Raw genomic sequence first — 63236 nt, forward strand, 5'->3', positions numbered from 1 at the left:
TCTGAAAATGAAATCAGATGAATAATTCCTCTCTCCTTTCATATCTCTGACTCTAGAAATCCAGGCATTCATAGATGTTTAGAAAATAACAAGTTTTAAATATCTTAATAATCAGGTTTTGTTTCTTTTTAATATCATCATGTTCTTAATTAGAGATGCCAGTATTTATTATAGATGTACACACTGTACATTGGAAAGTAAGCAATCCACTTTACATTATGTTTCACTCTAAATGAGTGATTATGATTCACTCTAGGACCTTCTATTGCCCACCATTAAAATATTATTTTTCCACAGATTTAAGTGCTTTTCTAGCTGAGCTGCATTGAGTATCAGTCTTGCCAACCAAAGAAACTAAAAATTCTTCTGTGGGAAGCATTCCTGTGAAGATCACAATATGTATTATTAAAATATACATCTTTATCCATTATACAGAAGTGGTTGAAATGTTTCATGAATGTTTTCCCCAGTGCTGCTTTAATATCAGAAGTGTCTAGAGAGGGTAAAGGGGTTGAACTGCTCTCATTCTCTTATCTTTTGTTGGTGTATAAAATAATGTCCGCTCATTATACTATATAAATACATAAATAATTGTGCTTGCTATGAGATAATTGCAGGGACGCGGTGGCTCAGTGGGTTAGGATGCTGAGCTTGTCGATCAGAAGATAGGCAGTTTGGTGGGTCGAATCCCGAGTACCACGTAACAGAGTGAGCACCTGTTACTTGTCCCAGCTTCTGCCAACCTAGCAGTTCGAAAGCACGTAAAAATGCAAGTAGAAAAATAGGGACCACTACAGTGGGAAGGTAACAGTGTTCCGTGCCCCTTTGGCGTCTAGTCATGCCGGCCACATGACCACGGAGACGTCCTCGGACAAGCACTGGCTCTTCGGCTTTGAAACGGAGATGAGCACCGGCCCCTAGAGTTGGAAACAACTAGCATGCATGTGCGGGGAAAACTTTACCTTTTACCTTTTATAAGATAATTGTCTCTGTTTATGGCACACCAAGTTCTGCAAGAACAAGATGTATTTAGTACATAACATTAAATAGATTTATCTTTCAAGGATAATTTGAATCCAAATTTATTTACTGTGAAAAATGCAATCTGTTTCTCTCTCTCTCTCTCTCTCTCTCTCTCTCTCTCTCTCTCTCTCTCTCTCTCTCTCTCTCTCTCTCTCTGTGTGTGTGTGTGTGTGTGTGTGCACGTGCACCTGCCTCTGTGTGTGTGCCTGCACCTTTGAGTCAGTATTGACTCCTAGTAACTCCTGGATTAGTCTTTGCATTTTTCTTGGCAGGATACTCAGAAGTGGTTTGCCCTTGGCTTTTTCCTAGAGTTGAGAGAGAGTGACTGGCCCAAGGTCACCCAACTGGCTCTGTATCTTAGGTAGAACTGGAACTCATGGTCTCTGTTCTTTAGGAAAGTATATCAATGCTCAAAGGTAAATGAGTTCTGTCTTTCATTAAGCCTTTGTAATTTGTGGTTTTAAAGGTAAGCCACTCATGCTTCTCCTCTAATTAATAAATATCCATTCCCATATTTGAATGGATCTTTCAAGGACGCTTTTCTTTATTCCCTTAACAGAAGATATTAACTTCCAATGTCTTTTCAATCATATTCTTTGGTTGAGTCCAACCTCCTGTGGTCCAACCCATTTTACCAAGAAGAAAAAAGACTTTCAGTGGCAGCGCTGCCAGACTGACTGCTATAGGACAGTTCTTACCTTTTCCTATCTGTTGAATTTTCCTTCATACAAGACTAAAACCATCAAGCATGAAATAATTCAGAATCCAACCCAACGTGTCCCCATTTGCAGTATACAGAGAAGGAGGGGAAGTGGTTTCCTACTCCATGCAAAATATGTTTACTTGGTCATTATGTCATTTCTATTGCTTGAAATGTCAGGTGTACAGCTGTCCCGGTGGTATAACTCCCAGTCCCATTGCTAAGAGTTAACTAAAACTATCAAGAGGAGTATGTAATAGAAACTAGACCAAAGGGACTGCGGAAAAACTCATTAGCAGATGATTAGAACGTTGGAAGCTTTGTACCGGTGGATTCCCTTGGCTGTGAATCACTGAGATCTGAGACAGAGATGGTTCACTTCCCTAAGGATTTCTTAGAGCAGCTGCACGGACACTTCTACCAAAGAAGCTGATTTAGGCTTTCTCATTAAGTAAATGGTAAGACTGGCAAGTGCATGACAAGCTGAGTGTGCATTTCGAAACGTGCATTAAACGCTTATTTAAAATTGAATTTTATTTATGGTGATCCTGGCATTTGAGGATGAAAAGAAGGTTTCTTTGCCAATTGAAATGTGCTGGGAGTTAGGAGAACCACAGCCAAAGATGTTATTTTATTTTTATTTTTATTTTTTATTTTAATTCCATTTATATCCCGCCCTTCTCCGAAGACTCAGGGCGGCTTACAAGCTTAGCAGTAGCCTTCATTCTATGTATATGCCTGCTTATTAGGGCTTTCACACACACACCAAGCGGCATTATTACAAAGTCAGCTTAATTGCCCCCAACAATCTGGGTCCCCATTTTACCTACCTCGGAAGGATGGAAGGCTGAGTCAACCTTGAGCCTGTAATTGCAGGCAGCTGGTGTTACTTAAGGAGGCATTAGCCCACTGCACCACCAAGGCTCTTGGTGTTATCTTACTTTCAGTTAGGGTTGTAATACTGATTTCAAACAGATACCAGCTCTTCATTATTGTAATGACTTCACTTGTATCTTTCAAATGCCTTCTATTACTTGCTTTCAAAGGTCCAACAGTAAAGGCAACAACTAAGTGTCAGTGGAAATATGTGGGAAATGATTCACTTGAAAAATAATTTTATAAGGTTGACAAAAGCCCAGACGTGCTACCGTGGGTTGGGAAAAAAGTTGCCTTCCATACACTCATTTTTATAGGGGGCCTACAAAATTTAAGTTACCACTTGCCAGTAAAAAAAAAAAGGTTACATTGTCAAATGAGCATAACTTGTATGATACTTTAAAGTGACCTCAAAATTACAAGAAACTAAATAAATCTTTGTAATAGAAATGCTCCCTCTTCTGGAGAAATTTCTTGTGTAAATGTTAGCTGGAGGTTTTTATTTTTTGTTGCATGTTATTAGTTTGCAATCCTAACAGCTTTGAAATAAGGGACATTCCATTCATTGAATTGTCCTTTCATTTATAAGCATTGCGGGGTGTTGTTGTTTTTTTTGCTTAAATGATTATTTTATCTTACAGCTTAGCATCTAAAGCTTTCTATTTGCAATCAGTGCAACAACCTTAAACTCCAAGCTGTCACTTCATTTGTTTTATTTTGGCATAGCATCCTGTGAAAAACCTATCCAAATCAATAAGCCAAACAAACAAACTTTAATGTAGCATAATAAGCAAGCCAACTTAATATCCTTAATGTTACAGTCCTCTTGAAGGAATACATAACTCAGTTGAACTGAAATTGGTTTTATTTGTAGATGACATTATTTTGTTTATTTCTAAGCCCTATTCTATTATTCCAGTATTGATGCAAAAGATAGATGCTTCCCAAAATTGAGCTATATCATCATGCTTGCCTATTGTCAAGTATTAAATGCTGGAAGCTAACAATTTGAACAAATTTGGATGGCCAGTGTTAGGATTCAAACATACTAAAAATCTAGTATCTCTGGAAACAAGTATATCAATTAGAAAAATATGGAATGGAAAGTCTAATAAAAAATCAATTCTTTTTCCCATGGGGAAACCCAAATTTAAAAATTTATGGGAAAGCCCAAATTTTAAAAAATGGAAGAAGATAGTGATATGAAAAAATGGATGGAAGTGGAGATATTGACTTTGGACCAACTGATAGATGATGAAAATGATTTTTAACATACTTTGTGTTAAGAGATAAATATTATCTTTCAGATATAACCCAATAGCAATATTTACAATTACAATATTGGTTAAGAACACTGTTTGAATTGGCAGTATTTTCAGCTTCTGCGACACCTGAGACATTAAAACAACTTATTAAATCTTTTAATTCTAAAAAACCTATTATAAGCTTTTGTACTGTAGATATTTGTTACCACTAAATTTTATATGCAAATGTTAAGAAATGTGAAATAGTGAATTAGAGATTCCTATATTGTTTAGACAATGGGCGAATGTCTTAACTTGTATAGTAAGAATATCACTGGACCTCAGATTATGACTTACAAAAAAATAATATTTAGAATTTATTGACCTCCATTATGTTTTATACAGTAGTAAAAAATGCTTATAAACAGCATTTTGTTGGAGATGTAATAAAGATAATGCTTCTTTAAAATATATATTTCTAAAATGTTCTGTATTTAGCAGGCTTGGTGAGAAAGTAGTGGTTTATATAAATATGATTGTTCAACAAAAGCTTAAATTTTCAGAGGATAGTATTTGTTTGAACTATATAATTAGTACATAGGCTGCCTGAGTTGCTTGATAATGGGATGGACGGCGTAAAAAATTAATAAATAATAAATATATAGAATTTTACAATTGGACAACATAAATGGATCATCTGTGCTCTTATTATGGCAAAAAGACCAATACTACAGCATGAGGAAGATAAATGTGTGCCCCTTTCACTCAATGGATTGAAGACCTGATTGCATTTGCCTCTTAATGTCAATGCTGCAAACATTGACATGTTTTTGCACTGACAATATAAGAGGCAGCCTTTTGCTTTAACTGTTTGGCTTTGAATCACTAAAGCGCAGGAGGAATTCAACCCGGATGTTTAGTGCACTTCAGAAAGGAAGTGAAACTTGGTGTGTTAAACTAATTGGTGAATGTGATTTATGATCTGTAATTAAGGGAGGGAATTCTGTATGATATGATGTGTTAAGTGGAGGAGAATTCAGATTCTGGCATCTATCCATGAGTGCTGATGCTTCGTTCTCATTATTATAGACTTTTTAGAATAAACAATCATGCGATGTTCTTTGACCTGTCTCATTAGTTGGAACCATGACACTTAACTTCTTTAGTAGGAAAGTTGCTTTTGAATGTTGAAGAAGAAAGGTCCAGTCCTTTCAGCGTTGCACCATCACAATGCAATCTCTTCTCCTTCTGTACATGTGTGGTGATGTTGCAGGTATGAAGAAAAGGGACAGAGCTTGCACTGCAACAGGCAATGCGGCTTTTGTTGTTTTGATATAAGCCACTGATCCTGTGAAAAACCTGGCTTCCCTGAGAAGGTAAGATTGCCATTCAACACTGGGGTAGGTTAGGGAGGTTCGTATGAGTCACTCGTTAATTTGGGGAAGTTACACAAAGGTAAAAGGTAAAGGTTTCCCCGCACATGCATGCTAGTCATTTCCGAGTCTAGGGGCTGGTGCTCATCTCCGTTTCAAAGCCGAAGAGCCAGCGCTTGTCCGAGGACGTCTCTGTGGTCATGTGGCCAGCATGACGAGATGCCAACGGCGCACGGAACGCTGTTACCTTCCCACCGTAGTGGTCCCTATTTTTCTACTTGCATTTTTACGTGCTTTTGAACTGCTAGGTTGGCAGAAGCTGGGACAAGTAACAGGTGCTCACTCTGTTATGCGGCACTCAGGATTCGACCCGCCAAACTGCCGACCTTCTGATTAACAAGCTCAGCGTCCTAACCCACTGAGCCACCGCGTCCCTTATAAGTTATACAAGCCCCTTGTTTAAAACAAATAGTTTGATAAAATTTAAGAAATCCTTTTAATTGGGGAATGACCAGTGATTTTTTCCCCTTCAAATTCTTCAAGTCTTTTTTTGTTGCCAGAAATAAAGCAGTCAGCTTATCTGACTTTTGGTATGTGGTATATATAATCAAAGATATCAATATTGCTTTTGAGACCAAAGCTGATCTTGAAAAATCTAACCTGAATCAAATCTGGTTACTGCTTGAATGGGAAACACCAGGGAACCCTAGGTTTATAAACTAGCCTCGGAAGTTTAAAAAAAAAACCTCCGGAAGAATTTAATTTAATTTAATTTAATTTATTAATATTTCTATACCGCCCTTCTCCCTGAGGACTCAGGGCGGTGTACAGGGCAAGAATAAAACACAGAAATATACAAAAATTAAAAGATAATTAAATACATGCCCGATTAAAATACAATTGATACATAGTAAAAACGATTTAACGGTAAATCTCTTCTGTACTTTTGCCAGAATTACACAAACCTCTTCTCTGGAGTATCCTTTTCCTGGAAAGTTCAAATGAGGTAATCTGAATGAATGGGTTGCCTCAAATATCTTAGACCCAGGCGACTCAAATCCTAATAGCCCCAGAAAATCCTAATCTCCCCATATAACCTCTCTAATCCAACGGTCTCTGCAGGTAAGAGCACACTTATCCTCTATGGATAGCTTCTCCAATACTTACATGGGAGAAGACGGCGTTCAGCTTAACTTTTTCAACGATCCCTGCAGGAAAGGGATTGTTGTGTCCGGGTAAACGAGCGAACCTGAGTTGATTTGAAGAGATGAGAGTAGGAAAGAATGTGCTCACGCGTGTGCGCTGGTAGAGAAGTTGGGTGCAAATTGATGCTGCCCAGCTAAAACAGCAGGCAGCAGCAAGATAGGAAGATGCTGGAGGCAGGTCACTTTAGTGGCAGTGGTAAAGGCACCCTTTCATGCTGCATAGGAAGAGGCACGTCTGCATTTTACCAAGAAAACCACGTCAGTAGAAAATATAATATGATTGATGATATCGTACTGGACAATGGGCCCTTCAGGTTGGATGGCACTCAACCTGCTAGTGAGGAAAAAACCTTTTGGAATGCTAATGGTGCTTATGACATGGCTACATTAAAGCCTCTAGGATGTTGCTATACAGGAAAAGAAAATCCAAAACTGCAAAAACAGGTTCACCACTACTGCAAAAAAACTGAACTATGGTAAGAGGTATGGTCACAATGAAGCTCAACCCAGAGCAATGTAAAATGAAATGACTACAAATTCATATCTTGGACGTCAGCAAATTGAGATGTCAGAAGTTAAACGGTATGCGCTTCATCGATTGTGGAAAGGTCTCCAAATGCGTTGATCCAGGGGTCTTCAAACTTGGCCCTTTTATGACTTGTGGCTGAGGAATTCCGGGAGTTGAAGTCCACAAGTCATAAAAGGCCCGGGTTTGAAGACCCCTGTGTTGATTGTTTCAAGCTGTGGAATGTTTAGAAAAAATAGGAATTCCACAACTTTTTATTGTTCTCATGGGAAACGTATATGCATATCAGAAAGCCACAGTTTAGAGAGAACGTGGTGAAACAGATTGAAAAGGAGTGAGGCAAGGATGTATCCCCTCCCCTTATTCATTCAATCTACACGTGGAATACATATTGAGGGAAGCTGGATTGGAAGAAGATGAGCATGGTTTTAAAACTGCAGGAAGAAACATCCACAATCTGTATCATGCTGATTACGCTATTCTGAAGGCCAAAAATGCAAATGATTTGCAAGCTCTTGTAAAAAAAAAAACACCAAAAAACCCTCAAGAAGCACAGTAAAAAAAAATATGAGAGTACAGTTAAATATAAGGAAGATAAAATTAATCACAATGGGCACAGCAACCAGCCTTAAAACTGACAGCAAGGATATTGAAGTGGTGCATAGCTTTTGCCTCTACAATCGATTAACAACAGTAAATGAACAGCAGTCAAGGAATACACCACAGAGTAGGTTTAAAGGTTTCCCTGTCTAATCATGTCTGACTCTAGGTGCAGTGTTTATCTCTCTTTCTTGGCTTCTCTGGTCATGTGGCCAGCACGGCTATACACTGAGGGGCACAGAACACCTGTTACCTTCCCACCAAAGTGGTACCTATTAACTTACTCGCATCCGCACGTTTTCAAAATACTAGGTGGGCGGGAGTTGGGGTAAGTAACGGGAGCTCACCCCCATTGCACTGCACTGGGGGTCTCGAACCCGGGCTGTCAGACAAGCTCAGCATCTTTAACCACTGAGCCACTGTGCCCCCATTCATGCTACAGACTGGCACTCTGTAAAGTAGCAATGAGGTCCTTGGAAAAGTTACCCGGAGGCCAGGATCTGTTTAAACACACACACACACACAAAAATATCAGACGCGGGCAATAGATTTCCCTAAGACGCTATATAAAAGCGAAAAATGGATTTTGAAGAAGCAGGATACAAATATCAACCTTTTTTTAACTTTGGAGTTGGAAAAGACTTCTCAGAGTACCATGGATAGACCCCCCAAAAAATCCAACAACCCTAAATTAATAATCAAACAAATCAATCCATAGTTGTTTTTTAAAGACACAAATAACCAAGCTCAATTTATCATACTTAGATATACTCTGCATAGACCTTGCTCCCCTGAGAAGACCTAATCCTGGGAAAGGTGGAAGGAAAGAAAGGAAGAGGGGTGGATTTTCTTTGGACCGTGAAATTAGAATGCAAAAGAATCACTCTTGCGCTTAATCATACTAGCCTCCAATAGAAGAGCACGTATGTAGATCAAAATGGCAATGTGGAGTCCTTAGTGCTCTCTGAGCTTGTTTTGTTGTTGTTGTTGTTTTGCTTGCAGACATTACTTGACTAGGTAACATTATGGTGATTCCTAGTTGGGTAATGAAACATCTGCAAGCAAACAAGCGAGCTCAGAGATCAGCAAGGACTCCTCATAGTGCTAAATAGAAAGGGCTGCAAAAATCTGATTTCCTACTATTGGTTTATGGCAGTGGTTCCCAACCTTTTCTATACCCCGCACCCCTAGAACGCTTCTGATATATTCTCACCCCCCTTACAAAAGTTTGAAATAACGGCAACGAATTATGCTTATACACTATACTTTTGAAAACCCACGTTTTCGCACACCCTAGAATATCATCTCGCACCCCTGGTTGGGAACCCCTGATTTACGGTGACCATAAATATGTAGTGGCTATAATTTTAAGTGGAGGTAAAGCATGAAATTCTTTGATGGAGCTTCTTCAGAATCTGGATGCCATTGAAAGCCCATGATAACTTGCCTGCTCTGATGAAAGTATTGGACAGATCTCCCAGTGTCTCAGCTATAATATTTTTTAGGATCAGGCTGGGCCACCAGATTTCAACTGTGATTATATTAGCATGACTCCAGTCGGGTTTTTGCAACTATGACCAGGGTAAGGGATGGGAAAACAACATCATAGCAAGCATACTATGTCTTCAAGATGATAATCTTTGCCTATTTCTATAGTTAGATTTCTGAAAGATTCCCCCCAAACTAATACTATTGGACTTATTTCATGGGAGGTTCTACATTATGATGGAATGCCAAGAAATCTACAGTTCTCTACTCACTTTACACACACACACACACACACCTTGACATCAGTGTTGAATTCCGGCAACTGCCCTCACCACTCTCTGTAGTTTCCTTGGAAAGACTTTCAAAGTGGTTTGCCTAGGGCTGAGAGTGAATGATTGGCTCACATTCATTCAGCTGCCTCTGTGTCTAAGGGGAGGTTAGAATTCACAACTCTCCTGTTCCAAACATGGGGCCTTAACCACAACACCAAACTGGCAATATATAACCTATACAATCTCTTCCTCTAGCCCAGAGGTCCCCAACCTTTGGGGTACCAGGGACCGGTTACATGGAGAGACGTTTTTCCACGGACCACAGGGGGCGTGGTTTTGTGTGCTGCCTGCATCCCGTGGATGGGGCTTTGCTTATTTGTGCAGACTGGTTGCTGGCATGCCGCAGCCTGGTACCGGTCCATGGACTGGGGGTTGGGCACCCCTGCTCTAGCCCATTCCTATTACCTATAGTAATTGCTTTAAAGAGCAACTGCTCTGGCACCTTCCAAAGCACCTCTTCCAAGCTGAATTGGAAACCATGCACACCTCTAACACATGGTACGAACTTGGAACACAATGTTTAGTTTAGTTCCATGTCACGCTGGAAACAAGCATGCAAAAAACCTGTTCAGATCCTCACTGCATTGATGAACACACACAGAAACCAAATTAGCTACAGTGGATGTGCTTCACAATGAACTCATTAATCCACTAGATGCTATGAAAGCATACAGCTTTCGATTGAGAGCCATGGTGAGCTGAAACATCCCTTTTTGCAATGGAAAGGTGTTAACGATGGAAATCGGTGTGGGATGTAGGATCTTGGCTGCCAAAATGTTCTCTGGATTAAGGAGCTATCTTTGACCCACATGACTCTGCACAGTCTTCCTCTTGAGTAAATCACAGGAATCATCATTTTGTGGTTTACCGCTGGGTCAAGTAGCTGGGAGTTGATGAAGGGATGATCTTTGCTCATAAGCATTAATGCAGCTTTTAAAAGAATCATAGGCTCGACCACACCTCACTTCTTAATCATTTTGGGTTCTTTTCCTGCCACCTTAAAATGATTATGGTCCTTCAGAACAGTGAGTTATACTGTATTTATTAATAGTCACCTTCTCCTTAGAAAAAGAACTTAAATGCATTTTTTAAAAGTTTTTGAAAATTATTACTTTATGTATTCAACAGCGAAAGGATGCTTGGAATATGGATTTCATAAAGTTTAACAATAGAGTAAGTTAAAACAACCTGGAATTATAATTTTAAATCTCCACAGAGAGTTTTGAGTTCATTAAAAAAATCACAATGGGGAAAATGGCGATGTTTTTTTTTCATGATAAGGGAATCTTGATGGTTGAACACTAGAGGGAGCTAGTGGAATAGGAATATGGAGCAAAAATCTATCATGCAAATTTGATCTGTCTGCCAAGCTTTTTAGCAAAATAGATACATTTCTTGATAAGATTGAGTGAGTTACAAGTTCAGCAGATGATTTTGAAATTATTTTTAAGGGGGACTTAAATGTAACAAGTAATGAGAAAGATATGGAAGAAGATATGGACCTAACAAATGGAACTGATGGATGACTTACTCAAAAAAATAGATGTACAAATATTGAACCAGGAAACTGATATACTTTTTTAAAAAAATATACGAAAGAGCTCTGTTAAAGTTTGGAAGGATTTTATTAAAAGTGAGAAACAAAAATGATCTAATTGGATTTACAAAAGAAATCTGCTAAGGTTCTGAAAAAAATGGTTTGAAACAGATGAACAGAAAACTAAATCTGGGACTCTTTTTGAAGGGGTTAAAAGATATTTTTTAAAACTCAGGGAGGCTGATTTATTTGACAAGGATTAAAAGAGTAAAATATTTACATCTGGTTGCCCTGACTGGCCTTTTGATGGCAAAGAACAACTGACAAAGAAGTTGGATTTGGGTTTTTTTAAAAATCAGTAGATGAGCTATGAGGTGAAAAGAGATTATGTTAACAGTGATAAGCTATTAAAATTGTGTTTACTTGCTTTTATATTTTTCAGTTTGTATTTTTGTAGCTTGTACTGGCTTCTATTCTTTTTATTTATAATAGAATTATTATAAATGAAAATCATTTTGAAAAAATTATAATATAGAAAGTCCTGAATTAGAAACAAGCAGAATATGTTTATCAATAGATGCAATACTTCAAATTTTTGGTAAAGCTCATTGAATACAATAAATACCCACATCAATCCAAAATTTCCAACTATTTCTTTATTCCCATAATATTTATCATTAATACATTATTCTCACAATTTTATTTTCATGTAAAGGGATGCAAGTGTTAATCCATTTCTATTTTTTTAAAAAAAGAATAAGTACAAAGTTGGAATAGCTACACAGATTATCTAGAATTGCTTTCCACAACCTGGAACCCAGCAGATATGTTGGACTGCAATTCCCTCTACCTGTGGTCCTCAACTTACGACCACAATCGAGCCCAAAATTTATGTTGCTAAGTGAGAAATTTAAGTGAGTTTTGCCCCATTTTATGACTTTTCTTGCTCATTTGTTAAGTGAATCACTTCAGTTGTAAATTAGTAACAAGGTTGTTAAGTGACTTTGCTTGTCAGAAGATTGCAAAAGGGGATCCCTGGACACTGCAACCATCATATCGATCATATCACCAATTCCCCTGAAGCAAATTAGCTTGGAAAAGCTGACCTAGGTATTTAAGTAATCAACATTTATCTCAAGACAAGCAACAGCAATCTACTTCCATACTGTTGCCAAAAATCTGTGATGGCTATGATGTCATTTAAAGGACTAAATTTCTCAGTATCATCTAGCCTTTATGTTCAACTTAGATGGGTAGGCCCTGCTTATGATTCTACTTACGAGTCTGATTCACACTGAGAAGCTGAGGTAGGACTTTCCAAATGCACCAATTCCAGCATTCTCTCCCTGCTTTTGCATGGCAAATTTTTGTTGCTTACTGTTTTGGTGTAAGTAAATCTTTATTCCAAGAATGCTAAATAACCGATAAGGAAGACAAAGGTTTCCAACTCATTTATTACAAAGATCAAAAGCTGCATCACTTTACAGATTGTTCTCATGAATGGCACAAATACACCAATATGCAAAATAGCATCAATGCAACTTCCTCTTATTAATCCAGTTATACTTTGTAAAAGAAGCAACGATTATTGGAAATTCATAAGAGATAAACAATGTGCTTCTCATTTGCCACAGATTTGTAAACAGATTTATATAGGGTATAGCACCAGATTCCAGAATCCTGCACAAGCTTATATACAAACAGCTTTCTTTTTTTACTTAGAGAGCATCCTGGTAGAATCATATTTGACCTGAAATATTTGAACGGCTACAGCTCAAATGTTACTTGTAGCAAATTAATTTCATTTTTCCTTAAAAAAAATCGCCTGACAGGTAATCTGAAAACTTGTGGGCTTTGATATGCAACATTAGAATATATTTAATTGTAGCCGATAGAATTAGTATGAGAAATATGACACAAAGAATTTAAAACCACTGATGTTTTGCATCGCTTCAAGAATCCCATCGCTGCTTTATGACTTGATAGGTGAAAAACTACTCAGGTTATGTAATGCTCAGCAATCCTACTCCTTCACTGTGAAAACTTAAGCAAAAAAATTTGAGCAGATATTGATTTGCTGCCACCTTATCAGATGCCCTGTCGCCCGAATTTAGCACTGTGCGCTGTAATCTGTACCAGGAAAATCTATGGTTTTTCAGAGGTTGGAGGGTGAGAACAACCAGAAGACGCAACCAGCATGGACTACGCTGGGGTTCCTAGTCCAGTAACTGAGGGCTTCCTCAGTTCTGGAAAAGCATCAGTGGAAAGGAGAAGGTATCCTGAATTTCAGAGCCCAGGGGCAGCAGTGAAGCTGCATTTCACGACACTTGCTAGCATGAATGAGAACCGGACTGAACACAAAAATAGAGAAACCGTCATTACCGTGTAGCAGATAACATTCTAAAACAATGATTTGGGGGGTGGGGGGGCGTCTTGCACACACAGTACATCTCAGGACGATTATGGAAAGGGAGCTTCTGGAGCCTAGCGAGTACTGCAATATCACTTTTTGCCCGTTCACCCCAGTGCAAGTGAGGGGCAATTCACGTTTAGGGAGGGAGCAGGAATCATCCCCCAGCAACACTGACTTCTTATGACCACCATTGCAAACCTACTCACTTGGTAGCAAATGTGTTGTGAGGTGGGGAAAGGGAGGAATCCGCTTTATTCCACACAAAAAAGAAACATCTATACCGAGGGCCTGAGTAAGGCTTTGCACTGGCTTGAAGATCGGTTATTTCACCGGGTAACGGTCCAGACACCTCAGAAGAAGGTCTCCTTATTGATCCACATGAGGCTGCGCGTCTCATTGGGTTTGCACTCATACTCGATGCAGCCGAAGCAGTTTCCCCACTGGCAGTGGTCTCGCTTGTGATAGTTGTAGAATTTGACTTGCCAGACTGTTTCAAAAGCGCCAATGTCGGTGACCTGAAGAGAAAGTACAAACTCATTTCATTGTTTCACTAGAGCAGTGTTTCCTCTTTATATACTGACAGGACCAACCAACCAACCTACCAATCCACGCAAGAGAGGTCACAAAACCCACAGCATTTTGCATAGCAAGGAATAAAGGTTTTTAGGAGCAAAGCCCCCCCCCCAAAATAGCCAGATATGTATGGGTGCAGTTGGTCCATGTCTGGGAAGAGGCGAAGTGTTTTACTGCCTAATAAACCTGCGTCAAACTGTAGCATAACCTCCAATGAACATTATGGTTTGGATCTAGATTTGCAAGAGATCTTTCCATCAGCAGAGGTTTTATTCGGAGCAACATTTCTCCTGAAAGGACAAGAACGAGGTGATCTTTGCTAACTCATTTTGTCCTATATCAAGCACGTTCCTCTCCTCTTCCCAAACATTTGGAGTGAGGGATCGTTCTATTTTACCCCATGAAGAGGGGAGGGGAAGGAGAAGTGGGAGGGGAGGGAGCTGAGACAAGGAGTGCAGAGAAAGTAGAAAAAAGAGAGAAACCACACAAGGAGTGGTACATAAAGAAAAAAAAGCAGTGAAGGAAAGTGTGGGGCAAAAGGAGATGATAGTTGGGAAATGTAATATATAAGAATGACCAAGAGAGAGAGGTTCAACAAAGGCTAACATGGCAAGAAATGGGCAAAGACGGAGTACCTTAGGGAACATCTGCTGCCGGCATCAAGCTCCCTGCGCCCTGTGCGTTCCCACAGAGAGGGCCTCCTCAGGGTGCCACCGATCAGAGAATGTCGATTGGTGGCCCCCAGGGGGAGATCCTTCTCTGTGGGCGCTCCGGAGCTGTGGAATCAGCTACCGGTAGAGCTCCGGATGGCGCCCGATCTTCGCTCCTTTCGTCGCGATCTCAAGACGTTTCTGTTTGTACAAGCCGGCCTAGCCTGATGGGGATTGGTGGGGTTTTTTATTTTTGGTGTCTTAATTTTATCTTGGGGTTTTAGAATTGTATTCCAATTGTTTTAACTTGGGCAATCATTTAATCTCTTTTTAATGTTTGTATTTAGTATTTTATTCTGCCCTGTGAACCGCCCTGAGTCCTCAGGGAGAAGGGCGGTATAGAAATATTATTAAATTAAATTAAATTAAAATGGTGGGGAATCCAATAGTGCATGGACCAAAAGGAGAACAAGCTATGATGGGTAGCAGGTTGCATCTTTCCCACTGCTGGAACAGAAGGCCACACTATTTTTACTCCTGCCATAAAGCATGATTGTCCAAATATATTGGAAGTCAAAGATTTTGAAAAGAACCCAACCCAACTGCAAAAAGCGTTTGGTCATGTTACTGATGACAGATAATCTTTGTCAGAGTTTCAGCCCAATGTTCATGGACTGACTTTTGCTCATCTGCATGTATTTCAATTTTTCCAGTGGAGTGATTCATTATAAAACTCCTTTCCATAATGACTTCTGAGTCTACTCAGAATCAGAAGCTTCTATGTCTTGTATATCGCATATGAGTATTTGCTTAATATTACTTAATAAAGTGCAAGCGATACAATGTATTTTGGGCCTTTAGTATTGTTTTTAAACTGTAATGATTAATTTAGTCAAAGGGAAAAGCTCTTAAATATATAGAATCATCGTATCAGCTGCACTTTGTGTATATTGTCTTAAGTTTGAATTTTAATTTGACCAAATCAAATGTAGCTTCTATCTGCAATCAATTTCCACCTTTAGTCTGGAACCTCATGCTTTTGAAAATGTAGCGCTGGCATTAGGTATGCTTTTCATTTGCAGAGTTGTAGCTTTCAAGAGTGTGTCAAAAGAGTAGAAAGATCCAAACCACAGGTAGATTTTAGCAGATGACATGGCAAAGATAGTATTGACCACTTAAGCTTAGTGAGAGAAGAATAGCCTTGTACCACCGAAGTTATTACAATTGTCTCTTCCACTACACCCATATGGAGATCTTATGAAGAGCTAAGCATCAGATTCCCATGTGAAACACACTGATCTCTAGCAATGGTTGTTAGAACTTTTGAAAGTTTACTTAAGTAAACTTAGGCTTACTTAGGTAAACTTAGGTTTATTGCTTAAAGTTACAGTAGACAAACTTTTGAGGCCAAGAGACACATTTAATATTTTTAAGGATACCCAAATTTGGAGCGGGGGGGGGGGGGGAAGTTTCACATCATACACATAAGCCAATCAGGGATTTAGAAGGGGTTCTGTTTTTTTTTAACTGCTTAGAGCAGGGGTGTCAAACTTGTCACGTCACGTGACGTGTCGCAACGTATTGTGACTTTTTTTTGCCATTGCCAGCAATGGGGTGGGCGCAGTTTTGCTATGATGCATCCGGCCCGCAGGCTGGCAGTTTGACACCCCTGGCTTAGAGTTTCCATATATTTGTGAATTCAAAATGGCGAGCAACTACGTCTTTTCAGAAATCATTGCTAGAGATTTCAAAAGCAAGAGGTGGGGGGGGGCAGGGAAATACATGTGACCCTAGAACCACAGGCTGCCCACTCTTGTCATCTTCACTTTGATGAAGATGATGTAATAACAAAGAAAGGATTACTAATTATTTTGGGATGTTAGGCATAGATGAGCATCTTATGGACACTCTGACAAATAGTAAAATAGGCAAAAAACACATCAATTTACCAGGAAGGTAAGTTGGGAAAGGTTATTCCAGGCCATTTCTGGCCATCCATTCTGCTGTCCTCCCTAGCTTCCCTTTTTTGCTGAGCTGGCCAGCATTCTCCCAAACACAGTCCTGCAGCCCCCCCCCCCACTTCTAAGAACACCTATCAAACCTATGTGAAGCCCAGAGGCATTCTTGAGAATAGAGGATATTAGAGGATTGTGCTTTGCTATGGAAGTCCATTTCCCCTGCATATTTTTAATATAAAAGACTATAAATGAATAAAATCTCAGATGAAGTGGAAGACACACTGGGAGATAGTTGCAGGAATATTACTGCTTATAAATGCTTACATGATGGTAATGTCAAAACTTATTTAGAAAATTCTACAAACTTTCTTCAGAGGACAATTTTATCTGATTTAATGATCCGTGGCAGAACAATGTATAAAATAGGGAAGTAACCTGACATAGACTTCTACTCTTAAATTACGAACATTTTGCAAATCTAAATATAACATACCAGGGATGAACAATTTTTTCCCCAAGCTGAATACTGTCACACATTCTAAAAATGTAGATTGGTCCAGGAAAAACTATAGATGGGGCTACTGACAAGAAAGAAATTCTTTCCTTTGGGGTAAATCTAAATTTTTTGAGATTGCATGCAGCGAGGGTCCATCAGATGGTGCATCTTTGCTTTGCACCAAGATGTGGGATGCCGAACTTCCCTCTCCTCAATTCAAGTAGGCAAAAGGAATTTTTCAAGTCAGACATGACTACATCCAGCTGATTATAACCAGTGCTTTTTCTGTAAAAAAAAAAAAAGGGGGGGTGCCAGAACTCACACACATCATACAACCCGCCTTGCCTACCCTACAAGGTTCCATCCAAAAAAGGTGCCGGAACTCCGTTCTGAGCGTTCTATGAGAAAAAAAGCCCTGATTATAACTCTTCCAAGCTAATGACCTCTCTTCTTGCCTCATTCGCCATTTCAATTTTTGAGATTCCAATAAAGGACATACTCTGAGGTTACGGGCTTGGCAAAGTAAAGGTGAGTTATAGTTATAGCTGCAAGCTCCACAAATGCTTATAAAGCTAAAGTTCATTGTAAGAAGAAATCAGAGAGGACATCATCTCCGATAAATAAAGGTTGTGCATTCTGGGGAGAAACCTCGTTCTTTCAACTAGCAAGTAAGAGTCAGAACAATCTTAGGATCAGGAAGCAAACTGCATTGTCGTTAGGGGTTTCCTTTCTGTAACAGCTGACCACAAAATTAGTTTGCTTCTTTTGGAAGCAGGGAAAAAGACAAATACAAAAATCTGAAACGGTGCATACAGCCTAAGCACAGCTCATTATCATAAAAATGAATCTGATCAAAACTATTTCACGTATCATGGAGTTTACTGTGTTTACCCTTCTTTTTACTAGCTTCATTTATTTTTAAGCCTCCTCCTCCTCCTCTCAGAGATATACACTACCTGTAGGTTTACTTGTATAGGTTGTCTTTCCCCACTTTTGGTGTGAGGAACTCCTTCTGTGTCATAGATGCCAGTGTAAGTAACAAGTTGTGGTTCTCTTGCTGTCTCTTCAAGGGGCACATTTACTCCACCTATTCCCATTGTCCTGAAACAGAAGTTGGCAATCTTAACACATGTTAGCACTTAATGATCCCATTGTTGTGAGATGAGAAAAAAAAATCTGAACTGTGATAATGGTTTTCTATCCCTGTGGTCTATCCACTGCCTTCTCCCATGCAATAAGGATTGATGCCTTTGCTATTGTCACTAAAGTGATCATCTGCCTCCAGAATCTTCTACCATTGGAAGTCATAAATACCAGGTTAGGAATAGATCACCAGGGAGAAAATCTGTGAGTATGGACACTAGGAATCAAAAATTACTTATGGCACATAATCAGTTAAACTTTGATGGTGCATAACCTCTTAAATAATCTGTCACTCAAAATGAAATATTGAGGAAACATGTGGAAAATGGGTATGTACTGCCATGGAAAGAAGGGCCAGGAAGGAAAAACAATGCTTTAAAAGTTAAAAATTGTCTTTATTTCTCTTGACTAAAAATTCCACCATCCTTTAAAATAACATTAATCTAAATTAAGTCAAGTGAAATAAGGAGGATAGGATGCTCAAAGAAGATTGTGAAGACTTAGAAATATTGGACGTTGATTGCTCAGAAGGCAGAGAAATGCAAGATACACCCAAACTCTTAGATAGCTTAATTAGGAGGATGTGAATCACCCAGCTCCAACCATTTAAAGATTCAATAAAGAGGAAGCGCGTGCACAGCTGTCCATCAAATTGCTAAATTATAAGCTAAAAGCGTCCAATCTGATCCAAAACATCAAATCAATTCAGCAACTGAATCTGAAGATGTTATTTGATAGAAGTTGCCTGAATTGGCACTGAATCATTTATATCAAATGATTGTGCATTGCCCTATTATTACAAAGCAAGATGCCCCTGTGTGCTCAGATCCCAGGTCCCAATTTTCTTAGCTTTACCTGGAAACATTCTGCATGTAAAGCATGCCTACACTTCCAGGCTACCTCCCTTTACCTGTTGCGCTTCTCTTCCCCTAGGATTGGCAAGCAACCTTGTGACCGCCAAACAGCAGCCTTTCCCAGTTCGACGATCGGTTGCAAAGGAACACGGGGATTTTTAGCTAAAACATCTGGAGGACACCTCCCCTCGTCCGCCCCCCCCCCATGCTCCTAAACAGGAGCCTTGGGAAACTGGGCCACTTTTACCCTATTCCAAACTCTAGTATTGATATATGATCCATCCTTTTTAACACAAGCCATAAACTTACTGATCTCAAGAGGCTGAAGAGATACTACAGGGCGACCGCCTCTTCCTTTAAAATAACAGAAGTGGGCTACGGATTGAAACTTGGTTACGTCCCTTGTTTCGAATCTTGCAGAAATGTCTAAGATTTCTGCTTACTTGAAAGATCATTCACGGGAAAGATATATTTCCGTTTGGAGGAGATGGATAGACTATATTCAGAACAAATATGGGACTGAGTCTTCGGAGAAGGGCGGGATATAAATGGAATTAAACTAAATAAATAGATAAATACATAAAAAGTTCCATTTAGCTTATGAGTAGATTTTAGAGGGATATTGTTATTGGTACTTTGTATGTAGTTATGTTAAAGGGGAGTTAAAGCACATTATGAATTTGGTTAATTGTATATTATGCATAATTCTTATTTAGGTAAAGGTAAAGGTAAAGGTTCCCCCGCACATCCGTGCTAGTCGTTTCCAACTCTAGGGGCCGGTGCTCATCTCCGTTTCAAAGCCGAAGAGACAGCGCTTGTCCGAGCACATCTCCGTGGTCATGTGGCCGGCATGACTGGATGCCAAAGGCACACGGAACGCTGTTACCTTCCCACCGTAGTGGTCCCTATTTTTCTACTTGCATTTTTACATGCTTTCGAACTGCTAGGTTGGCAGAAGCTGGGACGAGTAACAGGCGCTCACTCTGTTATGCGGCACTCGGGATTCGAACCGCCAAACTGCCGACCTTCTGATTGACAAGCTCAGCGTCCTAACCCACTGAGCCACCACTGATTATTATAACTATAATCCTGTATTTAGCTCTGAGAAGTGGGGGGGTTTGGGGTGGGGGGGGGATTTGGGGACATATTGTCAAATCTTGTTTTTGTAAAACTCTTTAATAAAAAAAGAAAGAAAGAAAGAAAGAAACTTGGTTACGTCCCCAACGTAAAGCCGCACACACCAGAGAAGAGGCTGGGTGAGCCCTTATGTAACCAGAGTTGGCAAGCTTTCGCCAATTAGCCGTCTTGCCCGCTTTCCGCTCCGGCTTGCCACCGTTTCTGCCGGGCTGTTTCTGGCCGCGGGCTCTTTTTATTTTCTCGTCCCCGGCCTAAAGCTCTCTCTCCGGTAACTGCAGACTAGGCCTCGGTCCCCTTGCCTTTCCCTCCTCGCCTATGCTATTGTACGGTAGGGCAGGAGGAGGACGTTCCTCCGAGCCTTACCGCTCTCCGAGAAGCCTGGATGGGCGTGCTCGATCTGCCGCACCGCGGCTGCTTGCCGGGCTGTTTCGTGAAGGGCCGGGCGGGGAGGAGGGGAAGGAGGGAGCGAGGCATTCTCTGAAACCGGCTAACCCAGGGGTCTTCAAACTTGGCCCTTTTATGACTTGCGGACTTCAACTCCCAGAATTCCTCAGCCAGCGTACGCTGGCTGAGGAATTCTGGGAGTTGAAGTCCACAAGTCATAAAAGGGCCAAGTTTGAAGACCCCTGGGCTAACCCGAAGCTGCAATTCCCACCAAGGGGGAAATGGAAGCGGCCGCCCATCCCGGTCGCCGGGATTATAAATCTCGGCGCTCTTAACAGAATCAGGGGCGGGCGGACCGGGAGGCAGCCGAGGAGGGATGCGCAACTTACGTGGCGTGGATGGTGCCCGGCTTCAGGGCCAGCTCGACCTTGTACTTGGCCCCGGTCAGCAATTTGATGGTGCGGTTCTGGCCGAACCTCTGGCCGTCCACCTTGAAGTACACGGGGCCGTCGTTGGGTTGGATCTTGAGGGAGACCTTGATCCGGACCAAGGGGGGCACTTCGGCCATGGTGGCTTGGCGGGCGCGGCTGGGAGGAACTCGGAGAAGAGGAGGGGCCGCGCTCAGCCCCCCGCTAGATGACGATCGCGGCCCGGGAAGCACCCGCGCCAATCCGGAATCGAGCACACCGGGCCCATCTGGGCCTGGCCGGGTTTCTAGCCGCCCAAGCGAATCCGGTTCGGCCTCTGCTTCCTCCGCTCGCCCAATCCACGGGACGGCGGAGGGAGGGGCTCGAACCCGAACAGCTGGAGCGCGGGATCAGGTGGGAGGAAAAAAACAAACAGCTGGGAAATGGGCGGGGAGCCTTGATTCGAATTGACTCGGTGGAAGCGAGAGCTTCAGCCCCCCTGGCCCGTCGCCGTGGTTTATAATCCGTCCGCTGAGGGCGAAAGTGACCGGGGAGGGGGGTAGCCCCTGCCTCGAAGATGCGAGCCTAGGCGGCCCCTCTGCTCGTTTAGACCCTTTGCCTTTTGCACTGCGTTGGGCTGGTCCTGCAAATGAAGTTGGGGGGTGGAGAAGGAGAAGAGGCTGCTTCTGTTTCTCCATACCGTCTCCTCCCTCTGTCTACTAGCTGATGGGGAAGCAGGGCTGAGCTTGCTGAGCCTTGAACTTCTGGCGCTCTGGAAGAATATGCAAAATATAAGATGGCGTGGGCAGAGAGTTTTGTCCTCCGAGCTTGCTGGTTGGGTCCCTGGACGTTTCGTTACCGAACTAGGTAACATCTTCAGCCGGATTTTTGAGTGAAGTGTCTTGTTCGTTTAAATAGGTAGGTCCAGGAGTGGTCGGTTCACTTCACCCCAAAAACCCTGCTGAAGATGTTACCTTATTTTGGTAACAAAACGTCCGGGAGCCGAGCATTAAGCTCCGACGGGCAAAGATCTGCCCAAATCTACAACCCGAGCTACGAATATTTTCTACAATGTCTAATAAGATGGCTTGTTTTCCATCATCGCCAGCCTTCTTCAATCTGGCGCCCTGCCGATGACTTAGGGCAGGGGTCTTCAAAACTTGGCCCTTTTATGACTTGTGGACTTCAACTCCCAGAATTCCTCAGCCAGCGTGCCTGGCTGAGGAATTCTGGGAGTTGAAGTCCACAAGTCATAAAAGGGCCAAGTTTGAAGACCCCTGCCTTAGGGGGTCTTGTTTTGTAAGTCATAATCTGAAGTCCACTGACATTCTTTTTTGGGGTCATATTTTATTGATTTTCTAATTTTACATTTAAGTATTTAAAAAGCAATGTGGCGGCTAGGTCAGGAGTAGGCAACCTCGGCTCTTTTATGACTCGTGGAATGCCGACTCAGGAATTCTGGGAGTTGAAGTCCACAAGTCATAAGAGGGCCAAGTTTGAAGACCCCTGCCTTAGGGTTGTTTGTGCTTGTGGTTCCCAACTGGCCTTCTCCAAGGAAACCTATAGGGGACGCTGCTGGTACTGGATGGCTAAGGATGATGGAAAGGGAGTGAGATTCAAACTGCTTCTGGGCTGGTCAAAGTCAAAATGGGGGGGGGGGGAAGGCAACTGAGCAGGTACAGAGCGTTGCTCATGTTTTTCTGGGAAGCTCCCTCAAGGGTCCGTCCTCTCTGTTCAGCTACCCAAAGAAGGTGAGCAAGAGAGTGAAGAAAGAAGTAGGAGCAGTTTGTCAGAAAGGATTAAGTAAAGAAAATCTGACCAATTAACCCCTTTCCAAGTCTATCATCCTAAAGTGAAGATGATTACAGATCATAGATATATCATTGGAACTCCTTTATACAATATAGGTGGTTTTTAATAACAAACACAGCGTGGTTTAGGCCATTTATTCATTCTTGATCGTGTCCTCTCCTTTAAACATTCAAACAAGGGCAGCAAACTTTTATAAAGTTTATAGCTTCAGCTGCTGCAGAACGCCGGTGTGCGAGCAACTTTGGGTGCCCCAAGGATGGCGCATGTAACACGCCTTGGATGTGTGACTTTCCTTGGGTGTCAGTTTGATTTCAAGTCCAACTCAAGGTGCTGATTATCACATTTAAAGCCCTGCACGACATGGGGTCAGGTTACCTGAGGAGCCTATCGCATCACCACATCCCACCCGGTCAGGCAGGGAAGGTACATTACAGACTCTGTCAATTAAAGAATTTCAACTGGCAGGGTCAAGGAAGAGAACCTTCTCTGCTGTTGCCCCTGCGCACTGGAATACAGTATCCTCCCCTCAGAGGTTAAGGGAGCCGTCGTTCTCCTGGCTTTTCAAAAGAGTTTGAAGACCTGGTTCTGCCAACTCGCATGGGGCTTGCAGACCGGCACACAATTCTGGTAGTGATTAGCTCCCTGAGGCCCCTTCTCCTCCCTTTTAACTTAGAATCATATGGCTGGAAGGGACCTCGGAGAGGTCTTCTAGTAGTCCAACCTATTCTTGGTTTTTTACCTGTCTCCTTTTATCAATGTATTGCATTTTTATATGATTTTTATGTTTCAGTGCTCTTAACTGTACACCAGCCAGAGCCATCCTGAGAGTGAGGTGGATGTTATCTACATTAGATAGATAGATAGATAGATAGATAGATAGATAGATAGATAGATAGATAGATCGATCGATCGATCAGGGGTGTCAAACTCAATTTCATTGAGGGCCACAACAGCATTGTGGTTGCCCTCAAGGGGCCGGGTGGGTATGGCCTGGGTGGGTGTGGCCAGGGTGGGCATGGCTAGAGTGCGTATGGCCTACTGGGTGGGCGTGGCCAGCTCTACATGGTTCGCATCAAGGGTGCCTATGGGGGCCTGGGCAGGAGTGGGACAGATCTGAGGGTCTCTGGCAGAAGGAGGGTCTCTGGGCCAGGGCCAAGGCAGTGGGGGCCGTTCCCTCACTGTTTCCAGGATGGATTCACGGGCCGCATGAAACCACTTCATGGGCCAGATCTGGCCCCCGGGCCTTGTGTTTGACATGTCTGCATTAGATAGATAGATAGATAGATAGATAGATAGATAGATAGATAGATAGATAGATAGATAGATAGATACACACAGAGAGAGATAGATAGATAGATAGATAGATAGATAGATAGATAGATACACAGATAAACAAACAGACAAACAAAATGGGGAAAAGCTTTTCAACTGGAGGGCTACATTTTTTTAATCAATAAGCTTCTTGGTTCACATGCTTTTAGTGAATGAGAATGGATAGCCTTTCATATTCTTGGTGCACACACTAAATCCTCCCATAGCTTTCTCAACCAAATTACTTTCTATGGGGGGCAGAGGGAGAGGGACAGAGAGAATATTTTTTCCCCAAAGCAATAAAACTTGGGAAAAGTTATATTTCAATGACATCAGTGGACGTTTTCGAGAAAACCCCAACTGCACGATTGGAAACCCAATTCCTGCATATATCATTAAATTTGAATTGAAGAGAGCATGTTGTTTTCTCAGTAACCACGTAGACATGGCTTTTAATTGCTTTCTTTGATTTTCTGGTTGTCCCTCATCCATGAAAGTGTTAACCAAAACAGTCCAAGGTCGGCTAGTGGTTCTAAATATGGCCTGCCAACTTCAAGATTCTTCTCTGCAGAGTATGTAAAAGATGCTGCAATATTTATGGTTTCAAGATCCGGACAAAATCAGTATGGTGTGAATTCCATTGCAGTATAAGAAAAGTGTATGTATACTTGGTGAGAAAGAGAAGCAAGTTCTTTAAAGTCAGATTACATTCATATAGAATTGTGCAATCCACACTTACAAAAAATGCCTATTATAAATGTACATTTCCCACTTAATAGATTATTCTGTTAGTCTAGCCAGCTCCTTTTAGAAAACAAGAGAGAACTAGGCTGTTTCCTTTTGATTTCCTACTAGTGATAGTAATACTATACAATATATTTAAAATTGAGATATAATTAAAGGTAAAGGTAAAGTTTCCCCCGCACATACGTGCTAGTCGTTTCCGACTCTAGGGGCCGGTATTCATCTCCGTTTCATAGCCGAAGAGCCAACGCTTGTCCGAGGACGTCTCCGTGGTCATGTGGCCGGCATGACTAGCACGGAATGCTGTTACCTTCCCACCGCAGTGGTCCCTATTTGTCTACTTGCATTTTTACGTGCTTTCGAACTGCTAGGTTGGCAGAAGCTGGGACGAGTAACAGGCGCTCACTCTGCTACGCGGCACTCGGGATTCGACCCGCCAAACTGCCGACCTTCCGATCGACAAGTTCAGTGTCCTAACCCACTGAGCCACTGCGTCCCTTCGAGATATAATTAGAATATGAGTAAGAAAAACAACAACCATCTATGCCTTTTTGATGTTGAGATCCAAATCAAGTGAACTTCCTAGCACTGTTTTCACCTGGGTCTGATTGCAACTGATTACTATTTCTATCATAAAAAGAACAGTGATGGCGAATAGATACACAATGTTACATATGTTGCAGAGTGGGGGAGGTCCTGCTTTAAATATGGCTTCGCTTGACGGCTTTCCCAATATTCTCTTTTAACTAAGTTCATTATATATATCATTATATATATATTGGAGCCTTGGTGGAGCAGTGGGCTAATGCCTCCTTAGGTAACACCAGCTGCCTGCAATTAGTGCAGGTTCGCATCCCACCAGGCTCAAGGTTGACTCAGCCTTCCATCCTTCCGAGGTAGGTAAAATGAGGACCCAGATTGTTGGGGGCAATTAAGCTGACTTTGTAATAATGCCGCTTGGAGTGTGTGTGAAAGCCCTAATAAGCAGGCATATACATAGAATGAAGGCTACTGCTAAGCTTGTAAGCCGCCCTGGGTCTTCGGAGAAGGGCGGGATATAAATGGAATTAAAATAAAAATAAAAAATCCAAAGGTCAAACTATAGCATCTGTTACTGATTGTTTCTGTTTATATTTTGACTTTAAAAAATAGTGGGTAAAAAGGTATATATAGAGGCATATAAGTATCAGGAAACTTGATTTTATGGGCAAATAGGCAAATAAACCTGCTTAGAAGTAACTTATTTGTGTAGAGGAATTAGGCAAACAAAAAGAAAATTGGCATAATGTTTCTATTTGCTCTGTTATTACAACATTGCAAGATCTGGTTAGGAGATCTTGTGGTGTCATAATAACAGAGTAAATATACATATCATTAGATTAGTCATGGTTAACAAGTGAAATTAATAATTAACAAAATACTTAGTGAAAAATGCATGAGCTAGCAAGAAAACTAGATTTTTATTGCATGGTGAACTGGGCAGGACTGGTGATCTTTGTAAAAATTAGGTAACTATATTGGCTTTGCTAGTATTCACTTGTAATATTTAACAAAAAGCTAAGGTATGACCTAGATGAGCTGCACTATTGTCAGAAAATCAAATTATTGGTCTCATTTTTATTTATTTATAAAAATTTATTGGCTGCCCATCTTACCACAAGGTAACTTTTTTGACTAACGTACTTTTGAAATGTACTTTCAGCACCACCGGTGTGGATAGTTACCAGGGAAATGATATTTGCCTTCTACTTTCAAAAGGTTACTCAGATTAATGCCTTGGTAAAACATTCAGATAATGTTAATTCATTCGAAGTCCTGTTAGCTTCAGCTTTGCAATCAAACTGGGTGTGTGTGTGTCTTTATTTTTATTTAAAAAAACTTGTTTAAAAAGTGCTACTTTAAGCCTTTATACAATGAATCTGTGCTGATATCAACAAGGGGTTCCATTACAGTTACTTATAAGTGAAATAAAATCTTCAGTTCTGAATGTCTGGGTAAAAGAGCCTTGGTGGAGCAGTGGGCTAATGCCTCCTTAAGTAACACCAGCTGCCTGCAATTATTGCAGGTTCGCATCCCACCAGGCTCAAGGTTGACTCAGCCTTCCATCCTTCCGAGGTAGGTAAAATGAGGACCCAGATTGTTGGGGGCAATTAAGCTGACTTTGTAATAATGCCGCTTGGGGTGTGTGTGAAAGCCCTAATAAGCAGGCATATACATAGAACGAAGGCTACTGCTAAGCACATTGGTTTGTGCTTCTTAGATTGTAAGCCACCCTGAGTCTTCAGAGAAGGGCGGGATATAAATGGGATTAAAAAAAATGAGAAACTGTATGTAAGGTTAAATGACTAAATTTGTATAATCTGGCAAAACATAATTGGAAAACAAATGTATGAGAAAATAGCAATGACGTCATTAAGCTATATGTTTTGCTCAACTTAGTAGCAAAACACTTTGTAATAATTAATGAAATGAATGTATGTATATCCACACTTTATACCTTTGTAAATGCAGAATCCACATTGGTAATTCTGCAATAAATTATTCACTGATACATTAATATCTGCACTCTCTTCCAGATTTATATATGCTTTTTAAATATCACTGATCAAAATTAAAAATGTAAAAATATTTTTCCATAAATGGTCACATGTAAAAATATAAAATATGGGATTGTTGTTTGAATGATATGCCTCTTGATATGAACTGAGACATTGTTCAGTTGAAGCATCCTGGAGCAATCAACTCTGTTGGATCCTTTTAAGTCAGGTTTCAGGTCTAGACATAAAAACAGAAATTGATACAGACACAGCATTGGTTGTGCTCATGAATGACCTCTGGCTGGAGTGGGATGCAGCTGGTGCATCCATCTTTGCTCTTCTTGACATCTCAGTAGCTTTCAGTACCATCAACCATGGTATCTTTTGGGGCCAACTTAAGGAGTTGAGGTTGGGTGACATCATACTGTGCGGATTTACATCCTTTCTTTCTTTGAAGCCAGCCCCAATCAGTGTTGACAGCTGACAGTCTCTGTTTTGTGGGGTGCCACAAGGCTTGGTGCTTTCTCACTTGTTTTTAAAATCTACATGAAATGGTTGATCAATCATCACCATGGGGGAAGTATCATCAGTAATGCTGTAAGCTGCCCAGAGTCACCTTGTGGCAAGATGGGTGGCAAACAAATTTAGTAAATAAAAAAAATAAAATGACAGAAGAACAGAGTTGAAAGGGACCTTGGAGGTCTTCTAGTTCAACCTTTTGCACAAGCAGGAAACCCTATAACATTTCAGACAAATGGCTGTCCAATCTCTTCTTAAAAACTTCCAGCATTGGAGTATTCACAACTTCTGGAGGCAGGTTGTTCCACTGATTAATTGTTCTAATTGTCAGGAAATTTCTCCTTAGTTCCAGGTTGCTTCTCTCCTTGATTAGTTTCTGTCCATTCCTTCTTCTCCTGCCTTCTGGTGCTTTGGAAAATAGGTTGATCCGTCTTCCTTGTGGCAGCCCCTCAGATATTGGTATAAATAAATATTCAGATTCTACCCAGCTATATTTCTGTTCCAGGTGAAGTGAATGATGCTTTGTATGTTCTCATCACTTGCAGTTTGATCACTTTCTCAATATCCTTTCCTAAAGAGGTTGGAGATATGACAATATCTATTTAAAAGTATTGGACAGCCTCTTGAGGAGGGACTGCACCACTGCTTCCTTCAAGGCAGAACATACCATCCTTCAAAGAAGCTGACACTACAATATGGACCCAATCACAGGTCACCCCTCCCAGTCTTCTTTCACAATCCAGGAGTAGACAAGTTCCTATTTGATTAAAAGTAAAATAGTAGGAACTGGTGTTGGTTACAGAGGTGGAGAGAGAGAGAGAGAGAGAGAGAGAGAGAGAGAGAGAGAGAGAGAGAGAGAGAGAGAGAGAGAGAGAGAGAGAGAGAGAGAGAGAGAGAGAGAATATAATCATTGCTATTATATTATCAAGTTGCAAAAATGCTATGCAAAGTTTTGGTTTCTCCAGAGTTCTGCATTAGATTAGGTCAGGGGTAGGCAACCTCGGCTCTTTTATGATTCATGGACTTCAACGCTCAGAATTGCTGACTCAGGAATTCTGGAAGTCCATGAGTCATAAAAGAGCCGAGGTTGCCTACCCCTGGATTAGGTTATATAGCAGACAAAATAAGAGACAAATGAGAAAACCTCATTGGACTCAGTGGCATCCAAATCCTTACCCAATCCCATGTGTGTCATCTAGGCTGAAGAACAGTTCTGGAGAATATGAAATTTGCACATTATTTTGTGGTTAGGGTTTATCTCACGAAAACTGTAGCTTTAACCATTTTTCTTCCAGAGAATTTAGCTCCCATTGCTTCGAGGAGGCTACATTATATAAAACAAAATCTTATTTTCAGAACCAGAAGAGGGCGCTTTTGTTATTAATGTAAGACTTCACTGACCTGTAAGCATAGAATTATAAATCTTTAGCTTTTGCCAGAGCTTTGTAGCCATTTATTTTGTTTTGTAAAATAACAGAAGAGTTATTTCATATTTATTTATTTATTTCCAATCTCTTTCTTCTACACCCTTCTTTTATTGTGATAATATATTTTTTTCTAAAAGAAAATGTTACCCTTATTGTCATATTTTCTTTCAGGGAGAATGGGAATAGTTTTTAGACTTAGCGCATTCCCCTCAATTGAGAATCTTATATAGATTATGTACGTACACTTCTCTTAACACTGGACTGACAATTTTCTTCAGACTGGAACTGTTTCATTATTTTTCCATAGGATTCATTCCAGGATGGGTTGTTTTTTCCCCCCAAGTGATATTTCCCTCCATTCACAGAAAGATTTGAAATATAGAAACAGGTCTTGCAAAAGGATTGGGAGACAAGCAATCCTTCTCCATCACCCCATACACATAATTTGATCCCTTACAGCTCTTCAGGAATAAAAAGAGCTATTGGGGCCGGGGGGGGGGGGGGGAGGAAAGGAAGAATGGACAGAATTGATCTCTCGCCCGTTCCTTCAACAGAAGCAGTTCATGAAGAGGTTCGAATCTAGGGGCCTTTCTCCATTTGCAACCAAAGCACCACAAAATTGAGCTGTCCTTTTTTTGTTTGGCTGTGTTTCTGGCAAAGCTTTAAGGTATCCTTAGCTGTAATGCTACCAACTACAGGAATCTTTCCTCTGCCTATTCCAACATCCCCCCAGAAGGGAATTCAATATGAGTAAGATCTGTAAAGCTTTGTCACTCATTACCATGGAAGGAAAACAGAGGGCTAATAAGTTCATGAAAGAGAATAAGTTGAGACAGATGAACAATGGGTACAGCAAATTTCATTCTTGCATAATTCTGAGATGATCAGATAGCACTTGAGTTCAGCAGTGGGAAAGCTTCTTGCTCATAATGTGTAGTCATGATCTGAAAACATCATATCTTAATGAAGGGAACACCCCTGTAGGCATTGCGGATTTCTCCTCTCCTGAGGATTGTTAGAGAAGGGAGGCAACATTTATATCAGGCATTTATGGGGTTTCAAGCTTCTCTCCTACGTTATAGTGTCAAGATCCTTAATCACGATCCTTAATTAATTAACAAAATTTCCACTCTGTTTCTCTTTGATCTGAGTGCTTTGAATTTTAATGAAAGATAAATTTGTTGTCTATCCCTATCATTCAAAATGGATTACATCAAATGATCAAAAAGTTATTTAAATAATAAAATCAGAATCAGAGCAACATCAATAGCTCAATTTTTTTAAAAAAAAACAGACATCAAAACGGCTAACAAGAAAGATGTTCAACCTTTTGAAAACTTAAGACAGAAGCATCTGTAATAATAATAATAATAATAATAATAATAATAATAATAATAATAATAATAATAATAATAATAATAATAATAATATAATAATAATAATAATAATAATAATAATAATAATAATAATAATAATAATAATAAATTCCAAGAAGGCAGCACCAATTTTCTCCAGAAAAGAAAATGTGGGAAATGATACTGAGATGAAGAAATAAAAATCATTCCCATTAATAAGAGCCCCAAATAATGGATTAAATAATCTTCATCTGGATCTGATTTAATCTTCATCTGGATCTGATTCAACAAGAGCAAAGTGCCACATTTATTTTGCTTTATTTATCATGATAGTGGGTTTTTTGATCACTGAGAAAAGCTAAATGAATATCTCAGGTTGGTAACTGTTGAGCTGTCCTCTCGTTTAATGCAAAGATGTCTCCAGGTTCATGTTACTTATGTCTTCTTAAAAAAGAAAAACGTTCTTAAGCTTTACATTGGCTTCTACACGTCTTTCTTCCGGAAGGGGAAGTGAGCATGCTTTCATGTGATTAACAATCAGAGGAACTTGTGAAAGTGACAACTATATAAATGCAGCTTACAATACTAATCTTGACCAAAGAAGAACAGTGCAAAGATGGAACAAGGACCTGAACGAGAACCCAGACGGATAAGGGAGGGCTATCTAGTGAAGAAGGTATGTGAGAATTATATGGAATTACATTCTTATGGAGCTACAGCAGTGTCTCTGTATTTATAATATACATACATGCAGTGCTTTTTTTGTAAAAGAAAAAGGTGCCAGAACTCACACATGTCATACAACCCGGCTTGCCTATCCTACAAGGTTCCATCCAAAAAAGGTGCCGGAACTCCATTCTGAGCGTTCTGTGAGAAAAAAAGCCCTGCATACATGTATTATAATATATAGATATAGATATGTATGTATAATACACTTTTTCTTTAACTGTGTCTGATTCTTGGAGACCGTCTGGACTAATCCCTGTAGTTTTCTTGGCAAGATTTTTCAGAAATGATTTGCCATTGCTTTATCTCTGCAATATTTTAGAGACTGGTGTCCTTCAGATCTGTTAGCATACTGTATAATACCCATTTTTTCTCAGTACTAAGACTGGGGAATGACAGAAATGTAAATTGGTACCTATTTTCTTTGAGAATGTGATACCTGTGATTTGGCCATATTTTTAACCTGATAAATGTACCACCAGTAATATTAAATCTCCCAAGATTTAGTGTTATCATCCCTTTGTCTGGCTGATTGATTGAATGTTGCCTACCAACTCAATACTGACACTCCCTGAAAAGACCTCTGCAAGCATGGCTTTTTCTCTCTCCACGATTGTGGGTGTGTTACTGTGCTCATCCTCACCTGATCCTGAATGATACAAAGTGAAGGGATACTGAATTACAGAAGGCTAAAGGAGCATTTAATATTTAATCCATCAGAAGGACAATGTAATTTTCCTTGCCTAATAAGAATTAGCCTTGATGGCCAATTCTCTAGGTTAGCCAATGACCAAAACTATACTCTGTGTACGCTGCAACAAAACTTTCTAATCATCCAGTCTGTGGTGGGATTTTAACTGATAACTTGTATTTTAATAAATAATTTTTTTATCTATTTAAGCAATAGTGGGATTTAATGCAGTATAGGTCACACTGGAAAACTGTCTTTTAAAGCATGACATTCAAATTATTAGAATTAAAAATTTAATTGGAAAAAATTAAATTAGATTAAATTAGGTTAAGACAACTTTAAGCTGCAAGTGCTCAGACTTACGGTATGTAAAATCTGGATAAAAGCTGTCTTAATATTGAAAGCGGTATGTTTGGGTTTGGCTTGCTGTGTTGTATAAAGTTCACCATTTTGACTTGTGAACCAGAATGTGGCTGAGTGTAGTGCAAAAATCTAGCTCTTTACGGCGCAGTCAATAAAGCATGGTTAGCAAAAATCCTGCCACTGAATTCTTCTTGACTAGGGCTTCAAAGAGAGAAACTGAAATCCTGGTTAGGCATGAAATTTATCACGTGATTAGCAACCTGTTTGAGGTTCCGCCCACCCCTCCCTGTTATTCAGTACCAGCTTCAGTATATCATGAAAACAGATCTCACTGTAAGTAAGATTGCTTTCCTTCTCAGTTGCTGCCACTTTGAAAGTCAGCCTCTTCCTGTGTTATCTTAAGTATTTTGGAAAATAACACGCCTCCTCTCTGATCAGCACTCCCCACTTCTAACGTTATTTGCATGATTTGCGTGGTAGAATTTCTACAGAGAATGTGATTATTGGGCAAAAGGCCCATTAAACTTTCTCTTTTTTGCCTACTGTGATTTTTTGGTAACAGTTGCTTGCCTCTTTTCACCAGCCTGGTATGTGTACTATATATGAAATGGGTTCTGTTATCAGTACATTTATCTGTTATCAGAAGAAAAGGCTTGGCTTATCAGTAAAGTTATCCCTTGGGTAATGGCAGCTTCTGATGTTTTTTTTTTTTTGGTCCCTAGTGCAAAGAGGTTATGCAGATGTCACCCTTCATGGTTCCATCATTGCTGCAATGTGATACTAATTAAAGTAAAGGGGAACAAGTTTTTCTTTCATTTTTCTTTTTTTTTATTTTTTTTTAATCCCATTTATATCCCGCCCTTCTCCGAAGACTCAGGGCGGCTTACAATTTAAAGCATCTGCTTATTAGGACTTTTGCCCCCCCAAGCGGCATTATTACAAGGTCAGCTTATTGCCCCCAACAATCTGGGTCCTCATTTTACCTACCTCGGAAGGATGGAAGGCTGAGTCAACCTTGAGCCTGGTGGGACTCGAACCTGCACTAATTGCAGGCAGCTGGTGTTACTTAAGGAGGCATTAGCCCACTGCTCCACCAAGATCCCCCTATAGATCCATAGAAACTCTGTAACGTGGAAAAACTGGAGCAAAGTTGAGCTCACTAAAAGTTATTTCTAGCCCATTTACATTGGAGGTTAAAGATTTAGGGGAAACAAGAAAAGGGAACTTTTGCAGTATCTTGGGCAAGGATGGGAAGCAAACTACCTCCAACGTGGGCAGAAACTGAAAGAAGCCTAACAAGATTTGAAAAAGAGAGCTGAGCTTCTAAATGTGAGTGGGAAAACACCGGGTGTGGAAAGTTCATTGACTTAATGGACCATCATATGATTAACCACACACTAATAACCAAGAATGTAGCAACCCAGGATAACGTTGCTGCACAAAGAGGGTAAGTGGGCTTAGATAAGAAGACGACTTCAAAACCTGGGCAGAGTTTATACGTTTACAATGGACTGGGAGTGGCTAGAGAATTATTATTTTTTTATCTTTTGCTGCATTCAAGAAGTGGCATGACTTAAGTCAACTTGCCTTCAACTAATGGGTTGGATAATTTAAAGAAGAAAATCAGGGCTGTGTTCATCTAATCTAATCTATCTACATCTTAATCATAAGTGTTCAATCATAGTATTCAATCAACTTGAATGGCTAAATTTGTACAAGATATTGCTCCATTAACTACCCACTGGATCTACACTCAGCTAAAATAGAATTGTGGTTTGTGGATCACTGGGACTTGCAGGAACCTAGCCCTGCCTGAGAGATAATTAGCAAAGCTCCAGAGTCAGGAAATGCTAAGACCACAAAAACCAACTAAATGGAATATGGCCTCCGGTGTACAGATAAGATATTTCAGTTAAAGGAATTGTAAGAGGAGTGACAAAAATAGAATCCGAAGCACTGACCTAATATTGTTCTTTGGTGGTTTGTTTTGCATTCCTTTTCTCCATTTCCTAGAAATGTGAAGTTTTAGGGGGGGAAAAACCATGTGATCAATGGATGTTTTTTCCTGCACGTTTCAGTTTTCTTCTTATCCTCCTTCCCAAACTTTCACTTCCTTAATGCTGTGTCAGTATGGGAGAAAATCCTCAGATGATTGTTAAACATAGACCATTTGAGGGGCTGTTTTCCCATACTGACGTAGTGTTGAGGATATAAACAGACATGGATATAAAACAGTAAGCAACTTAAAAAAAAGTGCTTCATAAAACATAGTCATAGAAACTGTGTCAACAGTAGTAGCATATTAAAACAAAAATTTATACAAAGGATTGACTTTTTTTTAAAAAAAAAGGGGGGGTCTGCAAGAATCCCATTTTGTAGTTTTCATTTAGAAGCAAGGAAGAACTTAAAAATGAATTGAGCCGAGCATGAAAAAAAATTGGTTCTCATTGAAATTGGCACAATTCTGCCAATCCTTCATTCAAACTGCTGCATTTGGCTCAGCTGAAATGGAGTGCCTTCGAGGGCAGCTATAAAGAGCGCAGTACATTGCCATGGTAATTCAGCCAGAAAAGGAGCAGTAGTGTAATTCCAGGCATATGGATGCTGAAACCAGATGTTAACGGAATTTAGATAAGTGCGTTTAGGACTGCGTTATGGAAAAGCTTTATTCAGTTGTGCATGCAGGCTGTAATGTGCTTAACTCCCCAGCACAGTATACAGTATGTGGTAAGATTTTGGGTTCTGAGAGGTGGTTTAAGCTGGGGAAATTACATCTTTGTAACAGAAATGAGAAAAGGAGAAGTAAAACTTTAGGGAAGTGACATGGATGCTACTTCTTCATTTTTTAGTGTTCCTTGCCCAGCACCCATAAAAATAATGCCATTCCTGTGGCAAGAATTTCTCCCTTGGCTTTGATCTTTGTTTCAGGGAAAGAACTGATTTCAGTTTCAGATGAGTTAGTGAAATCTATAGGATTCAGGCTATCTAATTTTTTTTTCAGCCTGTCAAGGAAAATGCAATACAGTTGCATGGGTTCAAGTTACTCACCAAGAAAACCTTATACATAATGTGGTGAGAGATTTTGTTTGAAATTTGTTGTATTTTGAGAAACACAGATCCTGCTTGATCTTGCAAAAGAAGCTATGTAAATTATATAACTGAACAGTAACAATTTTGGACTAGGCATTTTTGACTGTTTTCAGATGTCTTTCACAATGAGGATGCTATGAATTGAGACTGGGCATCACTCATTCTTTCTGGTTAAGTTGACTGTCAGCCAGTTACTCCTTACCTATTCACCAGTATCCAAGTGCTTTCCTGCTTCCTGCATATGCGTTCTGTCCTTCACAAAATTAAAACAATTTCCTCACTGTTTTGGGGCTCACCAAGGTGGCAAGCCTCCTTTATTTTCAGAACTCCTAGTGCCAGTCTGCTGTAATTATGCATTTATTACTATTTGAAATTTATTGGCTGTCCAACTCCAGTGGACTTTAGTTTACCTAATTAGATCAACTTGCTTCTAAAACAAGGATTATAATATCTGTGTTCTACAAATGTTTACGTTGGTAAGGGATCTTTAAGTCCCTGTGGAAATTCATGCAAAGGTTTTTCTGGACAATAAATCTTCTAATAATCATTTCCAGTTTAGCGCACTCAGCCCTCTTTCCGATTATAGTTCAAGGAAGGGAAGGATTAAGAAATCTATGCAGTAACTTTTAATAAGAAACTGCATGGTCAGCTATGCAATTTCTCACATGGTGATTTAATTCAGGTAGCACATTGCAAATGCTGGCGGAAGAAGCCAACCTTGGGCATCCCAGGGACAGAAAGGTGAGCTAAGTGTACTGTATGAGGAATGCCGATTTTGTAGCAATTATTAAGTGCCCTTCAAAGAACCCTTCGGCCTTAGACCAGTGAACAGAAGCCACAAGCACCTGCTAAAGCTCCAGCTGATGTTTGTTGGACTACTAATCGGCAGCTGCATTTAAATTTTCCATAAGGTCACCAACAAGGCACCTCTCCGAAGGGTTATAGGAAATTGAAATCATCGTTCTCTAGCACAGGGGTCCCCAGTCCCTGGTCCATGGACTGGCCCCAGTCCACAGCATGCCAGCAAATGGGCCGCACAAACAAGCAAAGCTCCATCCTCGGGATGGAGGCAGTATTCAAAACCACCCACCCTTTGGTCCGTGGAAAAACCTTTCTCCCTGGCACCGGTCCCTAGTGCCCAAAAGTTTGGGGACCTCTGCTCTAGCATTCATCTCCAGATGATGCAGTAAAAGAGACATTTGTGGACACTGAGTGCCAAAATGATATCACCAGTGCCCCTGAATCCTATTACCCATTGTTAAACAGTCACAAGCCCTCTATTGCAGGGTACCTATCCAATTTAACACTAAGCAAATATAGATGGGCCTTTTCTAGAGCCCAATTTGTTGGCCTCCCATCAGCTCTAATGAAGATTTCATGGGACCCTTTATTCAGTGTCTTTCCCTCTGTGGTCCCAGGGAAGTAGAAATTTTCGCCCATGTTCTCATATGGTGCCCTTTCTATGATACCCCAACACATTCTGATTGCCCCAATCAATTTCCAAATAAGAGGCCCATGCAGATAAATTTTACCTTTATTATCTTTTTTCAGCAGAATTTCAACTTTCAGAGCTGCTGGGAAGCGCTCCATGCTGTAAGTTTTGCAAGGGCTGCACCAAAAAAGGAGCTAGAGCCCTGATTGGTTTGCATTGTATTTGAACTGTATTTGAGGTCCTCATTGGAACTCCATCCCTTTTCAGCAGAATTTCAGCTTTCAGAGCTGCTGGGAAGCGCTCCATGCTGCAAGTTTTGCAAGGGCTGCACCAAAAAAGGAGCTACAGCCCTGATTGGTTTGCATTGTATTTGAACTGTATTTGAGGTCCTCATTGGAACTCCATCCCTTTTCAGCAGAATTTCAGCTTTCAGAGCTGCTGGGAAGTGCTCCATGCTGCAAGTTTTGCAAGGGCTGCACCAAAAAAGGAGCTACAGCCCTGATTGGTTTGCATTGTATTTGAACTGTATTTGAGGTCCTCATTGGAACTCCATCCCTTTTCAGCAGAATTTCAGCTTTCAGAGCTGCTGGGAAGCGCTCCATGCTGCAAGTTTTGCAAGGGCTGCACCAAAAAAGGAGCGGCCCACGCACCTAACGGTGTGCGAATTATATAACTAAATATCAAAAACAGCAGCGGTACATTCAGGGCAAGTGCATCTGAGATTCGTTGTAACTCAGCATGTCTGGCTTAGTGCAGTGCAACACCTGTTTTGCAGCTGTCTTTCGCAGTACCCTTTTCAAACTTGGAAACTGTCCTATCTGTAAACAAATCACTAGTCTACAAGGACAGATTATTTATCTAGGGTCTGTAATCTGTGCTCTTCAGGCAGAAATTAGGTGTCCAGTTCAGCCCTTCTATCCTATTGAGCCTCCGTGCTATCAGCCCCCTCTACCACAAAGATCCTGCAGGAGAAGGGCAGTGTGGACAACCGTGGGAGCTGGCAGGGTGAGGTCTGTGAACCATAAACCCAAAGCTTTCGCTGTGTCCCTGCACAACAGATACAGTGCCCTTTCTGACCTTAATAAGGACATTAAGGAGACAGGTAAAGGTATCTGTGATAATAACTCAAATAAGCAGGGGATCGTGGTCCAAGATGAAAAACTTGTTTTCGACAGGGAGAAGTGTGAATCTGGTATTACACACCAGTCATGCAAGAACAGAAAGGCATCCAAAAAGAGAAGCCACCTTCTGGTTGGTGATTCAATTATAAGGGATGTAAACTTAGGAAAGGACACAGAGGTTTTGAAAGAGGTCAGGTGTCTTCCAGGTGCTACTGCCAGTAGGGACAAGAAGTGTATTTCTAAAATAATCAAGAATGCCAGCAAGGACTGTGATGTGGAGGCTATTGTACATCTTGGCACTAATGATCTGTCCCAAAAAGATGTACTCTCTGTGCAGAATGATTTCCAGAGCTTGGGGCAGGAACTTAGCAGAATAGGCTGTAGGCTTACTTTTTCAGAGGTTTTACCAGTGTATAAGGAGCAAAATGGAAAAGGTCAGCGTATAGCAGAATTTAATATGTGGCTAAAGGAGTGGTGTAAAGGAGAAGGCTTTGGTTATATTAGTCATGATGTCTGTAGCTGGTCCAATGAAAAAATGTATAAAAGAGATGGTCTGCATCCATCCAAGAAAGGGACTGAGTTACTTGGCAATAAAATCACAGCTTTTTTGGAGGAACATTTAAACTAAATAATGGGGATAGTGAGTTAATTGATACAGAACATCACTGTCCCCGGCAATCTAAGAAAATAGGGGAAGCCAGGCACCACACAAGTTATGCAGCAAGTATATTTATATTTATATTTATATTTATTAAATTTTTATACCGCCCTTCTCCCGAAGGACTCAGGGCGATGTACAGGGCAATAAATATTAAAAAGCAAAGTACAAAAGTTAAAAAAACAATTAAATAATTTATGCCCGATCTATACAATAGTTAAAACCATATTAAAACCCAACCCCAAACCCATCAGACCAGGCCGGATTGCTCAAATAAATAAATTTTTAGATCCCGCCGGAAGGAGCGGAGGTCGGGGGCCATCCGGAGCTCAACCGGCAAGCAGTTCCACAGGTCTGGCGTGCCCACAGAGAACGCCCTCCCCCTTGGGGCCACCAGTCACATTCTCTGATCGGAGGCACCCTGAGGAGGCCCTCTCTGTGGGAGCGCACTGGACGGAGGGTAGTTGATGCCGGCTGCAGGTGCTGCTGTAGGTAATCCGGACCCATGCCATGTAGGGCTTTGTAGGTCATTACCAGCACCTTGAATCTCACCCGGAGGGCAACTGGCAGCCAATGCAGCTCGCGGAGCAAAGGTGTAACATGGGAGTATCGAGAGACTCCCAACACAACTCGCGCGGCTGCATTCTGCACCAGTTGGAGCCTCCGAGTGGTCTTCAAGGGCAGCCCCATGTAGAGAGCATTACAGTAGTCCAAACGAGAGGTCACGAGCGCATGAGTGACTGTACGCAAGGCATCCCGGTTCAGATAGGGCCGCAACTGGTGCACCAGGCGAACCTGGGCAAAGACCCCCTAGTCACAGCTCCTAAACACAGGGTCATTCATAAAGGACTCAAATGTCTATACACCAATGCACAGAGTATGAACAGTAAGCAGGGTGAACTAGAAATTCAGGTAAATGAGGGCAGATATGATATTGTTGCCATTACGGAAACATGGTGGGACGAAACCTACAAATGGAACACACAGCTAGAGGGATTTAAACTATTTAAAAGAAACAGACTAAACAAAAGAGGAGGAGGAGTTGCTCTATATATAAGAAATAAATTTATCTCTACAGAAATAGAGCATAACAATGACGAAAACTGTAAACTTGAAAGCATTTGGGTCAATATAAAAGGGGGAAAAATGACATTGCCATAGGTGTATACTATAGGCCGCCCAACCAAGCAGAGGAAATAGATGAACTTTTTGCTAGTCAGCTAACTAAGGTATGTAAGAAGCACATCACAATAGTAATGGGGGACTTTAATTACCCTGATATCAACTGGGAGACAAACTCTGCACCAAGTGGAAGATCAAACAGATTCCTGTCAAACCTAGCAGACAACTTTCTCTCCCAAAAAGTAGAGAAGGGAACTAGGGGATTAGCCATATTGGATTTAATTCTCACAAACAGAGATGAAATGATAGAAGGTGTTGAAGCCACAGGAACCTTGGGGGGAAGTGATCATGCAATATTGGAATTCAACATTCTGGAGGCACAAGCAATAGAACACAGCCAAACTAGAGTCTTGGACTTTAAAAGAGCTAATTTCAATAAACTTAGAGAGACCATGGGAAGAATTCCATGGATGAGAATCCTAAAGGGGAAAACAACTCAAGAAGCTTGGGAAATTTTGAAAAGTAAGATAATAAAGGCCCAGTCTAGTACAATACCAACAAAGAAGAAAAATAACCGCTCTCAAAAGAAACCAGCATGGCTGCATAAAGAACTCTCTGATAAATTGAAAGATAAAAAGGACAAGTATAAGAATTAGAAAGAGGGGCACATAACTAAGTCAGAATATCAGCAAATAGCCCGTGCCTGCAAAGATGAAGTGAGGAAAGCTAAGGCTCAAACTGAACTAAGGCTTGCGACCAAAGTCAAAAATAACAAAAAATGCTTCTTTCAACATATAAAAAACAAGAAAAAAGTTAAGGAAATGATTGGTCCATTAGTGGGGGAAAGTGGCAAGAAGGTGACAAGCAATAGGGAGAAAGCAGAACTATTTAATTTGTTTTTTGCATCTGTCTTTACACAAAGGGAAAAAACAGTCCAACCTACCCAAACCAGTGCCATAAAAAACAGAATAGAAACGCAAGTTAAGATAGGCAAGAAAATGGTAAGTGAGCACCTGACCAGCCTAGACGAGTTCAAATCACCAGGACCAGATGGATTACACCCGAAGGTTCTCAAGGAACTGGCAGACGTGATCTCAGAACCACTGAACTATATTTTTCAAAGATCCTGGAGCACTGGGGAACTACCAGAGGACTGGAAGAGAGCTGATGTAGTTCCCATCTTCAAAAAAGGAAAAAAATAGATCCAGGAAACTACAGACCTATCAGCCTGACCTCAATACCTGGGAAGATTCTGTAAAAGATAATCAAACAACAAATCAGCGAACACCTTGATGCAAACAAAGTCATCACTAAAAGTCAACATGGGTTTGTCAAAAACAGATCATGCCAGACAAATCTTATTACATTCTTTGACCAAGTGACAAAACTAGTAGACCAGAGGAATGCTGTAGATATAATTTACTTGGACTTCAGTAAGGCATTTGATAAAGTAGATCACAACCTACTACTTGATAAGATAGAAAAATGTGGGTTAGACAGCATCACCACCAGATGGATTCGTAGCTGGCTGACAGGCCGTACTCAGCGTGTGGTCCTCAATGGAACCGCATCTACAAGGAAGGAAGTGTGTAGTGGGGTGCCCCAGGGCTCTGTTCTGGGCCCAGTGCTCTTCAATATCTTCATTAATGATTTGGATGGGATAGATGGGGAACTCATCACATTTGCAGACGACACCAAGCTGGCAGGAATAACCAATACTCCAGAAGATAGGCTTAAGATACAGAAGGATCTGGACAGACTCGAACACTGGGTGCTATCTAACAAAATGAAATTCAATGGTGAAAAAAGTAAGGTTCTACATTTAGGCAGGAAAAATCAAATGCATAGGTATAGTATAGGTGGTACCTTGCTCAATAGTAGTAACTGTGAGAGGGATCTCAGAGTCTTAGTAGACAATCACTTCAATATGAGCCAGCAGTGTGCTGCAGCTGCCAAAAAAGCCAACACAGTGCTAGGCTGCATTAACAGAGGGATAGATCAAGTGAAGTACTAATACCACTTTACAATGCTTTGGTAAGGCCACACCTGGAATACTGCATCCAGTTTTGGTCACCACGATGTAAACAAGATGTCAAGACTCTAGAAAGGGTACAGAGAAGAGCAACAAAGATGATTAGGGGGCTGGAGGCTAAAACATATAGGGAACGGTTGCTGGAATTGGGTATGTGTAGTTTAATGAAGAGAAGGGTGAGGGGTAACATGATAGCAGTGTTCCAATATCTCAGGGGCTACCACAAAGAAGAGGGAGTCAAGCTATTCTCCAAAGCACCTGAAAGCAGGACAAGAAGCAACAGATGGAAACTAGTCAAGGAAAGAAGCAACCTAGAACTAAGGAGAAACTTCCTGACAGTTAGAACAATTAACCAGTGGAACAACCTGCCTCCAGAGGTGGTGAATGCTCCAACACTGGAAGTTTTTAAGAAGAGACTGGACAGCCATTTGCCTGAAATGGTATAAGGTTTCCTGCCTGAGCAGGGGGTTGGACTAGATGACCTCCAAGGTCCCTTCCAACTTCTTCTTCTTCTTCTTCTTCTTCTTCTTCTTCTTCTTCTTCTTCTTCTTCTTCTTCTTCTTCTTCTTCTTCTTCTTCTTCTTCTTCTTATTATTATTATTATTATTATTATTATTATTATTATTATTATTATTAGATGCTAACCCTATTCCTCATAATGTTTTGCCCAGTTACAAAACTGTGCAAAACTTTTGATTAGATATGCTGCTTTATTCTTCTTCTTTTTCCCTTCCCTAATAATTAATTGCTATATTAAACTATTTTCCTTTTACTCTACTCTTTTATCATGAAGATTGTTTAAAGACTGTAATAAACGTATTTGATTTGATTCAATGCTGTTGCTGCTGCTGCTGCTGCAGCTCATAACCTCTTATCAAGTGCCAGTTATCAAAGTTTAGATCTATGGAGAAATTAAGTCATTTTCCTATAAATTCTGCTTCTATGCATCTGTTGATGGTTTAGTGTAGGAGGAGCTAAAGGCATTAGATATATGCACAGGGCTATTTTTCTGAATTATTCACATATTTCATGACTTTAATACTTAAAAACAGATTCAGATCCCGATTATAGTGAATTTGGGCACAAACTAAGTCTTTTTCACATTTTGAAATATTATTCCTCAGCTACTACACACACACACACACACACACACACACACACACACCACACATTTTCAAAAGAAATCAGTTATTCTGATCAGTAAGTCTTCTTCTTCTGATCATACCAAGCAATGGCAGAATTTTCTAGAAGGGCACTACTCTTGTTACCATGTAACATATTCAGTTGGGTTTACGCTATTTCACAAATTCCCCGTTTGCAGCTCCAAGAGCATTCCAGAATAAGTGGAACTAAGTTTTTCAGATTTCCATTTTTATTTTTTGTATTTTACAATGAGAAGAGTATGCTTTTCAAAGAACATAACAGGTACTTTAAAATTTTGCAAAAGCTTAAGACACCAACTGTAATCCTTCACCCTCTCCAAACTGGCTGATTTTATAATCAGCTCTGCACCTTAATTATTGTCTTAATACAGTTACATTAAATTTCCTGTCCCATACCATTTCTTCTGTGACAGCTTAGATAGCCATATTAATTGGTCCACTTTGAATACCACCAGAAAGATCATTTTCAGCTAATGTCTCTCCCAACGTTTCTCGTTCCCTCTATTACATTTTTCCCCAATCCTCCCTGAATCTTCTGTTTGGTTTTTAAAATGCCTCTGAATTAAAGAGGGGTGGGAGTGAGCTCTCAGCCCAATCCCTTGGCTGTCTGGGAGAATCAGAATTAAAAATGGCATTGCTGTATATGAAAGCAAAACAAAACATTAAAGAAAGAAAACGCTGAGGGTTTTTTTTTTAAGTTCCTGTAATGGAATGTGTGAATGACTTTGAAGGGTGAGGAAAAGAGATACTGCCTGGAAAACAATCAGATGAGAGAAAGGGAAACCCCCAACTGCTTAACTGTAAGAGGAAGAAACTTAAGAAGGACCTGTCCTAGTGGAGCAGACAGTTAAAAGTGGCAACAGGAAGTTTATACCATCAGACTTGCAAGATTCTATCAATGCAGCTTTATAAAAATGTGGAGTCAGCTCATTTACTCATCTTTCCTATCTGCAGGGCTTTTTTTCTCATAGAACGCCCAAAACGGAGTTCCGGCACCTTTTTTGGATGGAACCTTGTAGGGTAGGCAAGGCAGGTTGTATGACATGTGTGAGTTCCGTCACCTTTTTCTTTTACAAAAAAAAAGCACTGCCTATCTGGTTTATCCAGGAGGGCTGACAGCTATTCTAGGGTCTAAATTTGAGGAAGAGCAAATGGCAGCGCTTGTTCTCAGAAGCTATGCAGGCTCAAACCTGGTTGGTATCAGGTGGAGTATACATGTGTATACTCATTCCTTTATACCCAGTCTGTTAATAAAAAGGTAAAGGTTTCCTCTGTCATGTCCCACCCTAGGGGGTGGTGCTCATCTCCGTTTCTTAGCCAAGGGAGCCAGCGTTATCTGAAGACACTGCTGTGGTCATGTGGCTGGCATGACTATATGCTAAGGCATAGAGCAGGGGTCTTCAAACTTGGCCCTTTTATGACTTGTGGACTTCAACTCCCAGAATTCCTCAGCCAGGCACGCTGGCTGAAGAATTCTGGGAGTTGAAGTCCACAAGTCTTAAAAGGGCCAAGTTTGAAGACCCCTGGCATACAGAATGCTGTTACCTTTCCACTGAAGTAGTACCTATTTATCTACTCGCATTTGCTTGCTTTAAAACTGCTAGGTGGGCAGAAACTGAGGCAAGTAACAAGAGACTCACCCACTGGATAGAGCTCGCCTCTCAAACCTGGGCTGTCAGTTTTCCAGCTGACAAGCTTAGCGTCTTTCGTCGCGCCCTCATCAATCTGTTAATATTCTGTTCAAAATAAGTCTCAAGGTGTTTTTTTTAAAAAGTAACTTAAAATCTTTGCTTTTTCCAAATGTTCTCGCACTAATTGGGACGAGGTGCTATTCGGTGTAGTTGTTCGTCTCCTAGCTGCTGCTGAGCTCCAGGCAAAGCTTCGAGCTCCAGGCAGGATTCCCACCAGGATATGGTGCTCATCATAGCTTGTACTTGTAGCACTTGAATGAAAGTCCTCTTGCCTGCTTGTGATAGCTGCCAATCTGCAGATGTCATCTCTGCTTCTTCATCTGTAGGCCCTTTGCGTTTACCTTTCCTGTTAGGCGCACTCTTTTCTGACTCTGTCTTAGCAATTGTTTTTGTAAGTTCAAAGCTGGATGGGGTGAAGTTGCCTCTGGCTGTCAGACCTGTCAAAACCCTAGGGCAGGGGTAGGCAACCTCGGCTCTTTTATGACTCATGGACTTCAACTCCCAGAATTCCTGAGCCAGCCATGCTGAGGGGAAAGAGAGAGGTTTCCAAGCCGAGCCATGCTGGCTCAGGAATTCTGGGAGTTGAAGTCCATGAGTCATAAAAGAGCCAAGGTTGTCTACCCCTGCCCTAGGGTGTGGCTCAATTAGCACAGGCGGCTGCAACATCGGCTGGGATGCCTGTGAGTAAATTTATGAGCGCCTGTCTCAATGCCTGAGGGAAGTGTGGGGGAAGTGTTTCTGCCTTGCTGCAGCTGATTTTCTGAAACACAGGCAGCAATCCCGATTTCACTCCCTCACAAAGATGATCAAGGCCTATCAAAACTCTTAAAAAAAAAGATTGGGAGAAGAAAATGGCAAACCCTTCCTGTTCCATTGCCAAGAAAATCGTGGTTGTGTCCATGTAGTTACCCAGGGCCAAGCTTTATCTTTTTTTAAAAAAAAATCATGTGTTTTATTGAAGTCTATTATAAAATATAATGAAAATAAGGAATAAATAAAAAGGGGGGGAAATGCAGGATTTTTTTAAAAAAAAAGAGAAAAGAGAAAAGTGTTGACTTCCCATTCTAACACAGTAAAAGACCAATATAGTTACAACCTCAACTTTTTACCTTGCCTATAATTATTACAAGCCAGCTCTACAACTACACAATTATTAAATCTTCAAACTAGATTCTAAATTTCCATTTTTTTCTATTGCAAGCATAAGAACCAGAAGCAATACCCCAATAGAAGCAAGACCACATAAAATCTTTGTTTAAAACAGTTGACATGTCAACTTAACCAACTCCAAGGACCAAGCTTTATTTGAAGACATCCTTATTTTTGGAAAAGTAGAGGCACTCCCCACCACCACCACCCACAGATTTTGAAGCTCAAGCCAGTGTCCTCTGAATGTATTGGCTGTGGAATCCTAAGAGTCATAGCTTTAATACATTTCAAAGGATCAAGGTTGGGGAAGTCAAGGTAGGGCCAACTATTGGCAGGTTCATAGATCTTGTTTAGTGGTGTCCTATGGCCATAGCTATGGGTCTTGCTGTCAATAGCTCCCAACGCATCTCATGTTGTCTTACACTTACTTTCAATGCAAAACATGGAAACTCCAGAAGCATTCAGAAGTACTGTTTTCTGATTATGAGAGACATTGGAATGCGTTCCAAGAGTACAGAAAGAAAAAGGTGACAGAAAGAAGATTCTAAACTGGTGGAATGCCTAAGAGAGGGCATGGGGCCCACTGAAGGACATTTTCTCAAGCCTCCCCAGTGTGACAACAAGCCAATCCCATTTGTAGCTATCCAGCATGCTGAAATCACCTGCTGACATTCAGTGGGGAAATGGCTGCAAAGCAAACTGTGTAGAGTATATCAAACCATTCCTGGAATGTAAATGTTCATTCTGATATTCTTTCTTTAATAGCAATAAAAACTTCTTTTTGTGCCATCCTAGGCTGTGTAGATAATACTCTCTTAATTGATTAATACAGGGGAGTATGTTTAATACCTGGAAGCCCATGTGGGTAGTGCTGTCAGAAGATGGAATTGAATTCTTTAAGAAGAAGACTGATACCAATCCTAAAGGAATGATTCCCCTCAAAAACAGCACACTGACCAGTCCCTGCCAGGATTTTGCTAAAAGAACAGTGAGTATTTATGTTTTCTGAAGTATGCTGAAGTAAGGCCTATCCCAAGAGTAGGCAACACCCTTTGCATTCAAAGGAAGTGGGTGGATGTGTATTTAAGGACTATATGTGTATTGCCTGTGTATTTATGTATATAAATATGTATCCTTCATGGGCCAAATATTATGATATCACCGTAGTAGGATGGAATGAAATTATTTTGAAGGCATCATTCCAAGTCTCAGTGCGTTTGGAAGTTGGAGTAGTCTAAAAGGCAGAATTGGTCTTTTAAGCCTTGTGGAATCTTATGATCATTATTTTGCTCCTAATTACTCACAGGGGAACCACCTCACCCAACCCAAAAGTCCCAAACCTTTGCCCTTAGGATGTAAACTGAGATTCTAGTGGCTATAAGAGAAATGATGGAAGGCTGCACATGTCCTATAAGCCATGTCATACTCTTGGCTTTGACATCCAGCATACGTGTCCCCATCACTTCATATTTGCAGGAAATGTTGATAGGAATAAAACATAGGTAACATCATCACCAGTAATCACAAATAATAATTTTTATTTAGTGCCAAAAGAGCCAAAAAAACTAATCACAAATAGATACTGGGTTGGCCACAGTGAGTTTTGAACAAAATGGTCTTTTGGTTGGATCCAGCACAGCTGTTTCTTTTGTTCCTATGAATGTAAAGAAAAGAATATAAAAAAATAAGCAAAGTTAATGGAAAAGTGACTGATCTTAGAGGCAAGTTCTTTTGGCTTGGTAGTCACCACAATATTTCTGATATACTGCTAACTACTGTGTTAACACAATGTTCTCTGCTCTACTTTTAAGAAAAAAATAATAAAATCATTAGTAAAATGGATTCATGTGCAGCCCTTGTACACATTTCCTTTTCTCTCTCTCTCTTCAAGTCATCTGTGAAAATAGTTTTTACAGTACTTTGGTTTTGTTACTAACACATTTCAAACTACAGTCTTGCTCTGGCATAGAATGCTTTGTGAAATATTTTAAACTGTAAATAGATTATTTATTTTCTATCCCTCTCCCTGTAGGCATTGCAAGTAGATACTTCTGTCTGGACTGATACACAATAAACCAAATCTCTCTTGAGACAATCAGAACACCCTGAAAGCTCCTGTCCAAATAATAGGCAGATATTTATTTAAAAGATAGTAAAATAGAAAGGGGAAAGTATTTTGGTGCACTCCATACAGTATAGAAGTAAATAAACTGAATAAGGTTTATAGTTCCTACTGTTTCTTAGTCAAATCTAAGGATCATCTGAAGAGAGTTGCTGTTTTGAAGCATGGTAGTATCCACGCCTCAGTCTGTGGTATATACAATGGCGAATGGATAAAAGACAACATACCTGTATGTTTATTACAATTGAGGGGAAATGTGGTTTTCCTTATTTCAGCAGAGGTTGGAGCATATCTACAGTGCTGTGAAATTGTCCCATTTCTTAACTGAAGGATGTCAAAAGACCCAGAACTGAGCATGCTTCCTTTTTTCTATCGCCATTTCTCTTTCTAACTCTGAGCTAAGGGAACCAGGCATTCATCTCTCAATACCGAGTTCTTATATTAACAATAAATAGAATTGTTTTTCTCAGTTGTTTTAATATTGCCTGTTTAGACACTTTAGCTGGGGAATGAACTATCTACTCTACACTGCTTGCTAACATAAGCTGCCTACAAAAAACTATTTATACAGGCTAACAATAAGATCTGTTCTTATTCCAGTTTGTCTTTAAACTCTCAACGGCCAAACAACAGGATCACATCTTCCAAGCTTCTCATCTTGAGGAGAGAGATGCTTGGGTGAAAGATATCAAGAAGGCCATCAAATGTATTTTGGGAGGACAAAGATTTTCCAGGAAATCAACCAAGAAATCTATCAGGCTTCCTGAAACCATCAATCTGAGGTGTGTTCCAAAACTAAACATTGCTTATATAAGTGGGATGTAGGAAAATACTTTTATTTCAAAAGCTTTATTTTTATGAGGCAGCTACAGAAGCAGCTGCTTAAATTATTTTGTTCTGAAACTTGCCATTCAAATTCCTAATTCTTCTATATCAACAAGCTGGAATGAAAGCATATTTTGTATATTTTCTGGTCTCAGAAAAAAAGGTGTCCCCCCATTTTTGTTCTCAGGAAGCTTACTTTTGGCAGCATTTCTGAGACAACTTCAGTCAGGTGAAGTAGCTACAAATGCCACTTTTTTTCCCTTATTTTTCTTTCTCTCTCATCACAGATCAGCATCTCCAGCTGTCTGTTGCTTCCTGAAAGTAGAATTAGTTCATATTTCTCTCCCAGGTTTAAAAAGATGTTTGAAAAACTTGGCACAAGAAGGTTTGCTTGAGATAGTACCCAATATTATTAACTGGAAGAATATCAGTTTTCTATTACATTTAAACCATGTTCCAATACCAGATAATAGATGTATTTTATCTAGAGCAATGTTTGTCAACCTCAACAACTTTAAGATGGTGGACGTCAACTGCCATGCTAGCTGGGGAGCATGGATCTAGAAAAAGCCATTTTTTGGAAGTGTTGATCTATTTCTACATGTTCTTTCAGGTATAAGAATTTAAGCTATCCACAGGATTCAGAAACCTGGGGCAAATCAGTAGCCCATTATCACAATAACTAGCAAAGTCTGTTAGATGCCTTCAGTGTGAATCTTAAAAACTTTGTGATTTTATTTAAGCCAATTTTTTTATCAACAATGTTGCTGCTTTGTTTTAAAACATTTATTTTTTTGCTGTTTAAAACAAATCTCAGTGTAGTTATATTTACTCTTTTTGTTTTCTGCACAGTGCTTTGTATCTCTCTATGAGAGACCCTAACAAGGGGATTCGGGAAATGAAGCTGGAAAAAGACAAGAAAATTTTCAATCACTGTTTTACAGGTAGGAAGTTAAGAATTGCTTAAACAAGAACAAAATAGATCAATTAAAATATATACTAAAAATGGAAGTGTAAAATATATACTAAAAATGGAACTGTAATGTGTTGTATTCCAAGAAAATAGAATTATAGCAATGACATAAAATAAGGAATAAAGGCAGCAAATAAATTGCATAAAGAAATAAAATAATCTGAGGGATTCAATTCTGGTGACAAGGATATCCTATCCTATCCTATCCTATCCTATCCTATCCTATCCTATCCTATCCTATCCTATCCTATCCTATCCTATATCAAATTGCATTCCAATATTTCTCAAAACAGAGAATATATATTACAGTCCACTTTTCCAAAAGCTTGGTAGTCATTAACTATTGTTTTTAATTCCTAGCATATCTCATACTGTCCAACTTATTGTCACAAAATATGAGTTATAAAAAATAATTAAGACAGCATGCTTCCCAGAAATTGATGCATGTACCAAAACGTATGTGAATAGAATAGAGAAATGATTTTGGTTGACTAAAGAAATTTGGAATATCCTTTATAATGATTTGGGAAGTACTACTAACTGCTAATGCTTACAAAAATTTACTCTGAAGACATTAGAAAAACATTAGCTACAATCTAAGTATTTATTAGAATAGAATAGAGTTGGAGGTCATCTAGCCCAAACCCTTGCTCAAGCAAGATACCCTATACCAGGGGTCTTCAAACTCGGCCCTTTTATGACTCACGCTGGCTGAGGAATTCTGGGAGTTGAAGTCCATGAGTTATAAAAGGGTCGAGTTTGAAGACCCCTACCCTATACCATTTCAGACAAGTAGTTGTCCAATCTTCTCTTAAAAACCTTAAAAATGTCTGGAGGCAAGTCATTCCACTGTTCTGTCAGGAAATTTCTCCTTAATTCTAGGTTGCTTCTGTCCTTGATTAGTTTCCACCCATTGCTTCTTGTCCTACCTTCTAGTGCTTTAGAAAATAGAGTGGCTCCCTCTTCTTTGTGGCAACCCCTAAGATATTGGAACACTGCTGTCATGTCACCTCTAGTCCTTCTTTTCATTAAACTAGAACATTATAATCTATTCCAAATAAGATTCAGAGACAGTCATCATTGGGATTTGCTTTTCTGCTTTCTTAATTCTTATCATATCTACTGGTTTTTTTATGTACCTTTGGTGACCATCCTTTCTTCTTCTCCTTGTCATCAGGTAGTTCTGTGATTGATTGGTTACTGTCAAACAATTCATTACGAAATCGCCAAGAGGGCATAGTGCTGGCATCTGCCCTATTGAATGAAGGCTACTTTCAGGCTGCTGGTGATATATCGAAGAATGCGCTTCAAGGCCTATCAGAAACCCCCTTCTTGGATATTGAGGAGGCCTATTACTATTTTGTAAGTGTCGAGACGTTGTCTTCTTTATCTAATCACAGAAAAAATTGGGAGTATACCTATCCAACAAGCAACAAGAAAAGCATCTTGACTGATGTAATGCATTGCTTGGTCTCCCTATCTCACTCTTCTTTAAACAAAAAAACAAAAGTGGTACTCACAGATGTTTGTGTGTGTCTACCTACAATTTTTTTTTAAAGAAAACATTGCATTAGACCAGACCAGATGCCAGTCTGAACATCATACACACTCTGTATGAATTGAAAATTCTACTTTTTATGCTTCCACATGCAAAGCATATAAATTCTGCACTAACTTTACACCCAAAGTGGTTCAGGCATAAAGCTTTGGTAAATTAATGACAAGTGGTAATTTTTACCCCTCACCCGTAAAAAGCCACACCACATTTGCAGTCCAAAGCCACTCCCTTGAATTAATTGTCTTTATTTTCATATATTGGTGAACGCAAAACAGTATGCTTCAGGTACTTTAGGTATCTATTAGACGACTTATTTTTACTTTAAGGCTGAGCTTGTATTAAAAAACCCACCAAGCTAATTTTTATACTTGATTACAGTAACAGCAGGTTGCATTACAAAAGTATAGTAATTATAGAATGATTTAATAATTAATTTGTGCCTTAGCATGAAATTCTAACTACATCTATATCAAACAGAGGGGGGTTTACTTAATTTTGAATAGATGTGCACAGGCTTGTCTTATTAATCTATCAGTTATAATGCTTTCTGGCATTTATTAATTAGAAAATAATTTGATAGCTTCTTCTGAAGAAAAAATGTGATTCAGCATTTTATGTAGAAAATCATAGCATATATGGAGAATCAACCATATGGAGCCTCTGAGCTGAGTCAGTACGGTATAGACTTCCCTTGTAATAGCTGTCATTTCATAGGAATGTGTAATGTGTAATGTTTGATTACAAATGTATAGACTTTTCAGGGTTTTTTTTCTTATCATGTGATTGTTAACCATAGATACGAGTTCAACATATATGCTTTTGGGAAATCAAAAGTCCAACCAGACTTCAGATATTGTTACTTCTTCTGTATGAGAATTGCTGACCTTGTCCCACAAGAGAGCTTTGGGGATAAATTAACCATGGGTCTGCTTGCAAAACATCTGCTGATCCATCTGATGATAACCACCGAGGGGGAGATCTATTTTTATCAGTACTTTGAGCATGATCTATCAGCTGAACCATACCCTTCCCAACTTTCCACTCCATATCCTGCAATTTAAAAACTTTTCCCATTTTATATTTTATGACATGAAAGATTATTCTGGATGGGAAAGAAAGATGAAAGCAGCATAGATGTTTTACTTTTTAAATTCCAAATAATGATAAAAGTTGACCTCTGTCCTTTCTGTTTTATAGTCAGATCAATAAACCTCTTTAGCATGTGCACATCAAGTTTGGCCTAAAAGTAGGCTCACACAACTTGTCCTCTATTTGCTAGAAAATAGTCAGCAATCAGATATCTCATCGTCCATGGTGAACATAATCTCCATAATGCTATAAACTATAGTGGCTAAATTGATGGAAGTTGATTAAAAAAATCAGAAGGTGTGACATTACCTAGCTTCAAGTTTCACTCTATATGTTTGTGCAAATACTGTGTTAAAAAATTACTTAGGACCCTGATTGGCAAATCTCTATGCAACATATAAGTTTGCTAAGATAGAGCGCCCATGTATTATTTGGGAAAAGATAATCTTTTACTTAAAGGACTTTTAAGAGATGGATTTAATTCTTTTATTTTGGCTGCTGCCTTTTCTACTTGGCCATAATCAACCTAATCTGGCAAGATATGTTAATAGTGTTTCAAGAGACCATATTTGATTGATTGAACAATACTGATGTCAGCCCTTTGCTTATCCTCACCAAGCTGAATAGCTTCTTTTTTTATCATGCACCTTCACTTTTCCATCTAGCTGTATAATACTGTGAATTAAGACACAGGCAACAAACTTTACTGTGTCTTCTAACTGAGCTCTTCTTGTATTATGAGCCTCAGCTGCTCATTTTATTTCCTTATTTATTTCATATGGGAGTTACAGGGTCAGTTGCATAGGACAAGGCAAAATCTGCCAAAGTCTGTTTACAGCATTAAAGATAAAAGTTAGTAATATATTTGCCAAGAAGGAAAAGCAGCTATGGCAAACGACAAAAAAAGTCTTTGTCTGTTTGTCCTCTGTTCTAAAGAGAAAGTTAGTAGATGCATACAAAAAAAAAAAAAAGAATGGCCCTATTGGAATGATGGGTAGATAAGCCAATGGTTTCTCCATTCTCTATAACAGGGTGTGTTTTTTTTAATGTCCAACTAACGCTAGCGTTATTTAACAGCCCAAACTATCCTAGGAGACATTTATCAACTTGTCTTCTTCAATATCTTAAAATAGGCAGACAGTGGCTTCTTCTGTGAGGGCAACTCCAGTGATGATGACACAGTCTTCAAGGACGAATTCAGAGGCCTGGTGGTCAAACAGGGTTGTCTGCTGAAACAGGTCGGTATATATATCTTGGGTTTTTTGGTACATAAAATATAAACTTATTTATGTATTACATATTTAATGATATCAGCCGGTCTAAAAATATCTCCAAGGTACTCAACATTCTCTGAATTTTCCTGGCTACATTCATGCACTTTAGCATGGCTAAGCAGCAATCAGTTGCTAGTGGGGATACAGCCACTCTGCAAATTTCTGAGCTGACTTGCCAATCCCACTCACCAGCCTCTAACTTGTTTCAACCCACAGAACAGAATAAGAGGTGGAGGGCTTTTTTGAAAAGGGAATTACAAAGCTCACCTGCTTTTGAGGCAAGAAATATATATCAGAAGGCAGGACTGACATTGAGAAGTCTAGATTTACTGTAGACCCATACCAATTCTGTGAGCTGATTGTTACTGGTATACGAGTAAATGTTAAAAAAGAAAGAAAGATGTCATCTGCCCTTGCAACAGTTTTGGAAAGAGGGCTAAAATATAACAGATAGCCAAAAGAGTAATTTTCCTTGGTAGTACAGATTAAATGTAATACTCATCTGATGTCCCATTGGTTCCATACAACAGATCTGGCTTTAACAGAATTACAGTAGGATTTGACATATAGAACACTCAAAGACTTAAAAGCATATGACTCATTGAGTTTCCAACTTGATTCGTGCTGTTCTGGCAGAAAATAAAAAAATCGCAACGTTTTGTGGAAATGATCAAGACCTATGGTAGAACTGATGATCAGTTTTAAATGAGTTTCAAAGACCTAAAGTTTAACTCTTATTTTTTGCTCCCCATATTTAATAGACTACTAGATCTATTAAAATGTAACCTTTAACAAATTAAACTCGAAACATTTTGTATCTATTTCATTAAAATCTCAAATCACCAGATGTAAAAGTCCACTGAACTGCCTTTTATGCTGTCCATTTTGCTTTATGACACATTTTCTTTACCTCTTCAACAAGCTTTTTACTAAGCTTTTTTTAAGAAAAGGGGGGGGGGAAGATACACAAAAAAAGGAAACCAAGAGACAAAACCAGAACTGAGATTTTTATTCATGTTTTTTAATTGATAAAAAGCAAGCTTGACTATAAGTCAGGAAGAAAAGTCATGCCCTGAAAGGTTGTATACACATAATATAATTTATGTAATATTCATATTACATGTAATTATATGATAAATACATACAGGTGGCTGAGTTTAAATCAAACATGGAAAATTTTTTGGTGGTCAGGATCTATAGATAAGGAGGCAACCAGGCAATATCTGTGAGAAAGATTAAGTGTTTCCCACTGCCCACACACCCTCCCATCCTCTATTAGGAGGAAGGGCAGGTAGAATATATTGTTTTAAAATAGTAAATTCATTTCATAGCTTGCACTTCATACTGGTTGTGTTTACCTACCACATACTCAAAATTATGAGAAAATCATCAAATTCAGCCAAATGGTGGTAATCCAAAGCAAGAGGCTCTAAGATCTGCAAAAAGGGAACTCAGTCCTAAGGACAGAAGTTATTGACACTGGTTTATGTCATATAAAATAACCAATTTTATCATCAGGGAAAAGTCCAATAAAATCATTGGAATCTTTGCTATTGATTTTATTAGCATAAGGATAACTTAAACTGTCTTGTTCGATTTTGAGAACAAGGCTTGGTTATAGTTTGACATTTATGCCTACATAGCAGAAGAATAAAAAATATGTTTTCTTAATATTTATTTAGGGTCATAGAAGGAAAAACTGGAAAGTGCGGAAATTTGTTTTGAGAGAGGACCCTGCCTACATGCATTACTACGATCCTGCGGCAGTAAGTGTGTTTATCACTCAGTTTTGTTGAAATGCCACTTGGTGATGAAATTGCCTACTGAACACGGTAGGAATAGTATGTTTAGTACTAATTTACTATTAGCACCCACAATTCACTATTAGCACCTATCCTTCATAATAAAGCTCAAATACTGTATGTTTTGTCAGCATTAAGTGATGCAGTGTACTTTATGATGAAGCCACTTCCTGAGTAGACAACTCTAGTGGATTTGTATAGTCTTGCACAGTTGTCTCTGGCGGTATTGAATGTCAGCACCCAGAACCTATGGTAGTTGAGGGTTCTAGTTTTTGGACTCCAACACATCTGGATATCACCTATGTGGAAAAGGCTGCTGCGCCATTATCTCTGTACATGAATAAGTTTTGTTATCCTTCAAACACTTGGACAACCACAGGCATTCTTTATGCACATGTGAAAACAAAACTGCAGAGATAATGGGACCATGCCTCTTATATCTTTGGGCACCATCTCTAATCCTCCATGACTTCCTTATGTTAAGCAAAGAAGTCTTAAGCATAACATAAGTTTGCTTAACATAAGTCTTCCTTATGTTAAGCAAAAGAGCCTTGGTGGAGCAGTGGGCTAATGCCTCCTTAAGTAACACCAGCTGCTTGCAATTACTGCAGGTTCGCATCCCACCGGGCTCAAGGTTGACTCAGCCTTCCATCCTTCCGAGGTAGGTAAAATGAGGACCCAGATTGTTGGGGGCAATTAAGCTGACTTTGTAATAATGCCGCTTCGGGTGTGTGTGAAAGCCCTAATAAGCAGGCATATACATAGAATGAAGGCTACTGCTAAGCTTGTAAGCCGCCCTGAGTCTTCGGAGAAGGACGGGATATAAATGGAATTAAAATAAATTAAAAAAAATAAGTCTGAAAGGTAGCTTGAACAGCTCTTGTCTTATCTACTCCTCTTTGGCTTTTTTCCTTTCTTGTCATTTGCTGAAAGAAAACAGATTCTCTTTTAAGTATTAGCTGTTGCAAAGCCAATAAGCCACAAAATTATTTGTCATAATAGTGAAACTGTGCCCTAGATACCGTGTCCTTTTAGGAATCTCGGCACAAGGGAGTTCCCCAAGTCAGACAGTTCATGAAGAAGACCTTTAAACTAATATGATGCTGTTTCTTCCAAACCACAGATGTGACTAAGACATGTGAGTCCTTCCTTCCTTCCGTCTTAAAAGGATCCCTTCTGATATCTTGATGAGGTTGGGGAAGGAGTAGACAATATATAAGGAAGTAATCTTAGGGCTTGTGTGCACAGTGTGCATAGTCTCATTCTGTAGAGTTTATTCTTCCTATGTTTCCTTTAAGAATTTTTATAAAGACTCTGGAGATGTCAGCAAAACTACTCATACATACATGCATACCTTTAATATCAGTCTTTATTCTAAATAATGTCCTAGAACTTGATTTCTTTTCAATTTTTTCTTTATCTATTCTCCCAAAATGCAAACCTCTTTTGTAAATCCAATAGAGGAAAATTATCTCTTGGTTTGTTATTTATACATCCTTTTTAATTATTAATTATTTATGAAGACATCAGCTGGTTTCTCTTGTATGTGTGATATCTTTTTCCATGTCATTCTTATAGCCTGTCATTTTTAAATCCAATTTCAAATGAGTCTGTCTTGTCAGATAAGACTTGTTCTTCTTTCATAACATCTTCAAAATCTAGTCTGTAGAGGTAGACACTCTTAACATTCACTTCTAGATCTAGCACTAGCATATCCTTCAGTACACCTAATGTTAAAATATTTTTCTTTATTTTGCACTAATATGTCAAATTTAAGTGTACTACTCCTTTCATTGCGATCTTCAGTTCCTCCTGGTTTTCTCTAATGTTCAACCTTCAAAGTCTCATCTTACCTTTTTTTATTTTTTTAAAGAGAATTTAAAACAAAAGTATTTTCCTGTGGGAAGGATTAAGTGCTTAAAGTTGTGTTTAAAACTTCTCTCACTAAGGATTGAAGGAAAGTCACCTGGTGCTGTAAAACCTATTGATCCAAACATTCCTAGTAGCTGAAAAGGAGTTAACAAGCAACTTCCCAAATAATTAGAAAAGAGAGTATGGGATCCAGTGTCCTTTTGAAGGTGTTTAAGCAAGATGGCTATTCCTTCATCTCCCACTGTAAAACTGCTAAATCCACTGTAAAACTGCTGTCTTGAGTCTCCTCATGAGGAGCAATTGTATGGAGCATTTATGGTCAATCTCAGGTTTTCTCCTTATCCAGAGAGAAATTACTAAGAGCTAGACTACATGCCGCCTCTGTATTCTGCCACTAACAGCAGTGCTGTCTTGAGATTACCATTTCTTTCCTGGAGTCTGAGTCTGCATGAATATTGAATGAAATTTCTTTCAGGGAGAAGAGCCACTTGGAGCCATTCACTTGAGGGGCTGTGTGGTGACGGCAATTGAAGATACATCAGATGGTAATCACTAAGCAGGAGTACTTAAGTTAAAAGCGGTAGAGCAATTTTGGAGAGATTTTCCAAAAGTGAGGGGTTCCCATGAGCCTGTGTTGCCTGATTTTCAGACTAGCATTCTGAAAATTATAGCATACCTAATTAATATGGTCTTTTTCACTCCCAATAACTGGGAAAATGTTGCTTCCAAGGCAAGCCTCGTGCTGCAGTTCATTTACACATTAACTATGAATAAATATAAATATCTTAATGTTAATTTTTGCATTGGTAGGTTCTATACTTAAATAATATATTTTATAGGTTGTTGTTGTATTTCTACTCTCAGAAAAGAGGTGAACTGCCAGGAAGCCAGCTCCCTTCCCTTCTTGCTTCCCTCTTATCTTTGGGGTGGAACCCAATTCTGGGAAGTGGCAGCTTAACTTTAAACGATAATAATAATAAAAAATGGACCAGTTGGTTCTATGTATCTAAGCAGAAGGAGAGTCTTATAAATGTAGAAATTTTCTATGTCGATTAAATGGAAATGCAAAGAGTTTCATTTATGCTTGTTATCCAGTAAGGATGGAAGCGAGTGATTTCTTCCGAGGCAGAAGTGCTGAAACAAGCCCTCTCCCTGGTCCTTTGCTCACTTTTTCTTCTCTGTCCTCTCTAAATCAGGCAAAAAAAATGAAGTGGAGGGAAACCTCTTTGAGATTATTACCGCAAGTGAGGTGCACTATGTCCTTCAAGCAGCCACCTCTGCAGAACGTACAGAATGGATCAAGGCCATTCAGCTTGTCTCTAGAACTGGAAAATGAAAGACTGATGATTTTAGCAAAAAAGAAAAAAGGAAAAAAAACCTCAAAAAAAAAAGATTTACCAGCTCAGTAGCTCTCTGAAAAGGAATGTCAGCTGGTTTTCAATTTAAACTGTTATTTAACAATAGTTTGTTTTAGAATTGGCAGAATATTTGATGGTGTGCAGATCAGATTTTTCTACAGTATTTGCTACTGTCCCAAAGAGGAATGGTAATCTGTAGAACAGTGGTGGCGAACCTATGACACGTGTGCCAGAGGTGGCATGCAGACCCCTCTCTTTGGGCACGTGTGCCATTGCCCCAGCCCCCTCCTCCTATGGCCCCCCTCCTCACTAGTAGCCCCTCCAGAGGACAGTTGCCCCCGGGCGCACAGCCAAGGACATGGCAGCTGGGCAGCAGAGACAAGACTCCGCCCTTGGACCCTATCGTGCACAGTTGATGCTGTGGGGTGCGGGTGGAGGGCATGGCCACCATGGTGCTGCAGGGTGCCTGGGCGATTTGCTGCGGCTGGCCATGGAGGCAGTAGGTAGCCCTGTGGGCAGCTGGGGAGGGGGGAGGGGCAGTTTTTGGGCATTTGGTGTCTAAAAGGTTCACCATCACTGCTATAGAACTTCAGATGCTGCTGACGAACACCCAGCATCCAACCAATATGGCCAATGATAAGGGATGGTGAGGGAACCAATTTACTAGCATCTGAAGGATCCAAAATCCCGCATGGTTTTTTGTTTAAAATGCAATCATACATATAATTAGAATTTTCTGTTATACTTGTTTTCTTGTATGGGGCAACTCTGAAGCAGATGAATGAATAAATATAAATATGATATCTGTGATTGCTGCATATTGTGGTTCCATTGTAAACAGTATTTTCAATACTGTTGAAAAATAAAATATATTTTAATAAAGTTTAACAAAATAAAACCAGCATTATTGTCTTTGCTAAAAACACAAACTTTCCGTTCTTTTATTCAACCTTGGCAATTTTAAGATGGGTGGACTTCCAACATTTTGGCTGGGAAATTCTTGGCGTTGAATTCTGTGGACCTTAAAGTTGCCAAGGTTGAGAAACATTGTTCTATGTCATAAATACCTGAGGTAACTTAAACACAAAACTGTAAGTCAAAGATATTTTTCTGTTTGATAATAATAGCAAATATCTTACCATAGGTTATATAAATATAAATCTAGTTTTCCATAATTCAATCAATTGTTACTATTATAAGCACATTTGATATATATATGTGTGTATATTATATGCACCCTGAATCAATTCAAGGTAGGATATAGGCCTCTTCTCCCGAGCTAAAATTGGGAGAATCTTCCCTAATCCTATGCTGTATATAGACAGGATATTGATAGTATATGTCAAAATACTCCATTTTAAAATTTTCCAAATTTGTATTAATTTATTAACTAAAAAAATAAAATAATAAAATAAAATGTAGGGACATAATGCAGATTTATTGTCAGTCATGCCTAAGTAAATAAATAATCCATTTCACGGGGGGGGATTTTCAGGTGCAGTTTTATTTATTTTTCATGATTTCAATACAACTAGAATTTCACATCTCTGGGTGAAATTCAGACATCTAAATTAGAATGCAAGCCACATTGTACTACACATTAAAAGGAGCTCAAACTGGGATAAACAGATGGCGCACAAAACATAGATTCTATTCTTCAAATGCTTTTTTGGAACAGTCACATTTTGATAGCTTTCCAAAAGATGATTGAATTACAGTCCATCTGGATCCTGGATTAAACTAAAGTGAAGCTAATTCCAGAGCAGCATCACAGAAACGTTTTTCGGTATCTTAAATCTTCACTTCCTGGATTAAGGATTTAATTTCATATTTATTTTTTTATTAATTTTAACCTAAGCTATTTTGTCTAATCTAATCCATTTGTTAACCATCCCATTGGCATATGCAGCAAAATAACTCCCGGGACATTATTTTATCAACTTTACGGATAGATCCATATAGGTACAGAAGAAGCAAATCTCTTTTTAAATGGGGGAAAAAACAGCTCAGAAAAAGTGATCATAGGAAAAGTGATCATCTGGACACTCATGCAATGCACTGTTTTTTTGTAATGAGTTGTAAGAACATGCCTTCCATGGAAACCTACTCAGAACAAGCCGTTATGGTAAATCATCCATGTTGACAGGACCCTGGATATTTCAGTGACTCAAAACATTAAAGGAAGCCACAGGAAAAAGATAAAGCTTACTCTGAGAGCTACTGCCTCCTTGATAATTTGCACTGTGGTTGTTACCATTCAAGTGCTAAAAATATGCTATCATACGTTGCAAAGCAAGGAAACAGGATATCTAATTTATTATTGTACAGTGTCTGTTTTAAATAGTTAAAAGAGGTCACTGGAGCTAAGGTCTACAGAGATTACAATGACCACCAATGCAGAAAGAGAATTTATCTCACCATCACAGACTCAAAACATAACTATCTACATTAAATGTGTGTGAGAGAGACGATAGAAAGGTACAAATCTAGTAACAACACAAATACAATACCTTTCAGCAAATGGAGCAACCAGGTGACTAGAACCTAGTTGAGCATTATTGGATTAGCCAGATATGTCGAATTGTTATCCTTATAGTTTCTCTGGTTTGGGACTATGGAAGTTGTGATACTTTACATCAGGAAAGTGCCATGTTAGGGAAAACTAACAAAAGAAAAAGTCTTCAACTAAAGGACTGCCTTTTACAAACAGGGAAGCCTCCATAAAGTAAGATACTGTATTATAATCTCTCCTGTGGATTTCATTGTTTTATTTATTTTATTTATTGGATTTCGTTTTATGTGGCCACCTATCTCATCTGCAACTTTATGCAACTCACACAATCCACAAAAAACATAATTTAAAACGAAAGTACTTTCTCCTCCAGGCACCAGACCAATCATCCTCACAGCTCAGTCCCCATCCTAACCCAAACAGATCTACACAGTCCTTTGGAAGATTAAAAGGGGAGGAATCCCTCAGGTCTCAAGTGACAGGTTGTTCCAAAGGACTGGGACACCCATCAAGAAGGCCCAACTCTGAGGTCCCATCAGATGGCAAACATTAATTAACTTAGTAGGATGGGCAGATACCCTCAAGGAGAGGCAGTCCTAAAAGTAATTTGACCCTCATTTCATTACGTGTAGTCCTCGACTTGCAACAGTTCGTTTAGTGACCGTTTGAAGTCACAACACTGAAAAAAGTGACTTATGACCATTTTTCACACCTATGTGTTGCAGCACCCCATAGTCATGTAATCATAATTCAGAGGCTTGGCAACTGACTCACATTTATGTTGCTTGCAGTGTCCCAGAGTCATGCAAGCAAAGTCAATGGGGAGCCAAATTCACTTGACAACCTTGTCACTAACTTTACACCTCCAATGATTCACTTAACAACTGTGGCAAGAAAGGTCATAAAATGGGGGCAAAACTCACTTAACCATTGCGTTGCTTAGCAACAGAAATTTCGAGCTCAATTGTGGCCGTAAGTCGAGGACTACCTATCTTGTGCTTAGTTTCAATCAAGTGACACAACTTCTATTTTCTCAAGGGCCATATAGTTTCTTGAGAGCTGTATTCCAAAATGGGAGAGAAGGGAATTCAAACCTGGAAGAAAGACTTTAAATGGGCATATTATCTCCACAAAACATAAGGCTCTTATTTTGACCCTTAAAATTCCTCCACGTTTCTCCCTAGTGTAAAAAATTATATTGATATGCTGACCAAAGCCATTGTGGGGAAGGTTGTTCTGGGAGCCACAAAAGTGATGCTGGGGGTTGCATGTGTCCTATGGGCCATGATTTTTTTGTACTCCTAGCTCATATAAATTGCTGATCATCTTCCTCGCCTCCTGTTTTCTGAACAGCTTAAAACTCTGTTGTAGCCCATTTCCTTCCTTTGGAAGAACTATCAAACTGTTTATTTTTGTCATAGTTAGCTTATTTAGAAATGCTTAAGTAGAGGACAGACAAAGGCAAGAGGCACACCTAGCTGGAACTAGGTTCTGCTAGGGTCTGCAAGAGATACTTGTACTCCAAGATGCTGCTAGAAATCATGATTAGTTCTTCGTTAGCTGTACAATTAGACCAGACTAGAAATTAATTCCACAAGGAAGGCTAAAGCTATTTTTTATTGAAATTGGTATAATAATGGCATCTTGAAAGTCTGATTGTGCTCCATCTCTCTCTCCTCCTTATAGTTCAGTAAATAAGGGAGGTTTCTGACTGAGCCGCTTCTGAATATTATGTGACTGTTCTAGACTTTAAAAATGCTTCAGGTCACCAATCTTCTTCATCATCTACACTAAGGGTGTCAAACTGCTGGCACGCGGGCTGGATGCATCTTAGCGAAACTGCATCCACCCCATTGCTGGCAATGGCAAAAAAGTCACGGTACGTCATGACACGTCATGTGACGTTGCCAGTTTGACACCCTGGTCTACACCTTTAGTGCTGGATCTCTCTTTTTAAAGTGCAGTTTCTTTTCACAAGAAGGTTCAAGT

The 63236-nt window shown here is 39.7% G+C and overlaps 2 protein-coding genes across 2 annotated transcripts; one reads left to right on the plus strand and one right to left on the minus strand.

Annotated features, from left to right (window-relative positions):
* Window positions 1–12413: 12413 nt before the first annotated feature.
* On the minus strand, window positions 12414–21080 carry CNRIP1 (cannabinoid receptor interacting protein 1; the record flags this gene model as incomplete). Its single annotated transcript, XM_083354120.1, has 3 exons — window positions 12414–13832; window positions 17951–18095; window positions 20902–21080. The coding sequence occupies 3 exons, from the start codon at window positions 21078–21080 to the stop codon at window positions 13668–13670; spliced, it is 489 nt and encodes a 162-aa protein (XP_083210246.1). The 3' UTR covers window positions 12414–13667.
* Window positions 21081–31176: 10096 nt separating this feature from the next.
* Window positions 31177–59628, plus strand: PLEK (pleckstrin). The gene is made up of 9 exons (XM_083369883.1): window positions 31177–31300; window positions 46695–46850; window positions 48585–48766; window positions 49662–49753; window positions 50960–51144; window positions 53563–53667; window positions 55386–55469; window positions 57853–57922; window positions 58574–59628. The coding sequence occupies exons 1-9, from the start codon at window positions 31241–31243 to the stop codon at window positions 58711–58713; spliced, it is 1074 nt and encodes a 357-aa protein (XP_083226009.1). The 5' UTR covers window positions 31177–31240; the 3' UTR covers window positions 58714–59628.
* The last annotated feature ends 3608 nt before the right edge of the window (window positions 59629–63236 follow it).

The sequence above is a fragment of the Vipera ursinii genome, assembly GCF_947247035.1.
Source record: "Vipera ursinii genome assembly, chromosome: 1".
Lineage (NCBI taxonomy): Eukaryota > Metazoa > Chordata > Lepidosauria > Squamata > Viperidae > Vipera > Vipera ursinii.

Excerpts from the sequence above, each read along its gene's own strand:
- PLEK (XM_083369883.1), top strand. The coding sequence starts at position 31,241 with ATGGAACAAGGACCTGAACGAGAACCCAGACGGATAAGGGAGGGCTAT. Across the intron at positions 51,145-53,562 it reads AGGAGGCCTATTACTATTTT|GCAGACAGTGGCTTCTTCTG; the intron begins GTAAGTGTCGAG and ends ATCTTAAAATAG. Across the intron at positions 55,470-57,852 it reads ATTACTACGATCCTGCGGCA|GGAGAAGAGCCACTTGGAGC; the intron begins GTAAGTGTGTTT and ends AATTTCTTTCAG.